Source organism: Desmodus rotundus, chromosome 7 (genome assembly GCF_022682495.2).
Source record: "Desmodus rotundus isolate HL8 chromosome 7, HLdesRot8A.1, whole genome shotgun sequence".
In the NCBI taxonomy this organism is placed as follows: Eukaryota; Metazoa; Chordata; class Mammalia; order Chiroptera; family Phyllostomidae; genus Desmodus; species Desmodus rotundus.
In genome coordinates, this window is record NC_071393.1 from 60,841,137 (window position 1) to 60,913,225 (window position 72,089).

The following is a 72,089-nucleotide window of genomic DNA, read 5'->3' on the forward strand; positions in this document are numbered from 1 at the left end:
CAAATGGCAGGAAAGGCCCAGGCACTGCTCCAAGCAGTTCCTGCGCATGGACAGCTTGCTGGAATAGTTTCTGGTGTCCCTCTTTTTTGTTTCCTTCAGTTTTTGTAATTTCTCTCATTCCTATAAATTGCAAAGAATTACCAACAAGCAGCCCAAGAGTTGTACCCACAAACTGCCAGATGTTGCCATCACATTCAAAAAATGTGATGTTATTTGTAATTTGTTACAAATGTGATGTTATTAGCTAATAATATCAGCTAATATTTGTTGACTCCCTTTCATGTTCTAGGTAATGTATTAACATACTAACTTTTTAAATCATGACAGCGTTACATGAAGTAGTAGGTATTATTATTTCCCTTATTTTAGAAGGGAGAGGACTGAGACAGGATGGTCTGACAACTTGACAAAGCCCACACAACTAGTTAGTGACAGAACTGAGGGGCATGAGCACCTGTATGGTCTTAATCATGCCTTTATGAAGGGGATTAAAATCTCAGACTGAGAAAATAGAATTGAAGTAAGATTTAACAGGAAGGCTAACAGAGAGGCAGTCTTTTTGCATATGTGGAAGGCATAAGAAATAATTCACATTACTTTAAGCATTTCCAATTTTTCCCACCAAAGACTTTCCCAATGGCAAAAGATAACATGGGTAGTCATTGCCTCAATTCACATTTAGGTCCACAGACAGACCAAAAGGAGTTGCTGCAGCAGCTCAAAGGAACATTCTTCTGTGATCAATTAAACTCATTGCACTTGATTATTCAGTTTGTGCCAAAAAACAATTTAAAAGGCCTTCTCACAACCTTTTTTTTTACAGTTTCCAGGATCTCACTGAGGAACTCATCACTAAGGACTCATCGCTAAGGTGACCTCCTGAGGACCTGGAATTTTAAAAGATTTTTCTGGTCTTGCCTGAGGGCAATATGGAAGTAAAACAAACAAACAAAAACCCACTTAACTCTTAATGATATCGATGGAAAATATAAATTCCTCATTCATGGGCTACATTCTCTGAATATCAGTTACCCAATCTTTAAATGGAGCAGCCAATGCTTATCTCATAGGTGGATGTGAGAATTAAATAGAATGGTGAGCAAAGAGCATCTGGCACATTCCTGAGATCATTAATTTGTACTTCCATTCCACCTTTTCTTCACTCTCATTCTTTCAGGTGCCCAGCATGGTTCTCTGCTCTAATCTCATCTTGCCAGGTGTTGACATTCAGAACCAAGATAACAGCCACACAAGTTGATTAAAGCTTGACTCAGAACCACTTCAAAGCAAGTTTCTACTTTGTATTTTGTTGGATATGAGGAGGTGAAGAATATACACAGCTAATGTGATTTCTCTGGCCTCCGCCTGTCCAGGGTATTTAGGAAATCATAGGGGAGACTATGTTTTTATCCATTTTGACTAGAGTCAAGGTGAAGACTTGTAATCATCCCCATGATGTGCATGCTTGCCATGTGTATGTTTTAAGCTTAGCCTCTTTATCTTTTTTCTTTCTAACCTTGGCTTTATTTTTGAGTCTCTGATCTGACCTTTGTCCATGGATGGGCCCTGGTCGACACCTCAGGTTTTTTTTTTTTTATTATTATTTTGTTGTTATTCAATTACAGTTGTGTGCCTTTTCTCCCCATCCCTCCACCCCACCCCAGCCAAATCCCCTTCCCTCCCCCACCTCCACCCTCCCCCTTGATTTGGTCCTTGGGTCCTTTATAGTAGTTCCTGTAATCCCCTGTCCTCACTGTCCCCTCCCCACTCCCCCCTGTCCATTGTTAGATTGTTCTTAACTGGAACGTAATAAATAGAAGAAAAAAAAAGGAAACAAAATATAACCAGAGACATTGAAGACACCTCAGTTTTTTGTCAGTGAAAATTTTTCTGGGCCATCAAGGATTGGCAGATGCCTGAGGGCAAAAGCTTGCTTCAGTGCTTTCACACCTCTGAGGATTCTCCCCTTCAGCTTTCTGGTATCTAAGGATTTCCCTTAGTTTCCTGGCATCAAATCAGTGAATTTAGAAACACTTTGTGAAAAAAAAAATTTCTTCCACATTTGTAACCACTCTGTACCATCCTCCATATTTCTGGGAATAGAACTGCAGTCTCACAGATTATTTCCACTTTTTCTAAATATATTTTGAAGGAAATCCCCTGTCTTAGACCAGTTTGTCATAACAAAATACCATAGGCTGGGTAGCTTAAACAACAGAAATATATTTTCTCACAGTTTTGGACGTTGGAAGTCTGAGACCTGGATATCATCAACATGGTTGAGTTTGGGTGAGGTCTCCCCCTTGACTTGCAGACAGTACCTTCTCCCTGTGTGCTCACATGATCTATCCTTTGTGGGCATGATTAGGAGTGGGGAAGAAAAGCAAGGTTTTGCTGTCTCTCCTTTAAGGGCACTACTTCCATATGAAGGCTCCAATTGCCTCCCAAATGCCCTACCTCCAAATACTATCACACTGGGTATTAGGGATTTGACAATGTCAATTTTGGTGGGGATGCAAACATTCAGTCCATAACATCCCCTTTCTGAGCCCGAAATAATGGCTTCATGCCATGGGCTTTGGTATCACACAGACCTATCTGATCTTTAATTTTAGCACCTATAATGTGAGGATAATCTAACATAAAGTGTTGTAAGAAGATTAAGTACAATTTTAGGTATAAAACAAGGATCAGAATGCCTAGCACAGTAGGAACTTAACAGACAGTGCTTCCCACTTCCCCTTCCTTCTATTCTTTCTGGGTCCAGAGTGGCTGCAGGTAGCTGACTGCTGTGTGATGAGCAGCTCCAATGTCAGCCCAGAGACTGGCCAAGGTGGTGCAGCCATGGGCCCACATGCACCTTGCTGTCAACAGTTTTCATCATTTGTGTCATTAGAAAGAGATAGGATGAGGGGCAATAGCACAAAATAAAGCAAGTATACATTTTTATTGAGGAAACAAGCAAAAACAAAAACAAACAAAGACAAAGATGACACCTGGATGCTTTCTTTTTTAAACTGAACATTGGAGCCAAAAGTTGAAAGCTGTCCAGATGGTGAGCTCAAGAAAACAGAAATTAATCACCTATTTGTACTACAGTTTGAGGATTTAAAGATCTTTGGGGAAGTTGTTCAAAAGCTTCACTCCAATTAACCTTACTCCACTAAGTGTGCCCATCCACAGATTAGGAGCCAAAGAATAGATTTCAAGGGTGAGTGAGAAAGCTCAGAGAAGATGAGTGACCTCTGCAGTCATTTCCCCAGAAGGGAGGAAACTTCAGAGAGAAAAATGAGCCAGCTTTAACAGACAGGATGGATCAACATGCATTTGAGACACAATATAATTCTTTCCAGAAAGCATTGAAGTAAGGACAATCTTCTTCCTTCATTTTATGTATTTTTTATTTAATCTTGTATTTTTTCCCATTACCATTTAGTCCCCAGATACTCCCCTCCCCCCAGCAATCACCACACTGTTGTCCATGTCCACGAGTCCCTTTTCCTTTTTGCTCAATCCCTCCACCCCCTAAGGTTAATATGACCTTTCTGAATTTGATCTGATAGCTAAATGGATTATCATGTGTCAGTGTTTATAGTCTCCATAATATTCTAACCTAGACCTTTTAGAACCCATTTCTTCTGGCTGATGCTTTTCCCCCCTTGCATAAAATGGGAGGTGGGAAGAAATGGTATTTCATTTTATGGGTAGTCATCAAGTAAAAAGTGTGCTGATTCTGGTGGAATCTCTGTGAAGTAACAGATTCTAACAGCCCCCAAATATTCCCAAGAAGTGATATTTTAAAATGTCTGTGACCTTTCTGACTAAATTGGAAATTAAAAATAAAAGACAAGCACATCTTTTTCTGATTCAAGAGAAGTAGAAAACTCTCATTAACAGACTAAGAAAATGGGAAAGAAGGAAAAAGGGAGGCAAGAACAAAATGGGAACATAACCACAAGACCATGCCTGGACTCAAATTTTTTATTTTGTGAGCTCTGTGTGGAACACCCCAGAGGTTTCACTCTGCCTCATTCTCAAATGCTGATCCTCTTTCTTTCTTCTTTGAACTTTAATATGAAGTGGTATCTTTTGCTAAAATTAATAATTATTGGGAGAGAAATTGAAGGATGTGGCACCCCTCGATCTCCTGTTTTGGTGGTAGCTTCCCAATTGAGAATGTAAATACTAAAGTCTGCAGAACTAGTAATTAGTCACAAATAAGATTCCCCTCAGCAGGTGGTCTGTGCCTCATTCCAGGTCTGACTTCTGTCCTTGAAATCCCCAGTGGGTTTGACCAGCTAATACGCACATGCATGTATGTGTGTGTGTGTTGTAGAGTTGGTAGAATTAGGCAATCTTTTTAATTTATTTAGCTCCACTGGTAATAATTTGGGGTATTTATTGGGTGCAGGGCAGCTATTCTATATACATACATTGCAAATAAATGTTGAAAAAAGCCAAAGTATTATTGTGAAACTAAGTTATGACAAAAAGAATAGCAATATAGCAGATTAGCTTAAAAGATCAAAAGAAACTGCCCGGTGGCCAGTAGGGGGAATACTAAAATAATAAGGAAAGGAATAGCTCAACATGGCAGTTAGGGATATGTGTACATACCTCATTCAAACTGCGACTGATTTTCCACAGGAGCAACTACTTTTGTTTACTTGGTATGTGGATGAAAACACTGATAATGCTACATGACTTTCATGAACGTTTTATAGAAACACCAATATTTATAAAGGTTTCTGAAAATAGAAATTAATCTGCTTCTGTGCAAGCTGATCAGTACAAAACGGTGTGTAGAGCATGCCCCTTCTCCTACTTTAAACTTTATTCCTCCTTATTATAATCCTGCTAGAAAGAGGAGCTAGAAAGAGGGAACATAGAAAGAAAATGACACCATCGAAAGGAACATCAGTAAAACAATTGTTTCACAAGTGAAACGATTATCCTTGGCCTATTTTTAGAATTCATCAATTTTTTTCTCACACAAATACATTATGCCCTCCAGTTTGTTTTTATTTATAAACACCTCTAGAAGAAGTTATTTAAGTCCATATTTCTCATATTTTTCTATCCTACCTTAGCTGGAGGTATAAGAGGTGGCCCATGTACTTGACTATGGCTCCTAAAAGCATTCTGAGAGAAGAAAGGAATATAACAACTGGTTTATGTGCTATATAATTAAGTACACTATGGCTTAAAAAAACATTTATAACTGCACATAAGAGCATTTTCTTAAAAGCTGAAATATAAAGTCACTGAAAGTTGATGGGACTAAGAAAGAAGAGCACAAAAATAACCATGTGTTTGCTCAGAAAGAAAATGTTTTTCTTTCTGATTTTTAAAACTCTCTGTTGCTTTAAGGAGTATCTTACACATGAAAATAGTCTGCTTTATGTTCAGAAGTTATTCATGAAATGTGGCTTCATGGTTTGGGCATTATCTGCCAGAGGGATGTATAGACTTTTTATTGAAACTATGTTCCACAAAGAATATTGATACAGGAAAGGATATGACTGTAAACCCCTTTAGCAGTTTCATGTACTTTTCTACTTGAGCTTGAAGTTTTTGTGGCAAATGAGGCAAAGCTGGAAGCCATTTTGGAAGATGTTACTTAAGTTAAAAGAAGGAAAAATGCTTAGCTTAGCAGATTTTTTTCCTCAGCCCTAAACAAAGAAATCCAGCTGAATACTCATCTCATTTGTACTCTGAAGATACAATTATGGCCACATGGCCAATACATGTGCCTCTAGATATTTCACTCTACAGCCCAAAATGTAAGACATCTGGGGTAGTGTAGAGCTGGATTGGGAGGCAGAAAATGTGCATCCTCTTTGTGACTCTTCTAACAGGAGCTACAAAATTTAGGGGAAAATCACTTCAGTTTCCAAGTCTCATTATACTTTGAAAATGGGGAGATTATTGTAGAAGATCTCCAGAATCATTTCTTGCTCTGCCACAGTGGATTTTATGAACCAAGAGAAAAAAGGAAAAGAAAACTGGAAGACCAATTACATTTGTCTCTCAGTCTCTCATGATTTGTATGATCCCAAGTGGAGAATAGGATACTTTGGGTTTTTTCCTCTCTATTTTTGCTTCCCTTAATATTTTTCATATTTATATATGGATCATTTTTGAACTTTTAATTTATGTCATTTAAGGCCAAATAAGTGATGCTGTCTACTCTATCATACAGGCCAGTTTCCCTCATGGAAGATGACAACTGTATGATTTTTAAAAGGTATTCATTCATCCACTCTGAAAGAAGTGAGTTAACAAGCCATGACGATATTTGGGAAGGCAGAGAGAACTGCAAGGGCAATGACACAGAGATGGGAGCATGCTTACTAGAGTATGTTTGAGGAAAAGTAGGAGGCAAGACTGAGAAGGAATGTTTGTAAAGATAAGGTTGGGGACGGGGAGGGCAAGGGCTGATCATTCATGTGTTTGTAGGCTATGACAGAGGTTTTGGTTTTAACTCCAAGCCATTAGGGGGTCAAAGTGGATATGACTTACACTTGAAAGGAATAACTGGCTGCTATGTCAAGAGTAGATGCTGGGGGACAATGACGAAAGTCCAGAAACCTAGGAAGAGACTATTGTTGCAGGACTTAGAGAAATGGTGGATGCTTGGCCTGAAACTGGTGGTGAAAACAGCAAGAAATGATCATATTGAGATTAATCCTTCAAAGAAAGAAGTGAATAACCAATCCCAAACTGCTCTGAACCAGGAAATATCTCACAGCAGGCCTGAGCAGCAACCTGGCAAACCCTTGGTGGGATAGTCACACAATGCCACAGCCTCTGGGACACTCTCAGCCCAAAGCTCATCCCCAATGCACACTTCGATCTTCCCCTTATAGTTTTCCTCAGTCCATTTTTCTGTCCTACAACTAACGATATTCTTACCATGTCGGCTCGGACCCCTAAAATCAAACAGAAGATTGAAAAATAAAAATGTTTAAAACAGTAAAAATGTATTTAGAAAAGTATATAAGTATCATCATCATGATGTAAGAATGGATTTTCTTGGTAAATGGCTAGAGGAGAGGGGATATTGCATCCTTTTTGAGATTCAGAGTAAATCTTATTCTATCCTTATTTATTCTTATTCTGTTATTCCTTTAGTGGCTCCAAGAAGTACTATCAGTAAAGAAACATGTAATTTGTTAAACCTACTTTTATGCTAAGTTATGCAATCAGGAATTCCTACTTCACATAATTCCCTTTATCATTCTAAAGAAATAAAGTTATATACAAGAGATATTGAGAAGCTTGGACTTAGACACTATTATTGTGCATAAAATCTGTATTAAAAATATTTTTAATATTGTTGGGTACCCTGAACGTCAACAAATGGCCCTTAGTGAGAAAACTTGAATGTTGGTGATAGGACAGAGTGAATAAAGCTTACAATATTCATATTGACTCAGGCTGTTTTTAACAACCATGAAATTCAAAGTATACTGTGGTAGAGTAAGTAAACAATGTGGTTTAGTGCGTTGTGCAAAAAATATTGCATTAATTTTCAAGCAATGCCTATTTTGAAGTACATTAAAATAAAATTTGTATTATGTGAATATAGATACTCCCTAAAATTAATGTAGCTCAATTACATCATTAGATGTCAGAGAGGCATTTGAAAGGGTAGGTTGGAAATAATTCTTTTGAATGTCACATAAATTTTCTTTGCAGCTAATCTCTGAAAAGAGGAAAAAATTCCATCTACTCAAGCATAGAATAGAAGCATTAACAATGGAAAGGTCAATGCATAATGATATAAGAGAGAAAAGGCCTAGAGTGCCATATTGATGAAATGAAATGGGAGAAAATTATATAGAAATATTAATCAATCAATCCTTAATTTAAGACTTTTAGGTAACTTGCTAAAATCTTCTTAACTATTTAATATTAAAGAAATAATAACCAATAAATTTCTTCTGTGGGGAGAAAAAACTCAATAACTATCTGTTTATATTCAACATTTCTCTTTTCCTTTAACCTCCCTACATTGCAGATATTTAAGAAACTCTAGTTATCCTAGTAAGTATTAGGTAGCCATCTCATTCTCAATATAATTTACCTCCACTAGCTTAGAGAACCAAAAGTCGATTATACAAACTCCACAAAGGAAAATTGTATGTTCATTAAAATACATTTTTGGAAAAATAGAAGGAAGTGTTCATGATAAACAGGTAAGTAAAATTGCAGGATATAAGACTTGTGCGTAGTATGATCCACACTTTATAAAAATAAATATATGTGTATACATGCAAAGATTACAAGAAATTATTTTAAGTTGAAAACTGTGGTTTCTTTTGGATGGTAAATGCATTTTGAAAAGTGCATTTTTGTCTGCTTTATCGATTTTACAGGTATGGTGTTATTTAAAATTTGCAATATTGATATAGCTGGCATTAACAGTAGGAGTTTTTATCTTCTTGACCTCATTCTTACCAACTCATTTACCAGTTAACTATTTCACTTGGTCTATTAACTTATATATGTATTATAAAGGCCAGTAGGTGCTGGAAGGAAATGAAAAATGAAGAAGCAGAATAAGTTAAATTATTGTACAGGCTCAAAACTTTATAAAGATATTTGGAAGGACAATGTATTTGACTGCCTATGAAACTTATTCTATTTACTTAAAAATTTAATTGGACACATAGAGTACATTTAGGTAAAGGGAAGAGGAAGAAAGTCACGATTCCCTAGTTCACTCACTAATCCATTCACCTATTCAACACTCATTCACAAACACAAATAAACACCAGTCACATGGGAGCCACTGATGAATAAGATATGGTACTTGCCTTCAAGGAACTCAGAGTCAAATATTGGAAATAGACAAATGAATATGAAGAATATAGGTCATTAATATAAATATACACCAGACAAATTGATAACACAATGCATTGAGTCATTCAAGCTGCTTGAAGGTATCCTATGTTTGAGCTGGGTCCTGAAGAGAGAATCATTAGGAGTTCATAATATTGATGATTGGAGGGAAAGACTTTACTGGTAGAGGTTCAAGTGTGAGAAAAATCTTAAGAATTGTGAAAGAACAGGGTACTGTTCAGTGGTATAAAATTTGGCTATAGCCAGAGGCATTTGGGAAAGTCTATGAAGATGACATTGTAAAAGAAGAGAGCAACCAGACGAAGGTTTTCATGTCATGCTGAGTCATTCATGTTAACCTGACAGGCAGGGGTGTGTCATTCAACAATGTAAGTGGCACACAGAGGATTTGCACTGTGGAAGAATTGCCATGGTGGCAATGTGGAGGCCAGACTGAAGAGGACAGAGATGAGTCAAGAGACGCAAAATATTATAACATTTCTGTTAAAAAGATATGACATCTGACCTATGGCAGTTAGGGTGAAATGGAAGGGAGAAGATACCTAACAAATGTAGAAGGCAGTGACTAAGATCATAAAATGAGATTATGTTTAAAAACAGTATCAACTACCTACCAGATAAACGACAGTGCATGGTGTGCTGCCAAGACTTCCCCTGCAGGACCCTGTTTCCTCAACTGAAAGAAATGGTATTTGTTGACAGTTCACAATTCAGTCATTTCCTGGGGACTGACATCAGCATAAGGGAGTTGTGCTGCTCAAGGTTAGCTCCTCCTTCCCTGGGGCAGCCCACATCCAAGGACTGCCTTATGTGGGGTGCCAAGGCCCATCCTCCTAATATTATCACACTGAGGGTAGAGTTTCGACATGAATTATGGGGTGGGTACAAACATTCACCCATAACAACATGCTACAGTGGTGAAATTGTTAAAACTTACACCAGTGACAAACTGGAATGTGATGCTGGTGGAGGGAATCCTTTGACAGATGCCATATCTCAAGTGTTCAGAGGCTCTAGGGCAGAAGTAGCTAAGGATGCTGGTAACCAAGGAATGTCGCTTAATATTATCAAAACATGGGAAAAGACAATGAAAGGGTAAAGATGATTAATCACCAATTCAAGGCAAAATGTGAAAGTCAAAGAATCTCTTTGGCAGCACATAAATTTTTATTCCCGAAGCCTAAGGGGAGAAAAAAACTGAGGATGAGGTTTTTAAAGAATGGTTATTTGCAATCTCAGAAAATCTGCTTTGCCTAGGATAAGGCCCTGGTTAGAAGGAGTGGGATCCTAAAATATGAGACGGGATATCATGATTGACATTGACCCACTTAACAGCCTTAAAGCCCTAGATACTCTTGAACCTCTGAACTTGCAAAAGTGACCCACTCCTTCCTTGCTTGGAGGTGATGGAGTGGTATGTGGCTTGCAAGGTGGTGCACACTAACTCAGAATGTATCCCATCTATTTTCCTGGTTTCAGAGGGGTAATGAGAGTAAAGTTACAACATAATCTGGCTGAGGAAGGGCTGGGCCTGCTGAAGGAGGAAGAAACTGCAGAACCTAGCCAACATGTACCTGCAGGAGCCAGAGAGTATGTATGATAGTAGTAGTAATAAATTGGATATCACCCAAATGTTTATCAGAAAGAAATGGAGAAATAAATTGCAGTATAGCCAGTCAATGGACTTCTGCACAGCATTAAAAAGGAATAAAGTATGAATACATGCTATAAAATGGATGATTCAAAACAATAATGCCGAGTGAAAGAAGTCAGACAAAAATGGGCACATAATGTATGATTCATTTATATTTCTAGAAAATGCAAACTAATCTATAGTGACAGGAAGCTGATTGGTGATTGGAGATGGGGAATGATAAGATGGGAAGGATGAGAGAGAGAAATTTCCAAGAAGCATGAGATTTTTGTGGGTGGTAAACATGTCTGTTATTTCAATTGTGATGATAGTTTTATGAGTGTACGCATATGTGAAATTTATTGAATTGTACATTTGAAACATGGTCAGTTTATCATATATTAATTATACTTCAATAAAATAATTGTAGCCAACATATAAAATGAACCCAACCCCTCTAAATTTTATAGGTTTTAGGTCAAGACTATTCCTCTCTGCACCAGTCACCATGACCTAGTCATAGAAGCTACAGAGGTTAAAGAAGAAAAACAAAGATACAGCTCAGATATTGCCTCTACCAGGAAGCCCTGCCTCCCCCCAGGAGAGGCTCACTGGCTCCCTAGCTCTTCTGACACCTCCTTGTAATCACTCTCATCCCTGAGTATTGGGACTCTGAGCCCCTGCCAGTCTCTTTTCAAGTCTGTAAACTCATAAAAGCAAGAACTGCCTTAGACTCATCAAGGTATCTCTTGGATCTCTTGTAGAATCAGGTCTTGGGGATTTCTTTTCAACCACCATGCCCTCATCTCCACAGAAATATAGCTCTGACCTCCTGGTAACACAAGTAAAAAAGCCAGCTTGTGTCCTTTCTCTGTGTTCTCCTGACAAGAAAACAGGGAGGAGAGCAGATAATAATATTAGCACCCCTCTGTAGAGCTTCTTTGACATGGTAGGGGCCAGTGACCTGGGACTCCTCTTGGTGGGAAAGGAACCTCATGGAGCTAATCTCTGCTTTCTCAGAAAAGTAGAGGTTAGCTTAGTCTCCACAAGTCAATCAGTTTTGACACATCTTTGGGTCCTTCTGATTTAGTTCTTGTCACCCACATTGTCTTATTTGCTCACCCTACCCTGGCCACAAAACCTTCTATTTTTTCAAAGTAGCCAAATATTTCCATCCCTTAGAGCCCTTACAGTTTTTGTTCCAGGTTTGATGAAAATACACATACACATTTCCTCTGGAATGTTAAATTAACTTCTGGAATTATAAGTAAGTCAAAGACATAAAGTCAGCAGTGAGAGGGGCCTAGAGTAGATACAGATGCTATGTGTCTCAGCATAGTTTTTTGGTTTGGGGTTTTTTTTTTTTTTTTTGCCTCCTAGAGATTCTTACTGGGGGCACCCAGATGGTAGTGAAACTTTCTATGCAGTGTACTCTCTGTCAGGCTTGATATGGAAAGTTTAGTTATTTCCAACGACTACTCTTTATACATAGCCCTATATTATTATTCTAGAAGAATTTGAACTAACAACCCCTGGATTTATATTGAGGGTGGGAGGTGGAGATAGGAGGGCAGGGGATGTGGTAGAATGAATGGAAACAACTGTACTTAAACAATAATGTAAACAAACAAACAAACAAACAAATAAATAAATAGAATATTTATAAACACTGGGATTTCCTGGTTATTGAATCAAACTCCACATCAGCAAAGCCTTGGGCCTCCTGAGCAACACCTGGCCATGGTGTACGGCATTCTGGAGCCCTTTGCTTCACATGATCAAGAACTCCTTCTTTAGTCAAGACCCAATTTTTGAAAAAAGAAATGACAAATGATGATATCCAACAGGGCTCATTAGCTGAGATGACACTTTTGAGTCTCCTTTTTCAAAGCCTCTCATCTCCTATTCCTTTTAAGAGCTTATATCCTGTATATCTCTGGAATTCATTTCACTTAATTCCCTCTCTCTGTCTCTCTCCCTGCATCTCTCTCTCTGTATGTGTGTGTTTAGTATTGCAGCAACACATGATGTGGACTGCAGGTGTAGAGATGGAGGAGGTAAAGGAACCCTAAGTCTATAATATGTTGGCCAAAATATGTCCTAACTGTGAGCACTCAACTCATATTCTAATGAGCTGGGTTTACATTTTAATGTTATATGACCAAACTCTGTTACACATCCATATTTTCTAAGAGTATACCTTTGGAATCAGCCTTGATGTAATTTATTTTTATAAATTACATGCCATTTACTAGAATACACCTTGGGGAAGTATCATACAAACCAATGGTCTACTCTGTAAAACGGGATCTCCCTTGTGTGTATTAAAACACAGTACATAAGGCAGACAGCATCGTGGTTGGAACATGGAGGTGGCTGTTGCTATATAATTGCTTATATATTGCTATAAAATACTTTTAAGAATATCATCCATTGTTCAAATTTACAGTACTATCTACTTTAAAATACATACATTATATATTCATATCCAGAAATATGTAGTTAAAACATATTTATCATAGCATTAGGGACAACTATTTGGATTGAACCCTGCTTTTGTTTGCTTAAGTTGCTTAACCTCCCTATCCCTGTTTTATTTTAATCTTAAAATAAAGTCAATTATAGTACCTCCAATGAATCTTATATGAGGATTAAACAATGTATGGCACTTAGTAGAATTATATAAGTGTTGGTGGTCATTATAATTACTACAACTTTGTCAAGTGGTGATGCAATGAATAAAGAAAATCAAATGAAAATCAAATTAAAGCCTCAGTAAAAATTAAAGATATCAGCAAATACATGTACCTCCTTTGCTTTAACCTAATTTCTACAACAGACGTTCCTCTCTTTATCTCAACAGGGAACAGATTTCACAGCCCAGGAGCATAATTACAGAAAACACTGGTTCCTGTGGTCACAAAGTTATACTTGGGGCATACTGAGTAAGTGCCAATTCAGACCTCAATGGGTGACTGGGGCATATGGTGATAAAGGATCAGCCAAGAGTACACTGTAATGCTCAATAAATGCCAGCAGCTTTGTGAAATTAAAACTAGAGGTCACCATGCTGCTCCATGAATAAGAACCAACAAAATTTAATGTGTAACCAGATAAACATGTCTCATTCATCTCATTCCTTTTTTCCTTCTTCTTTTCCTTCCTTTTGTAAAACTATGTCAAGTGTATATTTAGTACCTAGCATGTGTCAGACAATGTGCTAAGTAGTGGGGGTTAAATAAAACCGTACACATCCTTGCCCTTTGGAGCCCACAGTCTAGTGGGATTTTCTCTATGGAGCTTTCTGCAAAATGTGTTCTCTTGCAGCCTGAGTGATCCCAGGAGTTGGGGTCTTACACCACACAGAGGTCAGTCTGTTCTTGATAACATGGCAGACATTTGTTGTCTCTGTACATTCAGGACTCTTGTTCTGGGGGCTACCTACCTCTGGGAAGTTCTGCACTGCCCAGGTGTTCCACCATATGATGGGATAGGAGAGGCGATTATATTCCATTAGTCACCTTGCCTTTTTTCTGTTAAAGGCTTTGGTAGGAAATTTTGACTAAAGTTGGATTTGGGAATTGTCTTTATTCCAATGCTCCATTTTCTTCCTGTCTTCAGGCACATGGAATGGGCTGGCTGTGAAAATAATGCCGTAAAGATCAATGGGTTAATTCTTAAGTTAAAGAAGCCAATATTCTTTTTTTAATTTTTATTATTATTCAATTACAGTTGTATGCCTTTTCTCCCCATCCCTCCACCCCACCCCAGCCGAACCCCCCTCCATCCCCCACCTCCACCCTCCCCCTTGATTTTGTCCATCTGTCCTTTATAGTAGTTCCTGTAATCCCCTCTCCTCACTGTCCCCTCCCCACTCCCCCCTGGCTATTGTTAGATTGTTCTTAACTTCAATGTCTCTGGTTATATTTTGTTTCCTTTTTTCTTCTGTTGATTATGTTCCAGTTAAAGGTGAGAAAATATGGTATTTGTCCCTCACCGCCTGGCTTATTTCACTTAGCATAATGCTCTCCAGTTCCATCCATGCTGTTGCAAAGGGTATAAGCTCCTTCTTTCTCTCTGCTGTGTAGAATTCCATTATGTAAATATACCATAGTTTTTTGATCCACTCATTTGCTGATGGACACTTAGGTTGCTTCCAGTACTTGGCTATTGTAAATTGTGCTACTATGAACATTGGGGTGCATAGGTTCTTTTGGATTGGTGTTTCAGTGTTCTGAGGGTATAATCCAAGCAGTGGAATTGCTGGGTCAAAGGACAGTTCCATTGTTAGTTTTCTGAGGAAATTCCATACAGTTTTCCACAGTGGCCTCACCAGTCTGCATTCCCACCAACAGTGCACTAGGGTTCCCTTTTCTCTGCATCCTCTTCAACATTTGTTTGTTGATTTGTTTATGTTGGCCACTCTGACTGGTGTGAGATGGTACCTCATTGTGGTTTTAATTTACATCTCTCTGATGGCTAGTGATGCTGAGCATCTTTTCATATGTCTCTGGGCCCTCTGTATGTCTTCCTTGGAGAAGTGCCTGTTCAAGTCCTTTGCTAATATTCTTTGTTAATTTTAGTCAGGGCACTTCTATTTGAAAGACAATGTACTGATTGAAGTTTCTTCTGCCTTTCTATCCTGTTTTTGGGAAGAACAGTCAGTTGTAGATTTTGGTGGGGAAAAACAGTAAGAAAAAGACTTGAAATGTTAAATGAAGAGAAAATAACCAACTGTGCATTATAAGACATTTCTGGATGATTTAAAGAGCAGGCACCTTTAAGTGCATTCTGCACCTGAAATGCTTGTCCAATAAAGCTCAGACTACCTGTGTGGTAAGTGAAATTCTCTCAAATTCCCTCCCTGAGAAGTAGGGCCTATAAGAATAAGCCTGCTTATTCTTAGGGTAAGAATTGAAAGGATATCATTGCTTTAGGATATCATTGAAATTAGGCATGGATTAGAGAAGCACCATATGGGGAAATCCTGGGTGTAAAATGTGCATCTTAGAGGGGTCCCCCTGGATGACTGAAATCCAGCTATAGCTCACTGAGAATTTGAGAACCCAGTTTCAGCTCTCTAATGTCTACTTACTTTATTAGTTATACTCTACTCCAGGTTTTTCTGTAGCATGTGACACTGAATTGTTTGGGCTCTTCTGAGGGGTTTTTTGAATTGTGTGTATGTGTACATAATGATATAAGGCACTTTCTCATAAGTACAGATAGGCCAGAATTGAAATGAATGAAGAAAGGAAATGAGGGCCAACTATTTTAATCTCCTTAAAACAATCTCTCTCTCTCTCTCTCTCTCTCTCTATCTATCTATCTATCTATCTATCTCCATCTCTCTATCTCTCTATCTCCATCTCTATCTTTATCTCTGTGTCTCGTGTGTGTGTTCTATACAGAAACAAAGAGAGTAAAATATTTGGCCCTCATTCTCTTTATATATATTATATGCACACTCCTTTAGAAATATTTTATCACTATAAATTGAGCTCAATGATGAAATATTGAAAAGGTGAGGAAAACTATTCAAATACTACCTTGGGGGTGAACATGATTCTTGGGTGCCCACATTCAGCTGTGTGTAACAAACATATTTCCTTTTTCTCCTCTGGTAGGAAAGTCAGTAATGTGTATTAGGGCATGTAAAAGGGCAAAGAGAGTTCCATTAAGGTCTCTTTTGAGGTCTCTTTCTCCACCTGATTAGAGAGTAATGAAGCCAGTAGACTCAGAAACTGTGTCCCTAAACAACATCACAGCTGGGGGAGCAATTTATTATGTTCTCCTTCAGGCAATGATGTTCACCTTGAGGAATATAAGACAGACAAAGCTTGAGGACAGCAGACTCTCTCCCCACAGTCTCTCCTCTCCAGACTGTGCCTCATTTTTAAATTGCCCAGCATAAGTAATGGAGAGGCAACAGTCTTTTGTTGGTGAGCAATTCTCTTTTCATAAAACTGTAGGGATAAAGCCAAGGGCAGTGAGCCCATCCCTGGATAATGTACATTATCTCATTTTTGGCAATTGGTAATCATGAGCTGAGTGCCCTCTATGTGGTACTCTTTATATAGGCAATATTGGGTGTTCAGAAAATATGGATATTATCTCTAAAATTATTTACTCAACCTCCCAAATTCTGGAAAGCTGAGGCACACAGCAGATAAGTGAAATAGCCAATGTTGCTGGTTAAAAGTGAGACTTTTAAAATATAAAATGACAAGAAAATAACATCAAAAAACTTGATGAGTAAAACTGTGTTCTACTAAAGAAACATAGAATTTTGGTGGCATGATCAGGTCATCAGATATTTTTAGATACCTACGAACATTGTGCTATAAACAGCGACTTAGGACAGAAGGTGGTTGGTAGGGGGAGACACCTCTTTAGAGAGTGCACTTCGGAATCCCTTTGGACCTTGCTGCTCAAAGCCTCCAGCAGTCTTCACATCCCATGATTCACTTACTAAGTCAGAGTTGGCATTTTAATGAGTTTTCCCAGATGAATTAGAGATTGAGAGGTACTGTCCAAGGAGTCTTTGCAACTATATGATCCCTACATGTACACAATTCGTTTCATAACCATAACTATTATGGAGAGAGTTGTGTCTTAGACCTCATGGGTGCCAAAGTAGAGAACAGGTTCAAAGAGCATTTAGGATTCTAACAAGATGGCAAACCAAGATAACCTGGCAGCTAGAATTATTGGATGACATGTAAAAACAACAACATCATTTCTTTAATGCATAGCTGAACTTTCAAAAAAGAAGGAGAGATATCCAGGTCCTAGGAACACAGGTGAAACTGAAAACCAGAACTGTATGCACAGGCTGAAACAGGGGCTGTTCTGAAGTTAGAAGTTGAGTGGGTGCTATCAGCTGAGAGGTAGTAAGCTAAGTTCTCATTTCACCTCACTTGAGAGACAGTTAAAGACTTGCTTCCTGTCAAAGTAGGTATTTGGTAGTAAAAACCTGCATGAAGTTGGGGCCTTTGAATGGTTTTATCATTAGAGAAAAAGTAGCTTCGATTTCACCGCAATTAGGGCGTTGAGGTTAATAAAGAATTGAGGTCTTTCCCTAACTAGCTATTGAATAGTGAGATCCCTTCATAAAGTTGGGTCTATGAATGATTTCATCCCTAAATTAGATAAAATCTTGCCAGTGAAACAGGGAGAAGACAGACTTTCTGCTCAGAGGTGGGAAGGGATTTGTGAATCCCACTAAGAGATCAGAAATTAAACAGGATTTTGAGATCTGAATTTATTTTACCCACATAGGCTATGAATAAGAAACCAAAGTATTAATATCAAAATGGTCCCTGGATGGTGATGCCACTGAGGTACTTGGTAGAAACAAACATAGTTATTTTTGATGGACACTCCTACACCCAGGATACATGGATTTCCAATAAAAAAAAATTGAACCTGTGTAAAGTTAAAGTTGCAATACAAAATATAAAACATTTTTTAATTATCAATTTTATTTTAGTGAATAGATAAAAGAATGGTTATAGCCCAAAGAACTTGAGATAAAAATGAAGTAAAAATTATTACATTAATAATAATTCAGATATAAAATTAAGAATTAAGAACCACTGAAATAAACTAGGATTGATGAAAGAAAGAACAAATTAAGAAAATAAAAAATTTAATAATTAAGATTAAAACTAAATCAATACAGTAAACAAATAATTAGTCACAACTAAGTAATAAATATGTGACCTTGATGATTAATTAAATAACCCAGAATGAAGCAACCAGATTAATGAAAGAAAGGACAGAGGTAAAGCCAGCATGGAGGGTAAAATGGGCTCGACATATGTTTAGAGGACTTTCATCACAAGAGACTATAGAGAAGAATTGCAAGATAATATTCCAAGAGAATATGGTGACAAATGTTCCAGAGTTGATGTTTAAAAAATAGGCAAAATTAATAAAAACAAATCAATAACCAGGTCCATTGTGATAAACATTTCAGAGCACTAAAGCCAGAGAAGAAAAATTAAGGCAACTAGAGAGAAAAGTCAGGAAACAGAATTAAATTGTCAGATTATGTAATAGGGGGCAGAAAAACGATGGAAATTTTGTCTTCAAAGTTCTAACAAAAAATAACATTCAATTTAGAATTATACACAAGAATAAAGTACCATAGCAAAGAGAAGGTAAAATAAAGGTATTGGCAGCTTTTATACTCAAGGAAAGAACTACAAAGGACTGATCTAAAGAAATATGACAATTGATTTCAATGAAAGAAGTGGGATACAAGAAGCTCTGGTGAGCAAAGAATCAGTAAATCATTTAAATCAGTAAACTACAGAGACGTTTAATGTTTAAGACAGCTACCAACAGAGTAATAATTAATTTGGGAGGAAAAAAAATTTATCTAGAAAAAAAAAATAGAAATAAGGTAATATAAGGGGGCTATGATTAGACTAAATGTTTTAGGGATGTTTATTTTACGAGAAAGAAAATATATTCATTAACTTTATATTTGAAATTAATAATTCATATCAGTTTAAAAATAACACCACACATATAGAAATGAAGGTAATTTTTCAATTAGCAGAAAGAAAAATGAATGAAGAAGACAGCCTTACATAAAGCAAGAATAAAGTAAGCTAAAAAAATGACTAGAAAAGCACAATAGAATATTGTAAAACAAATACAAAGATATCAGTGACATCAACTATAATTTTAGTTACAAAGCAAAATTTTATTTTTTTACAAGTGAAAGTTAATTTAGAAAGTTACAGAGGTACAAGAAGTAAGCCATGGAAGAAGTAAGCCAGCTGGGCTGTGTGGACTCAGAAGGACCTTTGGAAGAGAGAGAGAGAGGCAGGCAGAGAGAACTAAGTCCTTTAGTCTTGAGGGTTTTCATATGGAGGACTCAGGGAGGATCTCAATAGATTATTCATCAGCTTTCCAGGTGTGTCTCCTCAGGGTTACGGTCTTCACTGATTGGTCGGTGCCAGGGCAGGGGTCATTAGTCATGCAGCTGGTCCTGAGGTCAGCCATGGCATCATCCTGCCTGGCATTGCTATTTTCTGGGCCTACAGTTGAAACACAACTGAGGCCTACATATTTTCTCTATTTTACCAAGACTCTCTCTCTGTGGTCAACAGACCCCAGGCTTTGTTCCTAAGATTATTTGATTTGGATCAGAACCTCAATGTCCTGAGGTCTTAACGCTTAAGGGAGCGGTCATGCAAAGGCTTATATGGGAGACCCTGTTCCCCATTTTCCTTAAAGAATTCCTTGAGGGGGGATGGTATAGTAGGCAGTAAGACAGACAGACATGAGCAGAGTAAGAATGATAAGCCAGGTATAGAAGGTCACCAGGGCAAAAAGGCTGGGGTGCCTAGCAGTGGACAACTGGAAGTTGGGACCTGCCCCTGGGGTGGCTTTTCCTCCCCTAGCATATTGCTAGTCATGCAATTTAGATCTTCTGATATTTCAGAATGCTGATCAAGTGGCTCAGACCTTCCCCTGACGTTTCTCCCCTGGCCTGTTGCTACTTATGTGGTAGACCCCCTTAGAGGAGGAGCAAGGGGGCCAGAGAACAACCTTGTCTGACTCCTGAAAAATACAAACATTTAGACTGAAATTATTTATCCACATAGAGCTTATTAAAAATACACCTAAAGCATGATTTAAAAGTAGCACTTCAATGAAATTAAGATATATAAAATATATTCTAAAGAGATACTAATCAAAAAATTAATAGCTACAATATTATCAAAAATGATTTTCATGAAAAAATATCATTATAAAAGGGTCCTTACATTATTATAAAAGGAACATGTCACCAGAAAGATTAAAAGTATTCTGAACTTTAATGCATACAAAATTCAAAAATTATTAAATTATATAAAACTGTAATTTCTTAGGCTATAAAATGATCAATTACTCAGTCTATATATGAAGAAAATATTAGCAAAATTACCAAAAATTGATAAATTTAAATTGTAGTATATTTTAACAAACTTCTTTATATCAAGCAAGCTTTAATAAGTATAAATTGTAGGACTAAATAATATAGTAGTCTTGATGTTTCTTTTCAAGCATGCATGGAATAGCATTAAAAAGTTATAGCAACAACCCATGTGCTACATTGATCAAGTACAAGGCCAAGAAAGAAGGATCAAAATGAACAAAGATTTACATAATATAGATCACCATTAAATACAATTGAAAATCAGTAAGAAAACAAGAACATTGCTCCCCTTGTCTTTCCAAATAAGTTTGAAAAATTTTAAATGCCCATCTAAATAATTCATAGGTCGAAGAAGAAATTGTAATGGAAATCATAAAAAAATTAAAACTGAAAACTTACCAAAGGAAGTGTACCTACCTACCTTGTTTACTACTTATTGACTATTTTCTTATAATAAGCTATTCACAACCACTGTAAGCCTTCTAAAAAATGGATAGATTCTTCCCAGATATTCTCACTGTCTGCCTTCTTGCTGTTGACTCTAAACTTGTGCTGCTCAGTGTGGCCGCCGCTAGCTGAATGTGGCTATTGAGTGCCTATAGTGCGGTAGCCTGAACTGAGCTGCGATGTCACTGCAAGTCCTAAATTAGATTTTAAATACGAAGTATGAAGAAAATGAAACATACTTCACTAATAATTCTTCCCTTAAGTTACATTTTGAAATGATGATCATCTAGATTTCTTGAGATAAATAAAATATACAGTATTATCAAAATTAATTTCACCTATTTTTTTACATTTTTAATGTGGCAACTCGAATATATAAAATTGCGTATGTGATTTACATTATATTTCTCCTGTATGCTGCTGTTCTAGACTGTTCTCTGGCATCTTAAGTGAAAGAGCTGTTCAGTGATAGAGCAGTTTGCTGAGCAGGTGAGAGGATGGGACTAAAAGCAGCTCTGGCAAGGAAACTGTTTCCTTGCTCTATTTCTATTTTATGTTGAAGTGATAAGGACCTTTTTTTTTTTTCCTTCTGGCTTTCTGTCATATAAAGGGTTATCCACCGTGTTAGGAAGAATCCCTGCCATAACTTTTTGTGTGACGTGGTCCGTGGGACCTCTGTACCTCCTCACACTCTGTAATGACCAAAAAGAGAGTACAAGGAGTTCCTTGTCTGCTCTACTGTCTACCTTTCCCTCCATAGTCATCTTTCCACATTATGGAGTTTGAGTGAGGTCCAGATATGGTCTATTATTTTCTAATTATCATGTAATTTTCTCAGAGAGGAATTTGAGGTGCTTTTTTTGGAATCTTCTTTTGTTCCAATCCCATACGCACGACATGTAACATGAATAATTCTGCTTCTGAGATGTGAATGACTCTCTCTCTTAAATTCCAGTCTGATCCCATTTGACAGTTATTAAAATTCTTCTTGGCATTTAATGAATGGTCAGGAAAACAATGTGAATGGCATGATTGATCAATAACTTTGGCAAAATGTGACTCTTTATTCAAGTTATTTTAAGGCAATAGTTCTCAACTGTAGACAATTTTACCTCCTGAGGACATTTGGCAATGTCTGGAGACATTTTTGGTTGTTACGATTTCAGGGGGCGGAGTGCTACTAGTGCCCAGTAGGGAGTGGCCAGGGATGATACTAAACATCCTACAGTGCACAGGAGTGCCTCACAAGACAGAATTATCCAGCTCAGAAATTTCAACAGTGATCAAATCGAGGAAACCCTACTATAAGGCAATCTGATTAAAAAAAAAAAACACATATAGAATTGTTATGTAAATTTACATGTATAAATGATTATTTAATATAACTTATATTGAAGTATAATATAGAAGCTGAGAAGTGAAAAAGTCTTCATTGTACATCTTAATACATTTCCAGAAAAATAGCATATCTGTGTAACAAAGTAGCCAGCTCAGGAAGTAGAGCATCACCAATACCCAAGAAGCCCTCTCATGCCCTAATCCAGTCACCGCTTCTCACTATGGAGTACCATTATTATTAATCCTAATACCACAGATTGCATTTGCCTGTTCTTAAATTTCACACTAAATCATAGAGCATGCACTTTTTGTGTCTTTCTTCCTTTTCTATGACTTTACATTTCTGTGATTCATCTTTGTTCCAGTGTAGCAGTAGTTCATTCTTATTGTTATCCAATATTCCCTTTATTATTCATTCAACCATGGAAGGTTACTTGAGTGGTTTTCAGGTTTTGGTTATTAAAAATAGTGCTCTGAAATTATTATATGTGTAACATTGTGAAAATGTGAACATAGTTTGGGGGCATATTTTTAGGGGTGGAATTTCTAGACGTAGTGTATACAAATGTCCAGCCTCAGCCATGATTGCTAAACAGATTCAAAAAATGCTTCTATCGATTTATACTCCCACTAGCTGTCTCTGGACCTTACACAACTTATTTCTAAAGAACTAGTCCAGGTGTTCAATGCATACATGCATGTATGTACATATGTATATATGAGTATGTGTGTATATGTATATTTATGCTTTCTCAAGTTTAAAATTCACAGGCTGAGTGAGCTCACAAACCAGTTAGGAAGGATAAAGAGTGTGGCCTACTTGCACAGCCATCCCAGTCATTAGCTGACTGCAGTATGTTGGAATGAGTAAGTGTGCTGACCTTGTGGACCCCAGCAGAGCAGCATCAGGTATGGAAAATGTATGCGTCAATAAACCATTTGGAAAAAGTGGCTCTTTGAAACTGTTGGTTTATTCTCATTGCTTTCTTGCAGCCAATTTAGGCAAGCAAAACCAAACACTGAAATAAAAATAACAGTAAGGTTTTGATATGCTTGCTTTCTGTAAATGTCACCCAAATGTCTTGCCTCTAAAGCCAATGCTCTTCTTACTGCACAGGACTGTGTCCCTGTACACAGAACTTTCTCCTGCGCCTTATGTTAGAGTCCCTCAGACTGCCATGTACTTGAACATAAAACAGTCTTTTGAAATCTTTAGATAAGAAAACCTAGAGAAAATAAAGATAATAAAATAATAGCAGAATTGATATTATTTTGACTCTTCCAACTATTACTGATGTCACCCTTCCTTTGTTAATTTTTTAACTCTGGAAGTTTTCCAGTTTTGTGTAAATTAGCATCACAATCTTATGAACATGTTTCTATTTATTGAATCTGAGGTCAAAGTAATTATACAACAAAGAACAACAGTTTTCATACCAGACTGCCTGCATGCATGTAAATAGGGCTCGCGCCAAGGAGGTAATGAATACAATTTCAGGACCCATGAGATGAATCAAAAAATGGAAAAAATAATACCAGACTTCTCATACCTCAAATAACCTAAGTCAAAGTATTTTTCTTTGTCTTCTTCATAAAACCAGCTTCTTAATTTTAGACATGATGTATTAAGTAGTACAAAATAAATCATAAGGAAAACTCTGAGGCTATCTTTCATGCATGAGAAGGAGTGAATTTTTATTTTTAAAATAGTTTGAGTGGTGTCGCTATACCATAATGATTGATATCAACTCCTGTCTCCCTGGAATAACCGTTATGGCCAGGAAGTAGTATAGCATAGTGGTCAAAAGCACTGAAACTGAGGTCTAATTACCTGGTTCAAATATTGGTTCTCAAATTCAGTAGCCATGTGACCCTCATCAAGTTACTTAATCTTTCTGAATCTCAGTTTTGTATTCTGAAAAATGGAGGAAAATAATAGCACCTATTCCATGGGCTTCTGAAAATTGAATGACACCATCCTCACATGCAGTGAGCTCGGTGCCGAGGACACAGTGAGAGATCCACAAACTCTCACTGTGCTACGCGGGTGACTGATAATAATGAAACCAAAAGAAGGCGGCGGTGTCCATGGCCCTCCTCCAATGGGGAGCTGCAAATGTGTGCTAGAGTCACTCTGTGATTGCATTTTCTGAAACCACAGGAAATCAATGAAGTGGGATAGTGGCTGAAATACTCTAAGTCAATTTGGCCACTTTTTAAATTGGGCACTTACGAAAAGTGGTACGAGAGCCACTCTCATGAGGCAACAGAGTAGAGTGATTGAGAGATTGAATTGGGAGCCAAACTAAGTCAAATTCATGTTCTGCCATTTTTACCTTCTGTATGATCTGAGCAAGTCATTTAATCTCTCTTTGGACCACAAAATGGGCAGAGTTGGGGCATGCGTGTCTAATGTATATGCAAATGAGTTGTTTTGAAGACATATATCTACATATATGGGGTACTTGGAACAGTACATGGCACATAGTAACTATTGTTAGGTGTTTGCTATTATTCTTATTTAACTGATCTTATTTGACATTAGATAGGGTAGTTTCTAGAAAGGTCCCTTGCTGACTAGATAGGGTAAAGGAAGCAGTTCCTGAGAAAAGATCTGAAAGTGATTCCACTGCAGGCTAGCTCCCTGGGTGACTGCTCAAGGTGGTGTCGAAGAGCACATGTGCTGAACTTGGAGGACACTTGGTCCCAGGCTATTGGAAACACTGATGGAAGAGACAGAACTTGTGAAAAAGGTCGCTTCAAAATTGCAAGTGGTTTTTCTGTTTTGCAGAAAGTTGGGACTTCAGGACCATGGTGGTGCAGATTATTTCTGTATTTTGAGGAAAATCATTGCATGGGCCTTTCAGTTATGCAAATCTAAGTCACAGGGCATATTTAGAAAGGGAGGCATTTGAGAAGCTGTTGCTGTAAGAAGCTAAACTGTTCTGGGGAATTGCAGAAAAGGTCATCTATGTGGTAAGCAGAACAGCATTTCTGGTGGGCTGCTTCTTATAAAAATATGTTTCTTTGCTGAGTATTGATTTAGAAGCCTACAATGTATTTTGAGTCATGCATTGAGTAGCTTCTGGGAGCTGATCAGTTTATGAGACCCTGAGACTTTAAAAAAGATGTACAGAAATCCCTTTCAGTTCACTCTGGAGAAAGGACCAGAAAACACTAGTAAATGGGCCAGATTCAAGAGCTAAAGCCCATAATTTGTGAAACTGACAATTTAAAAGAGCTATCAACTCTTAGTAATTTGTAAGCAATGGTTATAAAGAAGCCACTTCTCGTGCTTGCTCAGTCTTGAACCCTTTCCACCTTCCAAGTGCACAGCACTTATAAAGTAAGGGTGGCTGGATTCTACGTGATTGTTCCATTGAAGCTGAAGGTGAGGACCTGATTCTATGGGAGTGGGGTTTTCCACTGTCAGTCACCCTTGGACAAAGTAGACTTTGAGACAAGAAATGAATATTGTCTGGAGAACCGGAGGGAATATCTTCATCTCTTCAGGATTTATTTCCTTGTCTCTGAGGAGTCTAGCCAAGTTTAAAACACTGGAGGAGAAAACTGACCTCCCTCACAAGGAGTGATGAGGACGGAGGCAGGCTTTAAGGTGCATCACAACCAAGGGTCTCTAGAACAGCCATCTCTAGTAGCTGCTGTGAATTAACCTCCCTGAGTACCTCCCTTTCACTCCAGCTGAGCCTTCATGAGGTGTTGTGTAAAGCTAGAGCTGCCCCTCAGGTGCATGTGAGAAAGAAAGAGAAGTCCTAGCTAGGAGTGGCAGAGTCTCATAATAAAGCAGTGCCTCCTGAGGTAGGCGGGCCAATGCAGGTTCACCCAAGGGAGCTCTTAAGGTTCAGATTCTCAGGACATGATTACTGGGGTGTGAGGGCTGGCTTGCTGACAGAGCTGGAATTAGAGGTAAGGAGCTACTTCACACCCCAAGAGCAGAGAAGAGAGGCCCAGACTGGGACATGCCGAGAGTTTCAAAATTGGAAAGGGATGTTAAAGAGGACCTGGGCTCTGGCCTACCCACAGGTGGTGGGTATTAAGAAAACTTAGTGTGTAATTTCATTTGTACTGGTAGACATTTAGATTATGTTTATTTTCATATTGCCTAGCAAGGGGTGAGGGCAACCCAACCAAAAAAACCCCAACCAACCAGCCAAACAACCAAAGAGACTGATTGCCCAGAATATGATGAGGACTATCCAATCATGCCTCTATCAGATTGTCACTACCATAGCAACAAGGTAGTGACATTTTTTAGCAATTCTTTCCAGTATAGTTTGTACAGTAAATGAGTTGTTAAGCTTCCAGTCGACTAACTGAAGAATGGACTTCTTCATAATTTGAACATAATAGCCAGGAAGATCCAGATTTCTGAGGTTCTTAAGTAGGTCTTACTGAACTATTTCTGTTGAAAGTTTTTGTAAGTGAAAAAGTTTCAGTCATGTGTCTGAAATTTGAAAAGGCTGACACATACATTAGAATTTTTTTGATTTACATTTTTTGTTATTTTTTACTGTTTTCACTTTTTAATGTGCAGTCTCTTTTATAATACTCTTACCTTCTCTAATTTAAGGATTTTACATTCCAGAGACAAATGCTCTTAAGGGGAAAATCTTGTTAGTGAAATCCTTTTGTAAGCATTTTTATGTCTACTATTACTTATTCCAAGGCTAGATTCCTGAGTGGCATATTTCCTGATACACTTCTTACTCTCTCCTTCTGATATTCCTTCTAAGTGCCTCCTCGATGCTCCCTGCACCCTCACCCAGTACACGAATGTACACATCAAGTCCTTTGCTATTTTCCTTGTGATGATTGGGCTTTTGTAGTTGAGCTGGAATTACAAAATGGAGTTTTCTTTTTAATGAGCTAGTGCACAGGTGGCAAACACAAGGCCCGTGAGCTGAATCCAGCCCTCCACCTTGTTTTATCTGGCCCAGCACCGTATTTCTACCCAACGGCAGTGCCAAATGCCTTGCCCCTAGTTAAGGAGTAGTTATATTGATACAGTCCTAAAATTACATTCAGCCCTGTGAAGGCAACTGCTAGTCCAATGTGGCCCCCAGTGAAAATGAGTTTGACACCCTGAGCTAGTGTCAAGGCTTTGGTTTGGAGGTAAAATATCAAAATTATTGGTTAAAATAAAATTTGGTGCCTCCATAAAATTTAATGATACATTTGCACCTGTGTCTTCTATTTCCCACTTACAACTAGGACATTCCTAAATGTTTTCAAATTAAAGAACCTGCTTGAAAACATTACTATTATACATACATTAACACAATATCTTCATCCTGTGGCTCTGTGGTGACAGGGAAACAGAAACCTAACAGCTGATCGAATTAGAATGTAAAGCATTAGGTTTTATAGAGAAGGATGGGCTTTATTTGTGGCTAATTAACATGAAGTCTTCAGTGGGCATGACTCTCTTCTCAAATACAGCTAGTTTTATCACTTAATATTCATAATAAATATGCTACAGTATAGAAATAGACTCTCTAGAGAGCAGCAGGGAAATTAAACGACCAATCTAAGCAAGCCAGGTTTGCCACGGAGCCTGTACCCTTCAGCATCCAGGGTCCAGTAAGCATGGAGGCTGACACACTAAACCCCAAGTAATAACATGGTCACTCCCGCGGAGCAAATAGGTCAGGACTGCTGGTTGGATCTTCTGAGACCAGCTACACCCTCATTCCAGGCGCATAATTTCCCAGGGTCTCGCATCTTGCCTGGGGTCCTAACGCTTGTCATTAGTCTTTAGTCTTTTGGATTTTTCAATAACGTGTTATCTTTCTTCCTGCTTATTTTCTCGCGTATGCAGAGCTCCATGTTTCCTTGTTTCCCAGCCCCTCTCTGAGCAACCTCTCTGTCTTCCTAGGGCATTGAAGGGCCGCTCTGCCAGTAAAGCAGATAGTTTTAATTAGGTTTAATTGTTTTTTAAATAAATTCTGGAGGATTGGGGAAAGCAATAGCTAAAGAAGCCCAAGCTTTGTTTAGAGCAGAATCTATGGAACTGGTGTGGCTATTCACATAAAAACAGATGCTTTTCTGCTCCCTCCCTCACTCAAGCAGAGTAGAAGACTGCCTTCCTCATGGGGGAAGCCCACCTGTACCTGCCACCCTCAACACACACACACACACAGACACCTGTTTTCTCTTTCAGGTCAAACTGGAATACAGTGACCACGTTGAGAGAAATTGTAGCTCAAACAGGCTCTGCATTTGCAATCAATTAGAATTTAAGCATTTGATTTATTTAAGCTTGCTTCACTAATTCAGCACAACCTGAAAACCCTTAGATTGTGGTGTTTGTGCTGCCTATGAAATGGAGTGGTGAGATCATTTACAGCTGAACGAAGAGAAGCAAAGCAAGGACATAAGGAGTTCTAGGTTGCTGGAAATGCTAGTTTGCATGATAGGCATAGGAAGAAATTTCTTTTCCTCTGTAAATTACTTTAAAGGAAGTTCAATTTACACTCCTGTTGCAAACTTGGTTCTCTGTTTACCAAATATGAAAAAGATTGAGTAAATAGAATTAATCTGAGCAGCAAGACTCTCCATCTAAGTAGTTTTACCAATGAAATCAATATTTGTCTACAGCTATAAAACAGTTGGACCATTTGGAGCAGATGCCTTATTCATCCTATGGCTTTATTACTATTTTTTTTTGCATTCCAGCCATGATAATAGCCCTGATGAAGAAGGCCAGGAGTCAAGTTGTATTCTGGGGACTAAAAATTTAAGTTGAAAATATATACCTTACAAAAACACTCTTTTGTTTGGTGTGCAGGTGGAGGTATGAGGTGAATGGCCCACAAATGTGCCCTGAATAGATCATGGCTGTCTGAACTTGAAAGTATCTCCTTGTCACCTCAACTTTTCTAGCACTGATATTCTGTGTTTGAAAGAAATTAGGTCTACAGGGAAATCAAGCTTCCAGACTTCACAGAAATGAAATGTTTAATACTCTGCTTCTCCCCATATTCCCTATACATTTCTCTGAGAACATGTGAGACGTTTTAAAACTGCTGAAGATGTTGGGATTATTATTATTATTTGGAGTCATGGAAGCAATAGCATAAGCTAGAAATAATTTTGAGAAATAGCAATAAGTGTAATTGTTGGGGTTGGCAACCAATAAATAGTAACCCCTCCCCCTGTATTTAATATTTATTTGAGGAAAATGTGCAAGAGTCAGACAAACAAGTATGGAAATACAAGCTTGTTGGTATTAGACTTAAATTTTAAAAGGTGGTTTGAAAATTTGACTATTAATAAGGCTTCTTTATACATTTATCTCAGAATAACTCACCAAGTCATAGTCAGAACCTCTGGCTTTCCTATCCCTATTCCTACCTCATCCCTCAAGGCTAGGAATTTCTAAGAAGGATTACCCAAAACTAGAGGCTGAAGGTCAAGGCCATGTGTTTGCAGACCCTTTTCCTAATCTTACCAGTTAGCCAAGTCATGTCTTCCCTTTTGGGAGGAGAAAGTGAACTAGATGTACAGAAGTGTAGTAATTACTTTGCCAATATTTCCAGGAACAGGAAGTGTCTGTTTTATTGGCCTGGTTGGGCATACCAGAAAAGGATAAGAAACTTTTCCTTGAATGATAAGCCTCTAAGAAACTATATGAGTTTTATGGCGGAACTAGAAGTATTCTAGAATTAGTGATGTGTTAAGACTTATTTGAGCCTGATTTATAAGCCTTCAACCAAAGGTAAAGAATCTTCTCTGACCACAACAATAAAGGCAACTAGGGGAAACAAACAAACAAACAAAAAATGGAATTCTAGACCACGACACAGTCTTATTTTTTCTACTTTCCACTGTGTTTCCTACCCTGGAAGAAAACCTGAACTTTCAACTTTCCTGTATTGTTCGGACCTGAACTCAGTCCAAAGAAATATTTCTTTCTTTGCTGCTTCTACTCATGTTCCATCGCAGAACCTACTTTACAGAGCTAAAAATATTCTCTGGGCAAAAGATACTCATTTGCCACTAATTTTCTCAAACTTCATCTACTTCAGTCAAAACCTCAGAGGCCAGATGACCTCAGATTCTATAGATCTAGCTTATAACTCCACTCTGAAAGCACACACCACCCAACCTGGAATTCTGTGGTGTCTCCATGTAAGGACATCCTTTTGTGAGAATCAGCATCAGCAAATTCATACCTTATGTTATCTATCACAACTGGTTTCTCTGCTCCATGTAGACGTCATTGACTGGCCATATTATGGCAAGTATGCCTAGCTGATCACAAAACTATTTCTTTTTCTTTCTTTGACTCAGCTAGATCACATTCTCCAGATTTCTGTGCACTTAGCTCTGGCCATGTGGCTAAAATCTAGAACTAATGGGATGAAAATGGAGGTGATAGACTTCTATTCCTATGCAATAAAATTACCTATGCATTGTCCTCCATGGTTTTCCCCTTTTCATGAGCTGGAATGAAGACGATACTCAAGGAAACTGGAAGAAACATATTGAAGATGGATGAACCTCCATACAACCAGTCCTTCAGTGAGTTCATGGAGCAGAGAGTTCCCTCGCCTCCTATTCCCATTAATCACAAATGCCCACTTGTCAATGGCAATAAACAAAGTTCAATTCTGTTAAGCTACTGAAAATTCAAAGTGCATCTATTATAAAAGATAACATTACTTTAATTAATACTCTTGAGTCTGAGTATTTGTTTCACTTCTTAATGAGTCTCAAATCTCTCTCAGCCCTGGAAACTAAGCAAATACCTCCCATCATAGTTGACACATAGAATAAAACTACTTGCCATCTTCTTTCCCCCAGACTAGGTATTGTTATGACCTTTTCTCTTCCTTAATTTTTTCTCAATTTTAATCACTTTGTGTCTTTTAAAATTGTTTGATCCACTGTGATAAATCTTTAAGAACATAATCTGTGCAGGTTACTCATCATGCTGACTAAAAATATGAGTAGGGTTTCCTTCCCTTACCTATTGCTGTCTTTCTTCAATGTGACCATCTGATGCTTTCTAAGTCTCTTCTTTTTAAAAATTTTTTTAAATTTATTTTTTTATTGTTCAAGTACAGTTGTCCCCATTTCCCCCCCCACCATTCCCCCTCTACCCCAGCCAGCCCCACCTTCCACCCTTGAACCTACCCTCCTTTGGCTTTGTCCATGTGTCCTTTATACATGTTCCTTGACAACCCCTCCCCTTTTCCCCTCTTTTATCTTCTCCCACCTCCCCTCTGGCTACTGTCAGTTTGCTCTTAATTTCAATGTCTCTGGTTATATTTTGCATGCTTGTTTGTTTTGTTGATTAGGTACCACTTATAGGTGAGATCATATAGTATTTCTCTTTCACTGACTCGCTTATTTCACTTAGCATAATGTTCTCCAGTTCCATCCCTTCGCTGTCGCGAAGGGTAAGAGCTCCTTCTTTCTGCTGCATAGTATTCCATTGTGTAAATGTGCCATAGTTTTTTGATCCACTTGTTTACTGATGGGCACTTAGGTTGCTTCTAGCACTTGGCTCTTGTAAATTGTGCTGCTATGAACATTGGGGTGCATAGGTTCTTTTGAATTGGTGTTTCAGGATTTTAGGGGGTATAATCCCAGCAGTGGAATTTCAGGGTCAAAAGGCAGTTCCATTTTTAGTTTTTTGAGGAACTTCCATACTGTTTTCCACAGTGGCTGCGCCAGTCTGCCTTCCCACCCACAGTGCACTAGGGTTCCTTTTTCTGAGCACCCAACTGAGTACTGAACAACTGAGCAACTGAGTAGAGTTCCTTCTCCTACACAAATTAGCCAGCACTTATTGTTTGTTGATTTGGCTATGATGGTCATTCTGACCCATGTGAAGTGGTATCTCACTGCGATTTTAATTTGCATCTCTCTGATGGTCTATTCTTTTTGACAGGAGAAGTAAGTCTGGTCAGGTTGTAAGGAGAGTTATACTTATCACATAACTATTGAATGCTGTGTCTTTTGCTTGATGATATAGCATATTTAGAAGAAAGGATCTTTGATTTTAAGAAATTTGGAGTTTGTAATTTTAAAAATTGTTTGCATATTACTACCAAGAATTATATATAATCAAAATAGAGACAAAAATTTTGATTGCTTGTATGGCAAGTACTGTGTTGAATACCTTATACATATTATCTTTTTAATCCTCAGCAAAAACAAAACAAAACCAAAAATAACATTTTAAGAGAAGATACAAAGGAAGCCTCAGAGAAGTTCGATATTTGAGCATAGTCACATTGCTAGTGAATGCTGGAGCTAGGACCTGAGCTCAGGAATCTGACTGCAAGGAACATAACCATATAATTCTTAGCCACTGTGCTGTACTGCATTTCACAGGAACAATAATGAGTAGTACTTTAAATGACAAACTTATTTTGCAATTATTCAGCTAAATCTTTAATAGTCATTTGTCATTTTGTTATCACAACAAGCCTGTGGGGTAGGCACAATTATATTTTGTCATTTTATAAAGGAAAATGAGTCACAGAGAGCTCTTTGCAAGAATACACAACTGGTAGGTTTTGGCACTAGCATTTGAAAATAGGCTGACTTAAAGGTCTTTTCTAAACTTTTGAAAAATATTTAAATCTGCAAAAAAAAAAGTGCCAAAAACAGCCCAATGAACACCCATGTGCTCATCACGTAGATTCACCAATTATAACATTTTTCACATTTGTGGAACCCACACTGCTAACCACTATAATTACACAGCTAAATTTTTGATCAGATTAAATGTTAGAGGAATTTATAAAAAATTGAATTAATAAATAAGGGGGGCTTTTAGAGAGGTGTGCCTTGAAGTAGTTCTTGAAAATTTTAGATAAATAGGAAAAGGAAAGTATTCCGAAAATAGGGAACACTCTCAGCACAATGGGATGGCCATGTAAACATAGGTACAGAAAAAATTTGGGTTGAACAACAGTAGAAAACTAATTTAGGGTCAAATTATGAGTATCTGAAAGCCAAGAAGGGGCTTCAAACTGATTATCACAGAGAAGAGGGAATATTGAAAGTTTGTTCATCAAGAGAAATAGCAGCTAAATATTGGCATTTCTAAATAATTAACTTTTTGTTGTCTTTTAAGAACTTTCAGGGTCTGTCGTGACTCTGAAGGAATATAACCCTCTTCTCATTCAATTCTAAGAGCTCAGGACTTAGATAATGATTGTGAAAATCAATAACCTAAAGAATTCTTGAAATGTCAGTGTATTGAGTAGCCCTTGGAAAAATTAGCAAAACTGTAAAAGGAAAAAATGTGAGGGTATTTTTTTTTTCATGATTTCTTCACCCACACTTAACACCTCTTTGTTTTCCTGAAGCTGGGACAAGAAATAGCACCTTCTTTTTAGCTTGCTGTCATTGAAACTGCAGATATACCGTAGAACTGGGTTTTATATTTCAGAATGTTCCCTTTCCCTCCAAATAAAAATTGACCTAGCCTGTCCCCTATTTTTTAGGGTCCTCTTAAATCTAGTTTAGATAAACTAGTTAATCTAAAGAATTTAGGAGCTAGGTTATTAAAATGTTATCTATTGCTCTTAACTGATGTGTAAGGTGAAGAAATTTTGGAGATAATAATCCAGCTTAAACTATGAACCTTTCAAATCTTACCACATAGGTGGTCAAAAATCGGGCCTGTGCTTGTGTTCATCCCTGAATATAGCCACTAGTTTTAATAAATGGAGAAGCAAAAAGTATGTTGAGTATAAAGTTGCCTCACTGAAGTTTTAGAGTTATTGCCTTCTAGAGGCATGGGTTCATGGTCACTGAGCCGAGGAGCTGGAAAAGGAAGGCGCTTTTTCCATCTGAATCTGTGAGTCATACTGCCTGTACTTCCCATGCTTGACAGGAAGAGCTGAGATGAATATTGCAAAATAAATATGCCGGCCTTGTGTGTGATACGCCACTAACATTTCAAACATGATGCTAATACATGACACGCCTGTCATCCTACCCTTGTAAGTCCCTCTGGTTCCCAGTATGGTGAGTTGTAAACAGTAATGTTTCCAAGTCAGTGGTACTCTCTGCTATTTCAAGGTCAGAAAACCTTGAAACAAACACAATGAACACAAATGCTTATTTTTCAATGTTAGATTGAACCAATCTCATGCAAAGATTTAACTGGTAATGCTTCCCCTATACTACTCTTCATCAAAACAGAGCCCAAGGTCATTGACTTTCTTGTAGTTACATTGTGAGATGTTTTTTAAAATGTTCATTTTGTTCAAAAATTAAACCAGGGTAAGGTGAATACTTTTTGCTCTCATGACTGCATTTTTTTTATTACTTAAAAGTTGATGGCTTTTAGGAAGCCTTAATAGTGAATCAAGAAAAGCAAGAAGTAGAACTATTTCACTGTTGAAAGATTTCAATTACTTAATAGACAATATTGAGGTTGAAGCAATGGTATGCAAATGCAATGGTCACTACATAACTATTTTGTCCTCCTGCCACATTCTCTGAACCTTGTCTACACTTTCTTTACTGAATTACCATAAATGATTCTTTTCAGGCTAATGATTTAATAGTATTTGAGAAGTTTGCCTCAGTCCTAGATTTTTTTAAAAAATTTATTGTTTGATTTAAGAGAGAGAGAGAGAGATGGATTTGTTTTTCCACATATTTATGCATTCATTGGTTTATTCTTGTATGTGCATTGACCTTAGATTGAACCTGCAACCTTAGTGTATGCTGACTAACAAACTGAGCTAACCCCCCAGGGCCCTTAGTCCTAGATTTATAAGAAAAATAAAAAAAGCCATAATCATCAATGAGCAAAAGATTATTGTTATAATTTTATCTGTGAAACAGTCTATAGTTACATAGGTATAAATTAAGAAAATGTTTTTTTTATATTGTTAAGAAACATTTTTTAAGAGCAGTTTTAGGTTCACAGTCCAAGTGAATGGACAGTACAGAGTTCCCATATACCACTGTCTCCACACATGCACAGCCTCCACCGCCAGACATGATTATCACCCAGAGTCCACACCTTACATTAGGGTTCGCTCTGGTGTTGTACAATCTATAGGTTTTAACAAATGTATAATGATATAGATCCACTATTGTAGCATCATACAAAATAGTTTCCCTACCCTAAAGAGCCTCCATGCTCTACCTATTCATTTCTTACTCCCTTTACCCCTGGCAACCAGAATGTTTTTACTGTCTCCTTGGTTTTGCCTTTTCTAGAATGGCATATATTGGAATCTTATAGTACCTATTCAGGTTGGCTTCTTTCACTTAGTAATGAAGTGAAGTTTCTTCCATATCTTTTCATAGCTTGATAGGTCCTTTATTTTTAGTGCTAAATAATATTCCATTGTCTGGAAGTGCCACTGTTTATCCACTCATCTACTGAAGGACATCTTGGTTATTTCTTTTTTTTTCTTTTTATATAATATATTTTATTAGTTTGTACTAATACATTCCCACATTACAAAGGCAATTTAGTACCAGAATCTTTCTTCTGATATTTGAGTTATCTGAAATAACACAGAAGTGTACATCAAAAATATCCTTGTTTGGATAACAAAAAAAGAGACGAGCTAAACAACAAAAAATTTTCCTTTTTTACAGGTGGACATTGAAGTGGACCTAATTTGGTTTTCTTTTTAAAAGCCTCCAAAGACAAAAGCAGCTGAAAACCTAATTAAAATAAATAAAAAGTTTTTTTTACTAAACTACTGGTCTCCAGCACCATTTTATGTTTTCTGCTGTTTTGATGCAGGTTCTTCTTTGTCTGTTTCTTCTCTTGCTCTTTTTCCTGGTCCAGATGCACCATTTTCATCACGTTCCTCATCACTATCAAATTTAGTCTTCTTGCCCTGAAACTGTACTTTTCCTTTAGCAGACCCAGTCTGGGCAGCTTTATTTCCCTTTCCTTTTCCTTTAAATCTGCAATCTTTTGACTTCTATTTGTTTAGGGATTCTTGTTGATCTTCTGCGATTTTCTTCAGTGCTTCTTTTTCCACATCTCCATCTAATACTTCCCATGTCACTTTGTTCCTTAGTTGTAGGTTACCATTATTTGCATCTTTGGCTTTATCCAGTGCTTCCTTAGCATTTTCTTTAAATAGAATTATTCCCTCTTTTGCTCCTCTGACAAAGTCTATCCATTTTATTTTACCATGATTTTAGAAAAGGATATACAAATCTTCTCTACAGGTCTGGTCATCTAGGTCCCCTGAAAATTTCAGCAAGCAGCCAATCTTTTCTTCTAGAGATTTGATTTCAGCATTTTCTGCTAACTTTTGTTTTTCTTCTTGCTCTTGTTTAGCTCGTAATTTAACTTCTACTTTATTTTGCTTTCTTTCTTCTTCTTCTTCTTCTTCTTCTTTTTTTTTTTGCAAAATAATCTTCCTTGAACAGTATTAGTAGATCTATGTCTTTGTACTTTTGTCTAGGGGGTCTCCACAAACTTTTTAGCAGACTCAATGCTATCAAGCACAGCAAATACTGATCCCTTAAATGCTTTGTGCAATGTTCTTCTCATCTGAATATTTAGTACTTGACCTTTATCTTCTAACCATTCTTTTTTAAAAATATATTTAATGATTATGCTATTACAGTTGTCCCATTTCCCCCCCTCACTCCACTCCATCCTGCCCACCCCCTCCCTCCCACATTCCCCCCCTATAGTTCATGCCCATGAGTCATACTTATAAGTTCTTTGGCTTCTACATTTCCTACACTATTCTTACCCTCCCCCTGTCTATTTTCCACCTATCATTTATGCTACTTATTCTCTGTACCTTTCCCCCCATCTCCCCCTCCCAATCCCCTATTGACAAGCCTCCATGTAATCTCCATCTCTACGGTTCTGTTCCTGTTCTAGTTGTTTGCTTAGTTTGCTCTTGTTTTTGTTTTAGGTGTGGTCATTAATAACTGTGAGTTTGCTGTCATTTTTACTGTTCATATTTTTTATCTTTTTCTTAGATAAATCCCTTTAACATTTCATATAATAAGGGCTTGGTGATGATGAACTTCTTTAACTTGACCTTATCTGAGAAGCACTTTATCTTCCCTTCCATTCTAAATGATAGCTTTGCTGGATACAGTAATCTTGGATGTAGGTCCTCGCCTTTCATGACTTGGAATACTTCTTTCCAGCCCCTTCTTGCCTGTAAGGTCTCTTTTGAGAAGTCAGCTGACAGTCTTATGGGAACTCCTTTGTAGGTAACTGTGTCCTTTTCTCTTGCTGCTTCTAAGATTCTCTCTTTCTGCTTAATCTTGGGGAATGTAATTATGATGTGCCTTGGTGTGTTCCTCCTTGGGTCCAGCTTCTTTGGGACTCTCTGAGCTTCCTAGACTTCCTGGAAGTCTATTTCCTTTGCCAGATTAGGGAAGTTCTCCTTCATTATTTGTTCAAATAAGTTCTCAATTTTTTGTTCTTCCTCTTCTCCTTCTGGCACCTCTATAATTCAGATGTTGGAACATTTCAAGATGTCCTGGAGATTCCTAAGCCTCTCCTTATTTTTCCAAATTCTTGTTTCTTCATTCTTTTCTGGTTGGATGTTTCTTTCTTCCTTCTGGTCCACACTGATGATTTGAGTCCCAGTTTCCTTCGCATCACTATTGGTTCCCTGTACATTTCCCCTTGTTTCTTTTAGCATAGCCTTCATTTTTTCATCTAGTTTTCGACCAAATTCAACCAATTCTGTGAGTGTCCTTATTACCAGCGTTTTGAACTGTGCATCTGATAGGTTAGCTATCTGTTCGCTGCTTAGTGGAATTATTTTTGGAGCTTTGAAGTGTTCTGTCATTTGGGCCTTTTTTTTTTTTTTTTTTTTTTTTTTGTCATGGCACGTCTTTTACTTAAAGGGGTGGAGACTTAGGTATTCCCTGGGGCGGGGTTTCGCTGGTCACTGTGCTGTGAGGCTGTACATTGAGGGGGGGAGCAATAGGGAGCAATGGCTCCTGCTCCACTCTCCACCGGATTTCGATCACTCCCTCTGCTACCCACAATCAAACTGGGCCCCTCTGGTGCTGGTTCCCGACTGGGTGGGCTTGTGCACACTCTAGGCCCCTGTGGGTCTTTCCAACGACCTCTCTGGTGAGGCTGGGAGTTTCTCCTGCTGCCGCCCCAACCCCCACGGGTGTTTTCACTCATAGGTTTGAGGCTTTATTTCTCCGCGCTGAAGCCTTGGGCTGTGTGGTCTGCTTCGCTCCCCGCTGTTCATCCCGGTTTATCTATGTGTGAATGTGGGGCCATGGGGTGCTACCTGCCACTCTGAGTCCGGCCCTCTCTGTTTATCAGTGTGCGAATGTAGGACTGCAGGGTCTGCTACTGGTCAGATTGCCTGCCCCATTCATCCCACACTCTGCCAGTCTCGGTCCCGCCATGGCAACGCAAGTCCTCTCCGCCCAGCTGCCCATCTCCGCCCCTCCTACCGGTCTGGATGAATATTTATTTTTTATTTCCTTGGTGTCGGACTTCCTTGCTGTTCGATTTTCTGTCAGTTCTGGTTGTGTGAGGAAGCGCAGTGTGTCTACCTATGCCTCCATCTTGGTTCTCCTCTAACCATTCTTTAATGTCATCAAGGGTTGCATCAGTAGGGAAGCCTTTAATATGAACATATCTGTTTTTTACATCATTTTTATACTCATCAGTCACTTCAGGGAGGGGTTTGTTTGGAGATCTTCTGATTTTGGTTTTATCTACACTTATCTCCACGAGTTCTGCCTTTGATTTGCTCAGTGCTTCTACTATTACATTAAAAGTCTGTTGTCAGATGGTTTAACCTATTGAATTTTGTCATTATTTCCAAAGGTACCCAGGCTTCATCCAGTTTGATCTGTCCCTTTAAAAATTTGTCCCATGGCAAATTGAAGTCACCAAAATAATACTTAATTTGATGACAGATTTTAGCCTCCAGAGCAGACATTTTTTCATCACCATTTTCAGCCCTTATGGCTATACAGGTGGCCTCAAATGTCCGCCTTTGGCAACACTGGAAGATGATGAAGGTAGGAAACTTGAAAGACTCAGTGGGGATGCCCAACATCTGGGTTATTTCCAAGTTTGGCCATTATGAATTAAGCAGTTATAAATAACCACATGCAGGTTTTTGTGTGAACCTAAGTTTTCTGTTTGGGTAACTATGAAGGAATACAATTGCTGGCTCCAATGTTAAGAGCATGTTTGTTTCATTTTGTGAGAAACTGTCAAACTGTCTTCCAAAGTGACTGTACCATTTTGCATTCCCCTCAGCAATGAATGAGAGTTCACATGGGAGGAAACTCACTGCAAGTAGGAAGAGCGACTTCTCTGATAAACAAGTAAGATAAAGAACTAAACACATTTGGCTCAGTGCCCCCTGGGGTGTTCTCTCAATCAAACCGATTCCGTCCACAGAGCGCAGACCTTCTCCAGTTCTCAGGCTCCGTGAGGGAGATCTGTGGTTGATCAGTGTATCTAAGATTGAAATTCAGTCTGTTTTAAGAGCAGAGTGACAGCAAGACAGTTTGACCATAACCTTAAAGCTAAATTTTCCATTTTTGGTCTTATTTTGTTTGAAATTCAAGCTAGTAAACTGGATCAATATTATACATTACCCTTCGCAACATCAACAGTAATATTTTTAACTGGAAAAAACACACATTATGATAAAAAGTGAAATAATTTAAGGGTATACAATGAAGATTTAGTACAATTCCCACTCCTGGTTCTAATCAGACTTCCCAGAGTAAAATGCAACTTTCGGTTTTTTAAAGAAATATTCTAAGTACAATGTATATGTGTGTGTATATGATTATTCTATACAAATTTTCTTTAAACTTGTTTATTTCACCTAAATATGCATGTTGCTGATCATTCAATACAGTACATTTGATATTTATTTTATTCTTTTTAATGGCAGAAATGTATTCCATGTTCAGGCTGTACAAAGGTGCTTGACCAGTCCCTCATTATTTGGCATATAGGTCCTATCCATTCTTTTGTCACTGAAACATCGTTTCACAAATACCCAATGCTTGAGTGAGTGCATTTGTAGAGCACATTCCTAGAAGTGGACATGCTGTATCAAAGGGCATGCACAATTAAAATTTGATACATATAACTATTGTCAAATTGCTCTAAGACAGCATACCTATAAATAGCATTAGAGAATGCTTGTTTCTCTAGCCCTTTACCATACTATCAAATATTTTGATCTGAAAAATTTTGCCTTTTGAGAAGTATATTCTTAAAGTGGACTTTTTCAATGTTGCTACTGATACTATCAGGACATAGCTTATTTACTTTATTGCTTGGCATGAGATTCAAAGGGACAAGTTAAAGTATCAGTTTCCTTTAACTCTTCAGGAAAGACATTTAGAGAAACAGGTGTGTGTAAGTGGTGTGTGTGTGTGTGTGTAACTTTTCTGTTCTTATTGCTATACTTCAAATGCAAAATTCAAACATACTGTTAGGTTTCTTTAGAAAGCATACACTTGAATACAAAACATTATTCTTATTTCCAGTGTGAGTAGCTCCACTTGCAAAGAGCAAAACTAACTAGAACGGGTATGTAATTTCATGGTGTCTTATATAAGTGGTCATATTTTTTTAGAAGAAAATGCCAATGAGGCATAGTTAAAGGTCACCTATTTTAATGAACTAGTTTGTGACTCACAGTTTTACCTTTACTTTTCTTTGCTTTTTTTGTAAGTTAAACTTTGATTAGCATAGAGATTGTCTAATAATTGTTCTACTATTTCAAATTCAAATGAGTCCTATCCAATGTGCTTCTTCATCCAGAATTAAAAACATGTAAACCTAGGAGGGAATGGGAAAGAAAAAGGGAAGGTGGGTAGAGACAAAGAGATTATAAGATGTTTTGGTAAATGGCTTAAGGAGAAGGAAGTATAGGTCTCTATTTTGTTAGATTTTTCTGATGCTAACATCCTGTCGAGGTAGGAAGGTTTCTCAGAGAAAAGAACTCTTGTTTTCCAGAATTAAAGTCAATGCTATGTTTTCTCAGGTGACTTCATTTTATCATTATGTTTAATTAGACTCGGTGTATCTGTATTCCTGATTCTGGTGCTGAGAGAACATAGATATCACAGAAAGCAGAGTAATAGTTAACTTAATTTTTCCTAAATGATGTTAGTAATGGTCCTCCAACTCATTCTCCGATCCCCACTCTCAACTCCCCCACCAGATTTGGGGCTGGCGCAGGACTTCTGCCGTAGGGATTTTAAAAGATACCATATTGCTGCCTCAAATCATACTTAACAACCCCAAATTCACATTTATCCAGTAGAGATGACTGCAGTTTCAGTATTCTTCTGGGTTTCTCTATTGGGTAAATTTATATTAGTCAAGAGCCTTCTATATGCTAGGTCTATAGACTGCTTTATTTAATCATTGTAATATTCCTATGAAGTAAGCATTGTTATTCTTATTTTGCAGACAAAGAAACTAAATAATTGAGACTAAGGACTTTGGTTCACATCACATAGCTTAACTCACCAAAGCCAAATTTTGAGCCTGTGTCTAAATAAGCTGCATTTTTTTCTCCCATACTACTTTGCTTAAATGTGTTGATGGTTGTGGGTCCCGTGTGATAATGTACACACATTAAAAAATCTGTAAATTTAATATTAGCAAATTGTACATTAGTACTCAGGGATAATTTCCCAAGTGCTTGGCATGACTATGTGTTTTCTCTGACATAGAAATATGAACAATTAAACAAATTCATTCAAAACTTACTGGAACTCTGAAGTGAAATAATAAATAACGTATACCCAGGTCCCTACAGCTCAGCCCCGGATGTGAAACCCTCAGGAGCAGCTGATGCCCCACCCCACCCAGTACACGTGTCCCCTGCCCTTTACAGGCCCTCCACCCCTTCTGTCAGCCTCCTGTGGAGCCAGCTACTTGGGATTTATCATTCTTTCTATTTCTCTAATTCCTAATGGATATACAGTAGTATTTTTTAGTTTTTAAAATCTCAGTGTACATTTTATCATGCTTTATCCAGGGGTGTCAAACTCATTTTCACTGGGGGCCACATCAGCCTCGCGGTTGTCTTCAAAGGGCCGAACGCAATTTTAGGACTGTATAAATGTAACTACTCCTTAACTAAGGGCAAGGATCTCGGTGCTGCTGCCAGGTAGAAACAAGGTGCTGGGCCGGATAAAACAAGGTGGAGGGCCGGATTCGGCCCGCGGGCCTTGTGTTTGCCACCTGTGCTTTATACGATCACTGGCAACTTGCTTTTTTTGTTTAACTTTATGTTTTTAGATTCATATATGTTAGTATGTACATATGTCTCTAGATTTTTAAGTGAAAACATCTCAAATGTTCTTCTAAAATGTTGATAAAAAATAATCACTTGATTCTATGAGCAAGGCACTGATGTTGAGTACTTTGCATATTAATTTATTTAAGTTTTACAATACTAGGAGATATACATTATTCTTATTGCTGAACCAGCTAGTCAATAGCAGACCTGGGATTCTCACACAAGTATTGATCACTCTAATTCTGTACTTTTTTCTAGTTCACTGCACACCGCCTTCCTTTACTGAATTTCAACTTTCAGTTCATTCAATTTTCATCAAAATTATGGCTCCAAGCTCCTGGCCAAGGGCGAGGCACAGTGTGAGAAACAGCGCCCCCCCATGTGCACAGACACTGCCTCAGCCATGCAGCTCCAAGGCCGCTGTCTCCCCACACCTCTCTTGTCCTCTGCTGTCCCTCTGCTGTGTGGGAACAGTCAGCATCACTCAGGGCACCTGTTTCCTGAAACATCCTACCCATAGAAAGAAGTAACTGTTCCATGAACCATCCCCCAACTAAAACCTAGGCCAATTTACCACCCTGCACCCTGATTGAAAAGATGTCCTAGAAAATGTAATACACCTTTACAAACCAACCAGCAGCCTAATTGTTAAGCAAAATTTCAGTGTCTTACAATTACTACTCTTACAAACTCTCTATTAAAAAGCAGCCTCCCTCTTGACTCTTTCATTAGCACAATGCTCCCACATTAGTAACCAGTTATACACAAACCCTACCCAAATTTACATCACTCTCCAAATTACATACATAGAATGATTACTGTTTCTCTAAAGAGCAACATCTCTGTGAGTCCTTAGTACCCCTTCCCTTTCAATGCCTGTGGCTTCATAGTCAAGTCCTTTTGAGTACATGTGGCCACAGCCTTTTTAACCCACTCTGCAGAAACATGCATTACACGTTTCCTCTAAAGAGGAACTCATGAACAATAGAGCCTGAAGAGGAGTGCTTTCTTTTCTGTCATTGAAATGTTGTATAATGCCTCTTTCTTTTTCTCTTCCCCCCCCCCTTCTCTTCCTCCAATTGGTTTCTTCTCCCACCTTTAGCATCTCTGTAGCTCTCTCATTTTTAATTGTCTGGCTCTTCTCTGTTTCTGATTCTCTTCTTACCTATCTCCTCAGTATTCTTTCCCATGTACTGTTTTGGCATTTCAGTCAGTTTCAATCTCAGTATGTTAGTACCTCATCTGTCTGGTCAGGTATTACATTCCTCATGATTACAGAATCTCCTGTAGGAATGACCTGAAATGGTGACCTTTTCAAAAACCTTTTACTGATTGATTTGAGAGAGAGAGAGAGAGAGAGAGAAAAGAAGAAGAAGAAGAAGAAGAAGAAGAAGAAGAAGAAGAAGAAGAAGAAGAAGAAGAAGAAGAAAGAGAGACAGAGGTATTGAGAGAGAGATTTGTTGTTTCATTGACTTATGCATTCATAGGTTGATTCTTGCATGCGCCCTGACCAGGGATGGAACCCACAACCTTGGCAAGTCAGGATGATGCTCTAACCAATTTAACTACCTGGCCAGGGCCCTGAGATGGTGACTGCAACCAGTGAATCTGGTCTCAAATCTCAACAGAAGTCAAGGTTCATTTGTCACTTCAGTGCTCCAGGCCATATTTTACTTTCTTAGAACACTGGTGATTAGAATGTATGTGAGAATTACCCTGTCTGAGAATTATTTGGAATAACCAAACATTTATTTTTCTATTAGACTTCTTTACAGATGAAGAATTCTCGTGATTGGAAATGGCAAGTGCAGAAATAATTTATTCAGTTCGTTCGGGACGGAGACTTAATATTATGAGAGACTCTACCCTTTTGTCTGGGAACCCACCTACTCCTTCATCTACTTGTGGTTGCTCATCTACTACTCCAGGAAAGTGCCTGAACTTAGAGCTGAGCCACCTGTGGTTTTATCCTAAACCCACCACCCCTTTCAACGGCTTCTATTAACCTCTTAATACCACCATCTGCTTGAAACAAGGTTTCTCTAACAAGCAGTGATTCCTAATTTTGCATCTGATGTTATCTAGCTCTTAGGTTTTTCAATTCCAGTGTAGGACATTTCTTTTTTTACCCTCAAATTAGAATAGCCATCTTATTTTATTAAAATTAGATTAATTTTTCAAAATTGTTAATAACATCATTGTGATTTACTTTAAAATGATCCAACAACTTCTACCGCACTCAGTATGTCATCTAAAAACATTCTGCTATATGGGCCCCCTGCCTACCTCTCAATGCTATCTAGGAGAATTCTCCTCTGCCACATAACATGTTCCAACCACATTGTCCTTCTTACAAGTTGTTAGTCTCATCAGATTTACTCCTGCCTTAAGGCTTGTGCTTCTCCTGCCTGCTGCTTCCTTTGCTGAGGTGGCTATTCTCACGGATCTCAGAAAGCCTGACTTCCTGTCAGTTATATCTTTAGCTCAAATCTCATCCACCCTTTTTGGAGTCTTCCCAGTCATATATGCTCACTAAAAACTTGCTGAATTAATCAATTAAAGTTGCCAATGCATTTGACTTCTATATAAGCAAACATTCTGCTTCTGTTGACATTGACGGTGTCATCTGATGCATGTTTCTGCTGAAAACACTGGTCCAAAGTTTCTGGTTGAAGGAAGGAGAAAGGCCACTGAGATGGTCTGTAGTTTTGGATTGTCCCTGGCTCCCTCAGACCTGAACTTGCTCTGCTGTTCATTTCCTGGAAGGCTCCAGCTGCATGCATGGTGTTCAAGTCTGATAAAGAGATGTGTAAGGTGGCGGAATCATTTTTTTAAATATCACTGGCACCTGATCGATCATAGCTAGATCAGAAAGAGGCAGTGAAGCTTCAGTAATGCTAAGATAACAAATCTTTCTCTCTGCGTAGTTTTCACAGTCATATAGTTTTACAGTTCCCATCAACTAGTAGAAAGATTCATGGGGCAGACAGGTAGTCTATCATGATGTCATCCTGTCTTGCTTTTTGATGCCCTGTTTAAGGATGTGGAACAACACTTCTTCAACTTAACACCCTTTTGATTCAAGAAAAAAAATACCACACATTTTATATATGCAAAACATATTTTCCACTACTAACAATGCACCATGTTCACCAATAATGCTTGGAAGGTGAAAATAATACACACAAAAACTTTTCTTCAGTATCCTTTCAGGTATGTCATATCTAGTTTCTTCTGCAGGTGCACAAACTTGAGAAGTGATACCATGAGTTTTGCCTCTTCACCCCCAGTCTTGGATATATGAATGATGAAGCTGATCAAGATGGCCACAAACTTAGAATAGAATTTTGGGTACATCATCACTGACATAATAAAAACCATCTTCCCTCACTTCCACGAGATAATTCTTTTAATCCAGCCCAAAATAGAACTGGCCTTTTCTTTCCTGTTTCCTTGTCAACAGCTATTTTTGCAAGGTTTTCATTACTTCTTAATTGTTCAAACTTCCTATCTTCATTTTTCTTGTTAAGGACCAATTTTACAAATGAGTTCATTATCTCTACCATTTTAGACTCATCATTAATTTCATGCTTCTCATTTATTAGTGGACCTATTTTCTCTCTGGTACTTCTCACTGCAGTATTTGTAAAATGCCCTTGCTTTCTTTGAGTCCCCTTTACTAACTTTTTTACGTTCTCCTGATGTTACTGGTATCTTTTCTATGTTTAGTTGATGTATCTCTCTTTTTATTCCAAATAGCAATTTTTTATTCATTGACTTTAATATGAGGTGTTAAAAGACATTTATGTTTACATTTCATATTTACACACCACATTCTTCAAACACATTTTACATCTGCTCTAGTATATTTAAAATATCAATAGAAGAAGCATTGGCAGAAAGAAAATTGAAACAATTTCACATCTTATAAATGCATTTCTGTATGCAATAAATTTCTTAATTAGTAAAGAGATTCATTTTTATCTGATAGGCTGATATAGAGCATTATTTAACAATGTCATTGTCCAGGGTACAAAGTAAATTCAAGGTGTAGAACTTCACTTGCTAAACTTGTGGGCATTTGGAGGAAAGAATGTGTAGGGTAGAGTTAAATAACATGGACCAAGATGTAGAAAACCTGTTCTGGAACATGAACATCCTGAATAACTTTAACCAGGTCCCTTGCTCTTTTTCTCTGCTAGAGTCTCTTCATTTTGATTCTCACCTCTTTGTGTTTCTTAGGAATATGGAGGTAGGGGTGGGAAAGGCAGAGGCATGCATTTGCATATAGAGCACCTTGGCAGAAGATAGGCAGCAAAAAATACTGTAATCCATGATTCCTACTGTGATACCACAGAGCACTGGATTAAGAAACAGGTGACCTGGGGTTTTATTGCTGGTTTCCTCTTAGTTGACTTCTTGGCAAATGAGCTCTCTCATTTGTAAAATGTGGGAATTGAATTGGATGGTAGTTAAAATTCTTCCTATTTCCAAGTATTCTACATGATTCTTAAAATTCTTACTGTTTCTAAGTGTTCCATATGATTCTTCAAATTCAGACTCTATTAAGTCATTCACAAGAAGGTTTGTTTATGTTCTCGAGTCATTAGGCTCTCATTAAGTACTGTAGTCTCCTCCTTGGAACTCTAAGTGACTCCGAACGTGCCATACGCCACACACATGCCAGCCCACAAAAACAAGTCCTGGACTCCAGCCTGTGTTTGAAGTTAATACCCAGGGTTTCTGTCTGCCCACTGATTTTGTTTTTATTCCAATTTCACTTAGCTTTGAACTCTTGGTATTGAGGTCCCAACCTTGAGCTAACCTTTAACCCATGCAGAGTTGGTGCTCATTAAGACTCTCTGTGGCATATGGCCTCAGTTTGCTCCTTAGATGAATTAGGACACATCTTTGACTCAACTGACAGCCTTCTACACATTAGGGAACTCTCAGCCATAGGTGTAGGTCTGAACAACTCAACCAGTTTGAAAAAATTAGTCCCTGCTTCTTACTCACCTAGGTATGGTTGGGAGGCTGCATCTGATGATTATTTGTTAAGTATTTTGTCCTTGGGAAAAATTGTCTCCGAGTCATACATAGCTCTGCCATTTGTAAAAACTGCTAACTTACTGCACCAAAACTGCTATGAAAATCAAACAAAATAATTTCTGTGAAATATCTTTGTAAAAAATTTTTTGTTTTAAATTTGGTAGACTCCTACTCATTCTTCAAGACTCAGCTCAAAGGTTATCTCCTATGCAAAACCTTCCTATCGCTTCCAGGCAGAGGCAGGGAAAGCTAGTCCTCCTCCATGCCCTCTTTGTGCTTTGCTTACATCTTTAGTCACAGTTACAGCAGAAGCAGCAGCATTCTCCTAGGTACCAGGTTTTGAGCACTTCCTATGTGATTACATCACACAGGCCTTATGTGATTTCATCCTGAAACAACAATATCTAGTAATTGGTAACTTTATTAAGTTCATCGTTTTGGTGGGAAGCTGGAGCCAAATAAGTTGCTGAGGATCTTCCAATTAGAAAGGGTCTGAAGCTAGGTGAGAACCCGAGCCTTAGTCTTCTCACTCCACCTTCTGACTTTCCAAAGGGTCCTCACAAGGCAGTTAGTGGAATCCACTAGAGCTATGACTCTGCCCTCATTCAGAGCCTTATTCTGGGCTCACTATCATGGTTTGCAGTGCTAGATTATCCTGCCCTGTGCTTTTAACATTCTACTATTCACTGTTCCACTTTTTAGAGTTCTTTCTTTCCTTTAACGGATAGGACTTTTAAATAATATTCACATTAAAGCTCTCAGTTTTTCTGTTTGGAATGCCTCCAAGTTTTTACCATGTTCAGAGTTATTTTTTTTCTTTTTCCTCTTATTTACAAGGAAGCTTGCCTTCCCTGTAAAACATTTTCCTTCATATCTGCGCATCTTGATTGGACCACTATTGGTCTAATTTAGTTCAGCACTGTGTGTGTATATCTCTCTAATGTCCAGTATGGTGGAAGGAGTTATAGAGTCCTCTGGGTTTGGGGCAGAGAGAAAGCAACTTCCAGGTTAATACCTACCCTCCAAAAGAGGTGCTCTGCACAAAAGTCCTAGATGTTCCAATACATCCTGTGAGGTACAGTGGTATTATGAAACAATATAATTCTACCTATTGCTCCCAGTTAGAGCCATGAAAATTTTGACTATTAAATCATTTTATATCCACAGTGTGAAGGCCCTACCTGAATATTAATATTTTATTCCCATTATTCTTGAACATTTAGATTTTGTCTCCATTTAATGCCAAACAGCTTCAATGTTTAAGGCGTCCTGTGAGCCTCCTTAGGTGTTTCTCAGCTCCCAAGGACTGGCTTATCGGGAGAGAGTGGACCCATTACTAATTTCTGAGAACAGTCCACAGCAAATCTTTACCAAGTAGATAATGCAACTCCATTATTTATATAAAATATACAACAAGGAAAAGGGTAAAAAAACATTAATAAACTCATACAAAAAATAAACTTATACAGACATCATTAAATGCACTACTTGCAGCAAATATACAATATTTTTAATGTTGTATACCTATTGGAATTTATAGTGGTCCTAGGTGTTCACAATGATAATTCCATAATTTTCAGTTATCAAATAAAAATGCATTTCTGATCCTTACGGTATTAAAAAAGAGGAACCATGTATTTGAGAAGGATTTTCAATAATAAGAATTAAAATAAAAAGAGGTGTCTGTTTCATTACAGAATTAAATTAGCCAGAACATTCCATTCTTCAAGCATTTCTGTTAATCAAGGTTTTACCATACTTTTACATAGGATATCTACTCAAGACTATCTGAGAAGTCAGTGTATTGGAATGTTACTTACCAAATACTTAAAATATGCTTTTCAGAGCTGTTAGACCATGATTCTAGGAAAAGTTCTTTGGTCAAAAGACGACTTGCCTACAGAATGTCACACAGTAGCTTAAACAATTTTTACTAAAAATCTCATTTCCCTGTCAGACAGAAATGGCATTATTTCTACGATTTGTGTATTTAGATAAATACAAAGGCACAATAACATGCAGAAATGCGTTAATATATTCTAGGCATTGCTTGAAAAATGAAGAGACCTTCCTGGAATCAAGATAGCCTTGTTACTGAATCCAATTGCTCTTTAGACGCTTGAGCAATTTAGGCAGAGATGCAGTTTTTGGATCCTTTTGTTTTAAATTGTATCATCTATTACTTAAATGTATTTTTACCCAGCAAGAAATGGCAGAGACCAGGATTTATCACATCAACACTCTCGGATCAGAAAAAAAATGGTGATTCAAATATCATGGTTGTCAAAAAGCTGTTATTAACATGCTTACACATGTCTGTCCTACCTCCACCTCCCTGACAATCCCCCCAAATAATATGAATGTTTTACACTGATGTTTAGTAATGAGCACCCAATCCAACCTTAAAATGACTCCTCTTTTAATTAGCACGTTAGTCACTCAGTAAAAATTGAGTTGGATTAATTATTCAAATAGAATTCAGCAGAGATTGGGGAGCAAATCTAAGAGACGGCAGAAAGAAGGAGCAAGGCTGCCTAGTTGCTTTTCCACACACATGCAAAGCTAAGGAGCTGAAGTCAGAAGGGCCATTTGTTAGTAGAAGAAGCCCTAGAAGTAATCTAAAGCTGCCAGTATGGGAGGATGACCTTGAAGCACTGATAAACACCAAGCAAAGGAAGGAAAATCACGTTGGTGAAGTAATGCTTCTTTATCTTTTGCTTTCATAGCTTAAATTAAGCCCCAAAGAATACTGCTGTGTACATTGTGGGACAAACTCTCACTAGGCATTCACCTAGTGCCTAAAATACTTTTGACTGCAAAGAAACATTTATGTTGATGTTTTGTTGCCTTGGGATAATTCTGTAATTTAGTGCAGAGAAATGGTCCGATTAGCAGTTGGGACCAGCAGGGGGAAGTTAACTGGAGTGAAGAGGTGACAGAAAAAGAGTCTCAGAACTTTTATTCTTCAGGCAAAAAATTACTCAAGGGAAGAAGAGGAAGTGGGGAAAGCAGGAGGAAGTAGAATACAGTGTTAGTGACAGTGATAATTGGAAACAAAAATGACTTTTAAAATACTGCCAGACCACTAAAGGCTGTAAAAAACAAGCAGGGGGAAAAAAATCCCATCAAGGATTTAGATTTTCTCATGAAATTGTTCAGAAGCATGGACAATAAACAAAACACAAATCCTGCAAGATAGATCCCTCATGCATAGATTTGGGTGAAGACAAGAAATAATATGGTTGAGAGGAAAGTACCCATGAAAGTCAACCTGGCTCTCCAGGTAATTTATCTGCAGAAGACATTTGCTTGAACTATTTGTTTTTGGTTGCTATTCTCTTTCCATTTCATGTTGCTTTAGTCAGAGAAAAACACTTGAAGGCAGGAAGCCTGCTGGGTTGTACTTTTTTCATGCTGAGTGAGCCATTTCCCTGGGCTCAGTAGGAACTATTTGACTTTAGCCTGATGTGCACCTTAAGGAGGGATTCTGGACTTTAAGGGACCGAGAGTTCTTCAGTGGACATTTTGAGGAAAGGGGGTTATTTTATGACATCCCTGGCTGACTACAAATCATTTGGAAGAGATTGGTGCTCAGGAACCATTACCTAGTGGCCAAAATTCCCATCAGACTCTTAGAACTGGCCCTGATTTATTTCTATCCTCAGAATGAATGGTCATTCGTTTATCTACATGCCCAGGTAAGCTGTCAGATGTGAGTTTAATCTACAGGCTTAATTGAGAAATAATTATCATTTGACTCAAGCATCTCTGCTTTCCACTGATTTTTTTTTTTTTTTTTTTTGGTAATTGTTTGACCCCAGAATAGCTTGAGTCAAAAAAATCTGTTCCTACCTACAGGATATTTTTGGAGAGCTGGCAAAATGTTACACAGACTAGGGGTCTCTCCCACTGGGCCATCGCAGGAGGTGAATTCTATTTCCAGCCTATGAGGGACATATGGAGACTAGTTCACTTTAGCTGGGATTATATTGTCTTTTAACTTGTTTACTTGATCCATGCTAATGTGTGCCAATGTGTTTGTTGCTACCCTTGTTACCCATCAAAATGTTAAGCAGCCCTGAGAGAATGGGAAATGAGATTGGGTATTTGTCATCCTGTGTGTACCCTGTACATAGTTAAACAACACAGTGTCTAAAATTAAAATAAAGGGTAAAAGTTTTTCTCCCATTCTCCAGAGGTAATCACAATTAATATTTCTGGTAGCTGCTATTTCTACTTCTATTTCCTGGCTGACTTCAGTTAGTCATGCCCTCCTAGAAGCAGAAAGATTTGGACATCATAACCCTACGTCTCACCTCCAATTTTTGTTAACTACATTATTATTGTTTCATTATCAAGTTATATAAAATTTATATTCTGACCTACAAACATTTTGCGTGTTTTCTTTACCCACAGATTAAGTCTAACAGCTTAAACAGAATAAAGCAATATTTTCAGTTTGTTATTACATAAATGTGATTTATTCTAGGTCCATGTAGTATGACCGAACTGACGCACAAGGAAACATAATTATGTAATTAAATCTCTGCTCAAATGGAATTTCACGTGTGAACATCCAGTGGATTTCCTTCTGATTTCCTTTCAGTGTTGTTTGTGTCCAGGTCATTCTCGGCAGCCATTGCCGCTCTTGTATCACATCACCCTTTTTCTTATATTACTCTTTTGCTGCTTTGGAGTGCTGCCTTGAGAAGCTATATAATTTATGAGGCCATGCATATCCAAAAATGTCTTTATTTTGCTTTCACATTGGCTGTGGAGTTCATTTTAACTAGAATTCTATTATATTTTAACTTGTTTATTTGATTCTTACTAATGTGTTCATTGCTCCTCCTGCCACCTAGTAGGATGTAGGCAACCCTGTGGAAATGGAACATGGACTATGCAAATATTTTGGGGGAAGGGAGAAGGTTAATTTGAATGTGGTTAAAAAACAAAGAGTATAACACAGGTACAGGTTTTGTAAAGGGTCAGAGAGTAAATACTTCAGGTTTTAGAGGCTATACAGTCTCTGTTACAACTAGCCATAAATGATACATCAATAAATGAGTAAACTTTTATTCATGTACACTGAAATTTGATTTTCACAGTTTTTATGTGTTATGAAAGTGATATTTAAAAAATAATTTAAAAGTGTTAAAACCATTCTTAATTCACAGACCATATAAAAACAGACAGCATGGCCTAAAATTAAGATAAAAAGTGTTTCTTTCACTCCTCATTGTGATTGTAAAAAATATATGAAAGAAATTTTCATTCCTTTTTTCTTCATACTTTATTTGTTCTGTTGTTTGCTAGTATCCAAGTTTGTTAATGAGCAGTCTGGTGATGGTGTAATTCTTATCACTTCATGGGGAACCTACCCCCTGACTCTCAAAAGATTTAGTATTTTCTCTTCATCTTTGAATTTTAAATTTCACCCAGATTTGTTTAAGTGTGGATCTTTAAAGTGTCTCCTGCTTGGTAAGTGGTGGTTTTGTTGAATCAGAAGGCTGTTACTGTTTTTCAGCTCAGGAAAAGTATTTTGTATTTATGTGATTTTATTGTGTTTTTTTCTCTACATTGTTTTTTCCTCTTTTTCTATAATTCTTTGTAGAATAATACTACATTTTCTGTATTTATCATGTATGTATCTTAATTTTTTTCTTACTCCTTCTCTTTTACACTTTATTCTGAAATATTTTATCAATTTAATCTTTTAAGTCAGCTACCTCTTGTTGCTCTTCCCATTTAACTACTTTGTCTAGTCATCCTTATATGCTTAATATATGAGAATTATTATTCACCCATGGTGAATTGTTATTATTTTGTTGCTTTGAGTTTTTGGAGCTTTTTCAGGGCTCCAGGGTGACCCACTTGTTAGTGTAGGTAGCTAAATATTAATAAAGGAAGAGAGCAAAAAGAATCATACACTAAGAGGCCTAATAAACTGGGAAGCTGAATTAGATCATAAGCTTGCTTTGCTAGGAAATTGCAGCATTCATAGGCATCCCAGGGGATCGCAGCAAAAGGGAATAGCACCCCTCTCTCCCAGAGTAGGGAGGAAAAAAGAAATCTTCCCAATCTTCCTGGGGCCCTGCAGGCCCAAGTACCTGGATTACTGGGAAGGAGGAGGGGAATCCCCCCCGCGGGCATCACCTGCCTAATAGAAGTCCAGACTGTGAGGAGGTGCTTCTACTGACATGCATGCTCAGCAGAAGCCAAGGTGGCCACCCCAAGGGCCTGCCAGTCTAGCCTGGTAAAGGATCAGACGAGATAAGGGACACAGAACCCCTGGGAGATGTAGGAAATGAGTTGTTTAGGAGGAGCATACAGTGCACACCTGGGAAGAATTGGAAAACTGATTTGTTTGAAAGGGCACCTGGTCCTTTTCCCCAAACCTGAGATAATATAACCCAAGCTTAACCAAGCCTCCGCCCCGCTCTCTCACACACACCCGCTCTCCCAGTTCCTGCTGGCCTTTGCTCTCCATGCTAGCCTTCTGGGTCTAGCAGCAGTGCAGACTTCACCTGGGCCTCAGAACAGACAGCCAGGGCACAGGCCAGGACACAGACTCTGCTGGCTGGACGAGGACAGCAGCACTAAACCAGTGGTGCAAAATGTCCAGACTCTGGCCCTGTTTCCAGGCCTCATGAAGACGAGAGTGAACTTTTTCCACAGTGGACCGAGCTAAACCTGGGACAGCCCTTTGTGTTTACTTCAACTTCAGTAAACCGTACTATGTATGCCACAATCTCCCATACCTGAGTTCCTGGAGATGCTTCCCTTGCGACTCGATGAGAGAGCACCATTTCCACCAGCAACACAGTCATATGTCAATGGTATTCTCCAATGGTCTCTGCTTTTTCTTTATCCATTCATTTCCTCTCTACCGTCTTTTATAAGTGCTCACTTATGGTTTCTTTTTATTCTTTCCTCACACTCCTCACTCACACTCTTCCTTTACAGATCTGTTATGGTTTGTTTCTATTTGTAAATACTGCTCCTGTGGTTTTTTTTTTTTTTTTTTTTTTCCTGAGGTGAAAGGAAATAGATAAAAGTCCTCAGTCTGTTATCTTGAGCAGGTAGATAGGATGAGGGCAGTATAAAAGTTGATGGGAATGTGGGTAATAATAAAAAGAATTTGTCTGAATTGCTGTGGCAACTCATTGGGATAAAATGGGAGGAACTGAGTACACTGTAGGAAGGAGGGAACTAAATCAAACGTCAACCCTCCCTTTGGCAATTTTGGCAAGAATGTAGAAATGACAATACCATTCTAAACAGAAGCTATGAAATTTCAACTAACGTTATGTAGCTCATAGATCCAAATGTTAAGGTGGAGCTTTACAAGTTAAAGTGGGACCATTGACTTGTTATTAAAATGTTGCAAACATTTGTATACCAACAGGTGAATTAAGCAAGCCATGGATAGGAACAAGACGCCAAACTCCACTAAAGTCTTCTCTTCTATATGATAAAGTAATTAATGTCTATTTAAGTGTGCTATCAAATCTCCCTAGTATCAGTGCCTGTGATTTCTCAATTATTAGGTAGGTCCACCAATTTCAATGTTTTCTTGTCTTTGAAAGCATTTTAATCTTTATCATCTTAGTGAGTCATAGGTACCTTATAATAAAACCACATTTTGGTGTCAAAATATTTGTGATAGTGGCTCAGTGTAGTCATGGTTTAATCATGTTCTCCTACTTCCTTCACAGTCACTCCTACCCTCACAGTGCAGTTTCCTGGTTATTTTGTATCACCTTTACGTTCTCTCTTGAATGGTCCACAATTTGCATAAATGAGGCCCAGAAGTGTACTCTATCTGAGTTCTAATGATGTTCATGAACAGAGTGAAACTTGGAAAAAAAAGAAAAGGCCATTAAAAGCCTATCCAACCTAAAGCACAGAGCTATTTCCAAACAAAGTGTACAGACTGTGGATGTTCATTTTGTGTGCAAATAAAATCTAAGTTTTTTTCCTCTCTTTCTCTTGCTTTATAATGCATAGCAGCTGTAGCAGTTTGGTCTTTTCCTCTGAGTTCTGTATTGCTGAATAGAATAGTAACTTGCAAACTGATCTGAAGCACTGAGAAATTAATTCCTCATCTCCTACTCTTTATACCATATGTGTGACCATTAATTATGTTCACAGAGTCCCATTTAGGATGTGTGATGCAGGCCTAGGAAACAAGGGAGCGACCAGACAAATCAGACAAAAACGATAACCTTGCAAAGCTTTTGTTTGTGAACTAATACTGTGCTGAGTTATAAGTTTTACAAAGAAAGAATACATGAAAATAATAGGGCTTTGCAAATCAATTTGGTCTTGAGAGTTTCCATTTGGGATTCATTTATAAAAATAAAAGCAATGATATTAAACTTACTTCAATTTTTTAATCAGTGCTGAATTTAAATAGTATTATATGTATAACAGAAAGCATTGTTATCTTCTTACACCAATCTCATCTCTCAGGATGAGGTCATACCTAAACCTCAAAAACAAGCTATTGATTTTTAGGGCCAACGTGTTAATATACATGTGTCCAACATTTTTTAAAAATTTGTATGTATGTTAAAGTACTTAAATGGTACATATTTGGAAATATACACCAATCTACTGTCCCAAATTCACACGCACAACATTTCAGATGGGCATGTACTGAAAACTTTAACACATATATAAAAAGGAAAAATGGCAAAGGCAATGATCCACTGATCATTAAGATCTTTGGTGTGGTCTCATATTATTCTTATCAATATAATTAAATAAGCTCGTCTACTACCACTTGCCCATAGTACCTTGGCCAATATCTGACTGGCATGTAACAGACACAGATGAAAACGTGTTATAACATCACTTTATCTTTTGTACCTCATTTTTCTTACCTACAAAATGAAGAAGTTGGAATAGTTTATGTCTAACTTCTCACGTGGAATTTAGGATTTTTAGTGGTGCAGTTAGACTGCTTGCTCCCAATCTACCAGCTGGCATAGTTCACAACAAACTTTCCTTGTCTCATTTGAAATTGTAAGATGGGAAAATCAAAATTGACCTTGGAACTGTCAGGAAGTGGGCCCATCCTAATGTGCTCCCAAGATGACTGGTTTTATGCATAGTCCAAAATTTAAATGCTTAAATGGTATGTGTATTGTATATTTCTCTTATAACATATTCCCTCCTCAATTTAGAAATCATTATGCTTGCCTACTATATGCTTGACTTGCCAGGCATATTCCCCATCTGCTCCCTAAATCCAGGTGCCATATCAAAGGAATTAAAGCCCACTGTTCTATAATTAGAGGCAAGGTTTACAAAGCAACTACTCCAGAGGGAAACTATTCATTCAAATTTAGGGTGGACTGTAAAGTTAAAAAAATTGTTGCTGAGGACAGGTTTATTTATTACAATGATATTGAGATATAGGAGACATAAAATACAATGTGTATATTTCATGTATACAATGTATGAGTTTAATGTACATATATACTTTTGAAACCACTACCACAATTAACAGTAAACATTTCTATTGCTCCCAAAAGTTGCTTTGTGGCCCTTTGTAATCCAAGCCTTTCTCACCTGCCCAACTATTCCCAGGACACTACTACCTGCTTTCTATCACTGTAGGTGATCTTATATTATGTAGAATTTGATGTAAATTAAATCATACCGTAAGCCTTTTTAACTACCTTCTTTCACTCTGCATATAATTATTTGAAGAGGCAGTCTATGCCGTGTGTATTGACAGTTTATTCCTTATTATGGCTGAAATTCCATTGCATGCATATATCACAATTGGTTATCCATTCACCAGGTGATGAAGATTTAAGTTCTTTCCAGTTTGGAGATATTGCAAATAAAGCTTTTACAAATATGCACGCATAAATTTTTTTGAGGTTATATGCCTCTTTTTTTTCATGGCTAAATACCTAAGAGTGAAGTGGCTGGATCTTACAGTAGATGTATGTTTAACTTTTGAAGAAACTACCCAATTGTTTTCAAAGCAGTTGTACCATTTAAAATTCCCACAAGCAGCATGTGAGAGTTCTAATTGCTTGACATCAGGAATCAGCAAACTATCCCATTGTCCAAATTTGGCTCACCATCTGTTTCTGTATGAGCTTGTATTGGTTTTATGTTTTCAAGTGTTTGGAAAAAAAATCAAAAGAACACTAACGTTGTGTAAAATGTAAGAATTATGTGATGTTTGGATTTTAGTGTCTATAAATAGTTTTATTGAAACACATAGTGCTCCCTCTTCAATTTTGAAAAGAATTTGTGTAAAAGTGGTATTACTACTACTTTCTTTAGTTTTTTTCCTATTTATTGGATTTATTAGGGTGACACTGGTTAACAAACTTATACAGGTTTCAGATGCACAATTCCACAACACATCTTCCGTACACTGTACTGCGCATTCACCACCCTAAGTCACGTCTCCTTCCATCACCATTTATCCCCTTATACCCTCCTTCACCCCCCTTCAGCCCCCTCCCCTTGACAATCACCACACTGCTATCCATGTCCATGAGTCTTTTTCTCTCTCAATTTTCTTTTTACTACTTCTTTAAATGTTTGTTAGGATCCATCAGGGAAGCCATCTGGGTTTTTACTTTTCTTTGTTTAAAGACATCTAGCAAGAAATTTAATTTTTCTAGTAGATAAATATTCACGGTTGTCTATGTCTTCTTGAGTGTGCTTTGGTAGTTTATCTTAAATTCTTCCATTTTATTTAGTCACATTTACTAGTAAATGTTGCTCAAAATATTCCTTTGTCATTTATTTAACATCTATAATATCTGTATCGATAGTTTCTCTATCATTCAGATTTAGTATTTTATTATTTTCCCTGTTCAGTATGGCCAAAGGCTTATTATTTTTAATTTAAAAAAAGTTTTCTCTCTTCTCCCTTTCTCTCTCTAGTTTTTTTTTATTTAATTGATTTTTGCTTTTATCTACATTCCTTTTAATGTTAGTTTGAGTTTAATTTGCTTATCCTTCTTTAGTTCCTTAAGGTAGAAACTCAGCATACTTTTCACCTCAAAAAGTATGATTTGGATATCTATATATCTGTATGTGTATATGTGTGCACATATTTATGTCTATAAGTATGTGTATGTCTTCTTTCATCTACTTTCTTGAACACATGTAGTATAATTGTAAATGAAATAAGCCAGTCAGAGAAAGAAAAATGCCACATGATTTAATGGATATGTGAAATCTAATGAACAAAATGAACTAACAAGCAAAAGAGAGACAGACATAGATAGAGAGCAGACTGACAGCTCTGGGGAAGGGATTAGGGGTTGGGGCAGAGGGACAGAGCAAAAGGAAAAACAACTCATGGACATGGACAACAGTGTGGGGATTGCTGGGGGTGCGGGGTTAATACAAGGTGGATAAACTCTAATAGAAAAAATACAATTAAAAATATTACATTAAATCAAAAAAAAAGAAAGAAAGAAATGCTATTGGGATATATTCTTCTACAAATTTAATCATCCTAGTCCTTTTTAGGACTGTCACTGCTGATTGTTTTTTCTTTTTATTGTGGGTCCTATTTTCCTGCTTCTTTGCATAGATAATAATTTTTGATTAGGTACCAGACATTGTGCATTTTGATTTTTGAATGCTGGACATTCTGTTGTATTCCTTTAAATGTACTGGGACCTCATCCCACAATGCAGTTCTTTGGGAACAGTTTGATCCTTCCAAGGCGTGCTTTCAGGCTTTGTTAGGCAGATACAGAAGAGCCCTTAGTCTAGGACTAATTTGCCCTAATACTGAGGCATTACCAGTTTGAGAACTCTATTTAATTCTCTATATGTTGAGAAGCCTTTTCATCCTACTGTTTGGGAATCAAACTATTTCCACCCCTGTGGGGTCTCTAATGTTTGCTCCACCTGCTCCTTTTCAGCAATTCTTTCTCCAGTGTTGCTAGTTCCCTGTGTGAATGTGTTGATGAGTACTCAGCTAAAGGCACACCAGGCTCTACAGATTTCCAGAGCTTGCTTTCTCTCACTGTATAGCTCTCTTCCTTCAGTACTCTGCCTTGTGAATTCTAGCCTCTTGGCCTCCTTAAACCCTGAACTCCTCTGCACCCAGTGGGACCAGGACCCTATCCCTGCTCCCACACTGTGACCTGAAAACTGCAATCCATGAAAGAGGCAGAAAGAGTGGGAGGACTCACCTCATTAGTTCCCCATCCTTCAGGGATCATGTCTTGCCTGCCTATTGTCTGATTTTTTTTTTTGGTTGTATCAAAGAGTACAAAGTTATAAACTATACCTGCTGACACTTGTACCTGCAGCTTATATCTGAATCCAAGTTATTTGAAGCTTTTCTGAGAATGTCATCTTTCTGACCTAATCTCTTCTAGAGTTATGCCTGGAATTGATGACTGGGAAGGTCAAGATGTCTGTATCAAAACACAAAATAGAGATATGAATGGGAACATGAGGTATATGAAACTACCTCCCACTTTACTTCTAGGGATTTCTACTCAAGTCTGCTGGTGCCGGGTACTCTAGCTTGTTTGACAGATGAGAACTTATAATAGTATAATTCCACCCCTCAGCTCTTCAACTTGGCATCCTCTGCTATCTCTGATGTGGAAGTCAGTGACAATATACATAAGTACCAGCAGCTTTATCACCAGGATATGGGACTCGCACTCCATTATGGATTAAACATTTGTATTTATTTCTTATTTTTATTCATAGGCCCTCAAGTAGGTGTTAAATAACACAAAAGGAATGGTGGGGATTTTTATCTTGGTGTGTCAGTCACAGCCAGAAAAAGCCAAAGTTCAGTACCATAGAACATGCCTTTGATTTTCATATCTATTCCACTGTAAAATTGTTTTTAAAAAAACAGTTTGCTATTCCTAGATTCTTTTACAGAATTTTTACCATATGCTCATCTCAAAGAAAAAAATAACTTGCCTCAGCATTGCTCGATTTTATATGTCAGTTCCAAGAGGACATACGTTTGCACCATTGTGAGTAGAGAATAAAAATGGTCACCCTGGTACCACTTCCTAGGCTCCCTCATTGTTATGTAATCATCCAAAAGTTTATATTTAATTTTTGCTCTTCTAAGGATAGACGGAGGTCCTGCACCCTGGAAACATAAAATGCATATGTCTACTATCTATATGGGTGGAAAAAGACCAAATTAAAAAAATGAAACTAGTAAGTTTGTGTTTAAGAGGCAGTACTTATAAATATTTAAGAAACAGAAATTGTTGAATTTTGAAAATATTTGTGACAAATCATGCCCTCTTTAATTTATGTGATATTAGCTATCTTTGGAAGGTAATATATTATTTACCAATATACAACAAAATTGAGACATTCTTTCCAGATTCCTGTTCATATGAAAATGAAATTCTGAGTGAGTAAAAGTTGACTGTAATTAGGAATCTCTTATATTTAGGTAAGGACATTTCATTATACTTACATTAGAAATTATAGTATTTGACTGATTGGCTAAACTATTGATAGTTCTGGAAATACCCCATAATTCTAAATTCAATAAAAAAATTAATAATCAAACAACCATTTCACTTTCCCTCACCTACTTTAAATTCTACCTATCTTCCTTGCTCAGGGCAAAGTTTTTTACTTTCTAGCACGCACTTTCAGCTCCACTTTGGCCACTCTGGGTTCATCACATTCACCTGACAAAACCCCTGCCTTTCTTGAACCCAAATCCAACTTTTCTATTCTTGAACAAATGTGTCTAGAAAAAAAATACATGACGTTAAATGGCCTATCTCTTAAATTCATGATGACTAATCTCAAATAATCTTTTGGTACTTTCCAGACATATTATATCCAATATGTCATTATTATTTTTTAATTTATAAATCACTTCCCATTTCACCGAGAAAATTGAAACAATCCGGAAAACATTTCCATCATTTTCCACTACCACATTCACCACATGCTTACAACTCTAGCCCTATACTTTTCCTGTTTGCCTAGTGTTCTGGATAAAGTATCCATGCTTTTCTCTGAGTCCAACTCCTTTACTTGTCCACTAGGTCCCATTCTTTTTCCTTAATCACAACAGCAATTCTATACTTCCTTTCTGTACCATTACTTTTTCTCCCTTTACCAGATCATTTCTGTCAGCAGTTAAAAGTGCTGAAATTTATTCTGACAAAAAAAATCTGATCTTAAGTCCCCCTGTTTTTTAAGTATATTTTATTGATTATGCTATTAGAGTTGTCCCAGTTTTTCCTCTTTTGCTCCCCTCTGCCTGGTACCCCCCATCCCTCCAGGAACACCCCCCCCCTTATTTCATGTCATGGGTGGTGCATATAAGTTCTTTGGCTTCTACATTTCCTATACTGTTCTTAACACTCCCCTGTCTATTTTGTACCTGCCAATTATGCTTCTTAACCCCTGTACCTTTTTCCCCATTCTCCCCCTTCTCTCTCCCTGCTGATAACCTTCCATGTAATTTCCATATCTATGATTCTGTTCCTGTTCTAGTTGTTTGCTTAGTTTATTTTTTAGATTCAGTCGTTGATAATTGTGAGTTTGTTGTCATTTTATTGTTCATAGTTTTGATATTCTTCTTTATTTCACTTAGTGTTGCCTTCATTTCTTCCCTTATGTGTTTGCCTTGCTCAATGAGTTCTCAGAGCATCCTTATCACCAGTGTTTTGACCTCTGCATCTGATCAGTTGACTATCTCTGTTTCACTTAGTTCTTTTTTCTGGAGTTTTGATCTGTTCTTTCATTTTGGCCATATTTCTTTGTCTCCTCAATTTGGTAGCCTCCCTGTGTTTGTTTCTGTGTATTAGGCAGAGCTGCTTTGAGCCCCTATCTTGGCATACCTGTTACATCGTAAGGGGCAGAGCCTTAAGTGTTTGCCAGGGTGGGGCAACCCATTTTGCAGCTTTGTAGCGTTGTATGTGGGGGAGGAGTCAGAGAGGGGACAATGTCACTTGCTCAGCACCCCATTTCCAGTCTCTTCATCCACTTTCCAAATACCACTGACACTGCTCTAGCTGTTGCCCTGGTGGTGGTTCCCAGAGTGGGTGGGCGGGTTTGGGAACGTTCTAGGACTGTGGGGCCCTTTAAACAGACTCTCCTGAGAGACTAGCAGTCTCTTCCACTACCCCAACGCCCCCCCCCCTGGTTTTTATAGCCAGAGGTTATAGGGCTTTATTTCCTGGTACTGGAACCCTGGACTTCAGGGTCTGTCCTGGGACTGGGATCTCTCACTTCCCAAGCGCCCATTCTGGCTTTTATCTGCCACATGTGAATGTAGGACCACCCGTTCTGTCTCACCACTGCCACCTTGCCACTGCCACACTGTTCTCTCTGCCCGGGCTCCATGGCTCCGCCCCTCCTACCTGTCTGGATGAATATTTCTTCTTTAAATCGTCAGTTGTTGGACTTCCATACAGTTCAATTTTCTGTCAGTTCTGATTGTTTTTTGTTTTGAGATTAGTTGTGATCCTTCTTATGGTTGTGGATAGAGGCGAAGTGTGTCTGCCTACACCTCTATCTTGGCTGGAACCCCACACCACAACTTAAGTCCCCCTTAAGCTAATACTTTATGTCTTTTCTCCTGATTATGTGGTTTTTGAGGAGTGAAACTCCTCAAAAGAACTGTCTACATAAGGATCTCCCATTATTTTCCCCTCATATTATATTGAATCTATACCAATAAGACCACCTCTTTATGTGAGTCAAATTTACCAATAATCTCTGGTCATGTTGCTAAATCCAATGGTTAACTCTCAGACCCCATTTGAAATCACCTCTCAGTACCATTTCACAGAGTTGATATATATATTTTTCTCTTTAAACCACTTTCGTCACATGGCTTCAGGATGCCAATTACATTGGATCTTTCTAGCTCACCACCAATATTCCTCAGTCTCCCACTAAACTTCATAGAGGTCTGGAGTCCAGTCTTTCAGGCTCTTTTATGTTCTACCTGTACTCATCCATAAGACAAACAATTTCAAAAGGAGCATCTCCACTCTGGACTTAATTCCAGATTTATATATCTAGCTGCTTACTAAATATCACCATTTGGATGTCTAATAAGCATTCAGATTTTATAGGTCCAAAACTAAACTCCTGATCTTCATCTCCAATCTACAGTCTTCTCCATCTTAGTAAATGAAAAATCCATTCCTTGGCTCAGATGAAAACTTTGGGAGTAACCTTTAAATTCACTGTTTGATACATACTTTATATTCATTCCCTCAGCAAATCCTGTTGGCCCGATTTTCAGATATGTCCATACTCCAACAGATTACCTACTACCACAGCAGTGCTGCCCAACACACAGTGGCACCACTGCTCTCTCAACTGACAATGATGGTCCTGTTACTTTCTCCACCGTTTCTCCCCCTGCCCTCCCACTGTTAGCTCCGTACAGCTGCTAAAGTGGTCCTTTTAAAACCTAAATTAAATCTTGTCCCTCCTTTGCTCAAAACCCACAAATTTCCTGCCCTTTCACTCAGAGTAAAAGCCAGAGTCCTTACAATCATCTCAGATCGCCCAGTGGCAGTTTTCACTAGATCCTTCAGCTTTCCTCAGATATTACCACCACAATGAGGCCTGTGCTACCCACTCAGTTCAAAATCGTAAAATGTCCTATAAGTCCCGGCACTGCCCATTTTCCTCCAGTCTTTATTTTTTTCCCAAAGAACTTATAACATCATTGCATAATATATATTTTATCCGTTTGTTTTTTATTGTCTGTCTTTCCTTTTAATAAAAGGTGAACTGACTGAGAGATGGCTTTTTCCTTATTTCAGTTTGTTCCATGTTGTAATCTTAACATCTGGAACAGTACCTGGTGCTTAATCAAATATTTCTTGAAAGGATGAAAGAAATGAGGCTTTAATAGAAACTGAAAATATATTTGTTTCCAAAAATACCTTTATAATAAAGAATGTGATAAGCTACATAAATATCATATTTTTATTCATACTCCTAAATAGCCATTTATTGTTAACCAAATTAAAGCATCAATATCTATTTCAGTAGTGTTGTTAACAAAGGTAATAAGTTGATGTGTGTGTTATTGTTTGTATATATGTGTGTTCTTCATTCACCAGCCGTACCCACCATGTATCACCACCCATACCCACCATGTATCACTTGCTTCAAGATTCCTAGTGGCTCCAAAATTACACACACACACAAACACATACATGCACATACACATATACACACACATATTTTCCAGGCTTAGGCACAACTACCTGTTTAATACAGTTCATATTACTTCTCACCAAGGACCCACCTTTTCTGCAACTATTTCCAGTCTCTTAAAACATTGTGCTGTCTTTACCCTGAAGCCATCACCTATGACTTTCCCTCACCCCAAACACCCTGACATTTCCCATCTCTCTTGGAAAATGCTCACTTTTCTTTTGATAAATGCAGCCAATACTATTGGGCACAATTCTTTGTATCATTCATGTAACATTTATCCTAGCTTGCTTTATATTGAGGCATGTGTGTAATATGGCTGTATTGTCCTGAAACATCTCCCTGGAAAAGCTAATTCATGATATCCAACTTCACCCGGGCTGCCATTGATTTCCTAATTAGTTCTCACTCCCATTTCTTTGCAACAGCTATTTTCAACATTTTCTCTTCTTAAGACTATGTTCCTGCCAGTTTTCTTCTCACCCCTCAGCATATGTCCTAGCCTCCTACTTCAAGGAAAAAATAGAAGCCTCTAACAACTTCTCTAACTTCATACAACCATAGCAGCTTATTGGCACCTGTAGTCATCTTCTCCTCCTTTCTTTCCCTCTCATTTCAGTGTGTTAATTAATAGTCCAATGCCAATCTCTCCTCCTGTGCTTTTGATCTTCTCTCCTGCTTCTCACCTTTTCAGAATTCTCACACTGTGAAAGGGGAAGAATTCCTTCTCCTACATCTTCAACTCTACCATTATTTTTGGTGTCCTTTCTATCAGTGCTAAACATACTCAAGTGTTGCCTAATTTTAGGACAACCTCCTCTTGATTAGTCTCCAGCCACTACCTTCCTCGTCATTTTTCTTTCATAGAAAAATAATTGAAAGAACATCTTTGTGCTTATTTTTCTCTTCCCACTCATTCCTCAAACTACTGTACTCTTCCTGCCACTACCACTATACTGAAGCTGTTACTCTAAATCTTAGAATGAAGTCTTTTTTCATTGAATTTATTGCAGTGACATTGGTTAATAAAATTTATAGGGTTCAGGTATACAATTCTATTATACATCATCTGTATATTGAATTGTGTGTTCACCACCCCAAGTCAAGTCCCCTTCCATCACCAATTATCCCTCCTTCAGCCTCTGCTACCTCTCCCATCCCCCTTTCACTCTTGTAATCACAACTGTTTTCTATCTATTAGTTGTTGGGGGGGGGGTTTGCTTAATCCCTTCACCTTTCCACTCAGCCTCCAAGTCCTCTTACCTCTGACAGCTGTCAGTCTCTTCTCTGTATCTGTGAGACTATTTCTACTTAGTTAGTTTATTTGGTTCATCAGATTTCACATGTAAGTGAAACCATATGGCACTTGCCTTTCTTTGACTGGATTTCACTTAGCATGATATTCTCCAGCTCCGTGCATTCTTTCACAAAAGGTAGGATGTCCTTCTCTTTCACAGCCATTGTGTAAATTTACCACATTGTTTTTAGCCACTCTACTGCTGATGAACACGTGGGCTGCTTCCAAATCTTGGTTATGGTAAATAATGTTGCAGTGAATACAGGGATGCGTATTATCTTTCAAATTTGTATTTTGGGCTTCTTTGGATACATTCCAGAAGAGAAATCACTGGGTCGTAAGGCAGTTCCACAACGACTGCACCAGTTTGCATTCTCACCAACAGTCCATGAGGGTTCCCTTTTCTCCACATCCTTGCCAGCCCTTGTTTGTTGATTTATTGATGATAGCCATTCTGAGAGGTGTCAGATGATATCTCATTGTGGCTTTAATTTCCATTTCTCTGACAATTAATGATGTTGACTGTCTTTTCCTTTTTGGAGAAGTGTCTGTTCAGGTCCTGTGCCTGTTTTTTAATTGGATTGTTTGGGGATTTTTTTGTGTTGGCTTATATAAGTTCTTTATAAATTTTGGATATTAATACCTTATCAGATATTTCATTGGTGAATATGTTCCTCATCCACTGGGTTCTCTTTTTATTTGGTGATGGTTTCCTTTGCTTTGCAAAAACTTTTTAGTTTGATGAGTCCCATTTGTTTATTTGTTCTTTTGTTTCTCTTGCCCGAGGAGATATGTCAGAAAAACTATTGCTACAAAAAAATGTCTGAGATTTTACTGCCTATGTTTTTATCTATACTTTCTATGGTTTCTAGTCCAATATTTATTTATTTAAAATATATATATTTTATTGATTATGCTATTACAGTCTTCCCATTTTTCCCCTTTAATCCCCTCTGCCATGCACCCCCCTTCCCACTCATATTTCCCCTCCCCCTTAGTTTATGTCCATGGGTCATACATATACATTCTTTGGCTTCTCCATTTACTATACTATTCTTAACTTCCCCCTGTCTATTTTGTAACTAATTTATGCTTCTTATTCCCTGTGCATTTCCCCCATTCTCCCCACTTCACCTCCCCGCTGATAACCCTCCATGCAATCTCCATTTCTGTGATTCTGTTCCTGTTCTAGTAGTTTGCTTATTGTTTTTGTTTTTTTAGGTTTGGTTGATAATTGTGAATTTGTTGTCATTTTGCTGTTCATAGTTTTAATTTTCTTCTTTTTCTTAGATAAGTCCCTTTAACATTTCACATTGTAAGGGCTTGGTGATGATGAACTCCTTTAACTTGACCTGATCTGAGAAGCACTTTTTTGCCCTTCCATTCTAAATGATAGCTTTGCTGGATAGAGTAATCTTGGATGTAGGTCCTTGCCTTTCATGACTGCAAATATTTCTTTCTAGCCCTTTCTTGCTTGTAAGGTTTCTTTTGAGAAATCAGCTGATAGTCTTATGGAACTCCTTTGTAGGTAACTGTCACCTTTTCTCTTGCTGCTTTTAAGATTCTCTACTTATCTTTAACCTTTTGCATTTTAATTAGGATGTGTCTTTGTGTTGCCCTCTTTGGATCCAACATTTTAGGGACTCTCTGTGCTTCCTGGACTTATGTGTTCTAGTACTGTAAAGATGCCATTGGAATCTTGATAGGAATTTCATTGAATCTATAGATTGCTTTGAGTTGTGTGGACATTTAAAAAAAAATTTTATCCTCACTTAACGGTATTTTATTTTTCATTGCTTTTAGAGAGAGAGGAGGTAAAGTGAAAGAAAGAAACATCGATGTGAGACAGAAATATTGATTGGTTGCCTTCTTGGATAGGCTCTGACCCGGGAATGAACCCACAAGCTGGGTATGTGCCCTAACTGGAATCTAACACATGACCCTTTGATTTACAGGATGATGCTCCAACCAACTGAGCCACACTGGCCATGGCTAGGTAGTATGGATAGTTTAATAATATTAATTCTTCCTATCCATGAACATGGTATATGTTTCTTTTTATTTGTATCTTCTTCATTTTTTTTCTTTAGTGTCATAATTTTCTAAGTACAAGTTTTTACATCCATAGTTAAATTTTTTCCTAGGTGGTTTTTTTAAATGCAATTGTAAATGGAATTGTTTTCTTAGTTTCCCTTTTGTGACAGTTCATTATTGGTGTATAAAAATGCAACTAATTTCTGGATATTTATTTTATATTCTGGTGCTTTACTGAATTCATTTATCAGTTCTAGTAGCTTTTTTGTGGAATCTTTAATGTTTGGTATCTTTAGAAATCTTTAGGGAATCTTTAGGATACTGTATACACAGTATCATGTCTTCTGAAATAATGACAGTTTTACTTCTTCCTTTCCAACTTGAATGCCTTTTATTTCTTCATTTTGTCTGATCTCTGTGGCTAAAACTTCCATTACTATGTTGTTTAAGAATGGTGAAAGCAGACATCCCTGTCTTGTTCCCAATCTTAAGGAAATGCTTTTAGTTTTGCCCACAGAGTATGATGTTGGCTGCAGGTTTGTCATATATGGCCTTTATAACATTGAGGTGTGTTCCCTCTCTTCCCACTTTGAGAGGTTTTATCATAAATGGTTGCTGGAATTTTTCAAATGCTTTTTCTGCATCTATTGATATGATCATGTGATTTTTATCATTCATTTTGTTTATGTGTTGTATCATATGTATTGATTTGCAGATATTGTACCAATCTTGCATTCCCAGAATAAATCTCACTTGATCATGATTTATGATCTTTTGACTGTATTGCTGGATCCATTTTGCTAATGTTTTGTTGAGGATTTTAACACTTATGTTTATCAGGGATATTGGCCTATAATTTTCTTTCTTTGTAGTGTCTTTCACTAGTTTTGGAATTAGAATAATGCTGGCCTTATAAAATGAGTGTGAAAGACTTCACTTCTTTTTGAATTATTCAGAATAGTTTCAGAAGGAGAGGTATTTGTTCTTCTTTGAATGTTTGGCAAAATTCTTCTCTGAAGCCATTTGGTCCAGGACTTTTGTTTGTTGGGAGACTTTTTTTTTCTGCTTTAATTTCATTTGTTGAATTGGTCTAGTCAGATATTCTGATTTTTCCTGATTCAGGTTTGGAAGAATGTATGTTTCTATAAATTTATCTATTTCTTCCAGATTGTCCAGTTTGTTGGCATATAGTTGTTCATAATATTTTCTTGTATTTCTTTGGTGTCAGTTTTACACCTTCTCTTTCTCTTCTGATTTTGTTTATTTGGGTCCTCTCTCCTTTTTTTTGAGAAGTATCATTAAAGGTTTGCCAATCTTGTTTATCTTTTCAAAGAATCAGCCCTTGGTTTCATTGATTTCTTGTATTGTTTTATGCTTTAGACTTTATTTTATTTATTTTTGCTCTTATCTTTATTACTATTCTTTTTTACTCACTTTGTGCTTTGTTAGTTGTTCTTTTACTAGTTCATTTGAGTATAAATTTGGGTTGTTTATTTAAGATTTTTCTTGTTTCCTAAGGTAGGCTGTAATGCTATGAATTTCTCTCTTAGGGCTGCTTTTGCTTTGTCCCATCAATTTTGGGATGTTGTATTCTTATTTGTATTGTTCAAGGTATATTTTAATTTTTTCTTTGATGTCATTGTTAACTCATTGTTTAGTAACATATTATTTAGCCTCCATGTCTTTGTCTGTTTTTCAGTTTTTTTCCTCGTGATTGGTTTTTAGTTTCATATCATTATGGTCAAAGAAGATGCTTGATATGATTTTAATCTTAAATTTACTGAGACTTGTTTTGTGTTCTAACATGTGCTTTATCCTAGAAAATGTGCCATTTGCCCTTGAAAAGAATGTATAGTAGTCTGGTTTTGGGGTAAAATGCTCTAAAGATTTCAAATAAATCCATCAGATCTAGTGTATCATTTGAGGCTGCTATTTCCTTACTGATTTTGTCTGGAAAGTCTAACAATTGATATCAATGAGGTGTTAAAATCCCTTACTATGACAGTACTACTGTCAGTCCCTCCCTTTACATTCATCACGATATACTTTACACATTTACACATATGTGCTCCCATGTCGGGTGCATAAATGATTACAAGGGTTATATCCTCTCGTCGGATTGCTTTCTTTTTGTCATTATGGAGTGTCTCTTATTATAGCTTTTGTTTCAAAGTCTATATTGTCATATATAAGTATTGTTACCCCAGCTTTTTCTTTTTTTCATTTATTTTTGCATGAAATATCTTTTTCTATCCTTTTCCTTTTAGTCTGTGTGTATCTTTGGTTCTGAGGTGGGTCTCTTGAATGCAGCATATATATGGGTCTTGTTTTCTTATCCATTTGGGTACCTTATGTCTTCTGATTGGAACATTTAATCAATTTACATTTAAAGTGAGTATTTTTAGATGTGTATTTATTACAATTTTTTTAATAATCATGATTCTGGGTTCTTTTCTCTTATTAAAGAAGACCAATTAACATTACGTATCATACATACTGGTTTGGTGGTAATGAACTCCTTTAGCTTTTTCTTGTCTGGAAAACTCTTCATTTCTCCTTCAATTTTAAAATGATAGCCTTGTAGAGTAATCTTGGTTCTATGTCCTTGCTTTTCATTACTTTGAATATTTCCTGCCAGTCCCTTCTGGCCTGAAATGTTTCAGTTGAGAGAGCAGCTGACAGTCTTATGGGAGTTTCCTTGTAGGTAATTAACTTCCTCTCGCTGCTTTTAGAATTCCCTCTTTAACTTTAACTTTTGCCGTTTTACTTATGATGTGTTCTGGTATGGACTTATTTGGGTTTACCTTCTTTGGAACTCTCTGTGCTTCCTGGACTTGTGTGTCACATTCTTTCACCAAGTTAAGGAATTTTTCAGCCATTATTTTTCCAAATAGGTTCTTGATCCCTTGTTCTCTCTCTTCTCTTTCCAGAACCCCTATGTTGTGGATGTTGGTAAGCTTCATGTTGTCCCAAAGTTCCCTTAAATTATTTTATTTTCTTAAATTCTCTTTTTCTTTTTGCTGCTCTTGTAACTAAGGTGTGTTCTGCTACCTTATCTTCCAAATCACTGATTCTATCCTCTGCTTCATCTAATCTATTGTATATTCCTTCTAGTGTACTCATTTAATATATTATATTTTTCATTTCTGACTGGTTCTTTTTTATACTTTCTATGTCCTTTTTCATGTTCCTATAATTCTCACTAAGTTCATTTTAGTTCTAAGTAGCTTGAGTATACTTATAACCATTCTTTTGAACTCTGTATCTGGTCAATTGCTTGCCTCCATTTTATTTAGCTCTTTTCCTGGAGATTTCTTCTGTTCTTTCATTTGGGGCATGTTTCTTTTTCTCTCCATATTGATTGTCTGTTCTTGTTTATTTCTATGTAATTAAGTAGATCTGCTATGATTCTCAGTATTGGTAGGTTGGCCTTATGTAGTAGGTGTCCTACAGAACCCAGTGGCACAGTCTCCTTGATCACCTGTGCTGGTGTGAGTTATGTGAGCCTTCCTGTTGTAATTGAGTCTTGATTGCTGTTGGCCCATTTATGCATGGGGTCAACCCTCAGGCTCACAGTGCACTAGATGTTGCGGGGGCGCTCAACATATGAAGCACAATTCATCTCAGCAGGGTCTGGTACCTGCCTAGATCTCCCCTTGGATATGCCACTTGTGAAGCTAGTTGGATCCTGCTCAATGCTGTCTGAAGATGACTACTGGGGTATTAGTTCTGGGGCCTCTTGGGCGGGCCTCTGTTGCATGCTAATATTAGATGCTGCCTGTGATTGGCCATGACCAATCTGTTTGGAGCTATAGAGTGATCCGCAGTTTGTGAATGCCTCTGTTAGGCCTAGATGTTCACTGGAAGGATCAAGCTGCCCATCAAGGCTAACTTTTACCAGAACTGAACCTTGAGACAGGTCAGCAAAATCCCAATAACCCAAGATCTGCCTCCACTTGCCTTCACCTGCCAGCTTCCTCTTAGGCTCAGTCATTGAAAGAGCCTCTGACAATACTTGAGTTGCATGAGG

The 72,089-nt window shown here is 37.6% G+C and overlaps 1 pseudogene; it reads right to left on the reverse strand.

Annotated features, from left to right (window-relative positions):
- Positions 1-35,806: 35,806 nt before the first annotated feature.
- Positions 35,807-39,259, reverse strand: LOC112296584 (lupus La protein homolog pseudogene; annotated as a pseudogene).
- Positions 39,260-72,089: the final 32,830 nt, after the last annotated feature.